General features: G+C 33.8%; 4 protein-coding genes, 2 long non-coding RNA genes and 1 other non-coding gene across 12 annotated transcripts in view; 4 read left to right on the top strand and 3 right to left on the bottom strand.

The window, feature by feature from the left end:
- Positions 1-1,514, bottom strand: part of LOC114270871 (putative S-adenosylmethionine-dependent methyltransferase At5g37990) — a 2,888-nt gene extending 1,374 nt beyond the window's left edge. Inside the window, 2 exon segments of the mRNA XM_082867391.1 lie at positions 595-990; positions 1,415-1,514. Coding sequence (XP_082723517.1) covers positions 595-990; positions 1,415-1,495 — 477 coding nt within the window. The 5' untranslated portion in view covers positions 1,496-1,514.
- A 4,983-nt stretch (positions 1,515-6,497) lies between these two features.
- LOC145789853 (cysteine-tryptophan domain-containing zinc finger protein 3-like) lies at positions 6,498-17,617 on the bottom strand. The gene is made up of 6 exons (XM_082867390.1): positions 17,458-17,617; positions 17,044-17,101; positions 15,624-15,756; positions 14,847-15,007; positions 13,843-14,003; positions 6,498-7,064 (listed from the first exon to the last, which is right to left on the bottom strand). Exons 3-5 carry the CDS (start codon positions 15,668-15,670, stop codon positions 13,876-13,878), a joined length of 336 nt encoding a protein of 111 aa, XP_082723516.1. The 5' UTR covers positions 15,671-15,756; positions 17,044-17,101; positions 17,458-17,617; the 3' UTR covers positions 6,498-7,064; positions 13,843-13,875.
- Positions 17,618-17,739: 122 nt separating this feature from the next.
- On the top strand, positions 17,740-19,983 carry LOC145789855 (uncharacterized). The gene is made up of 2 exons (XR_014328281.1): positions 17,740-17,952; positions 19,620-19,983. It is a non-coding gene; the product is annotated as an uncharacterized LOC145789855 (long non-coding RNA).
- Positions 19,984-27,273: 7,290 nt separating this feature from the next.
- Positions 27,274-58,380, top strand: LOC114267420 (uncharacterized). Of its 4 annotated transcripts, none has more exons than XR_014328278.1 (5): positions 27,274-27,531; positions 33,282-33,382; positions 35,690-35,830; positions 35,961-36,042; positions 57,870-58,380. It is a non-coding gene; the product is annotated as an uncharacterized LOC114267420 (long non-coding RNA). The 4 variants fall into 4 exon arrangements; XR_014328280.1 differs by having other exon boundaries at positions 57,867-58,380; XR_014328277.1 differs by lacking the exon at positions 57,870-58,380 and adding an exon at positions 38,123-38,632.
- LOC114267458 (uncharacterized) lies at positions 53,426-55,772 on the bottom strand. 2 transcript variants are annotated; one of them, XR_014365830.1, is made up of 3 exons: positions 55,416-55,721; positions 54,756-54,901; positions 53,426-53,504 (listed from the first exon to the last, which is right to left on the bottom strand). It is a non-coding gene; the product is annotated as an uncharacterized LOC114267458 (transcript). The 2 variants fall into 2 exon arrangements; XR_014365829.1 differs by lacking the exon at positions 53,426-53,504 and having other exon boundaries at positions 54,384-54,901; positions 55,416-55,772.
- Positions 58,381-63,681: 5,301 nt separating the features above from the next.
- Positions 63,682-64,158, top strand: LOC114267456 (uncharacterized). Its single transcript, XM_028208496.2, has one exon. It carries the CDS (start codon positions 63,682-63,684, stop codon positions 64,156-64,158), a length of 477 nt encoding a protein of 158 aa, XP_028064297.2.
- A 2,038-nt stretch (positions 64,159-66,196) lies between these two features.
- LOC114267416 (uncharacterized) overlaps positions 66,197-66,749 on the top strand; it is a 5,620-nt gene continuing 5,067 nt past the window's right edge. The window contains exon 1 of one of the 2 annotated variants that reach the window (XM_028208448.2): positions 66,197-66,608. In XM_028208448.2, coding sequence (XP_028064249.2) covers positions 66,394-66,608 — 215 coding nt within the window. In that variant the 5' untranslated portion in view covers positions 66,197-66,393. The remainder of the gene's footprint in view (positions 66,609-66,749) is intronic. The other variant, XM_028208449.2, reaches the window with a different exon arrangement.

The following is a 66,749-nucleotide window of genomic DNA, read 5'->3' as shown; positions in this document are numbered from 1 at the left end:
TGTTGTGAATACAAATAATAAAGTTATTGGTGGTTAACGATCCAACATGAAATTGGAGCAGGGTAAGATTTTGTGTTCGAATCTCACTGCCTACTCAATAATTAAAATTTTGCATGTATTTATAAAAGAGAGCATGGCGCCACATATTAAGAATATAAATAGGGTTAATTACACTTAATATCCTTACATTTTTACCAATATATTTGATCTTTTCACTTTCAATTATCAAAGTGAACTCCTTACACTCTTAGTCAAGTTGTGATGATACCTTTCTGTCTATTTCTAGTTAATGAAGCTGACGATACTTAAAAGCGAAATGACTGAGGTGATATTTTGATGAAAGTGTAAAGGTTATAATGAGACGAGAAACAAAGTCATATATGGATCACATGAAAAGTTCTGTCAACCTTATTAACATCAAATGGACCAAAAATGAAACTTGATTTGAAGTGTAAGGGTTAAAAGGGTCAAAGTAAGATTTTTGATAAAAAAAGTGTAGAGTGCTAAATGTAATTAGTTAACATAAACAACAAAATTATCTATCTTTCTAACTGAATAAGATTTTAAATGAGTTGGTAGTTAATAATTCAATACCTTGGAGAGCCACTGGAGCGAGTAAGAGGAGTGCGTGAGGTGGACAGAGGACTTGGGGAATAACCGGCCATGAAAAGAACCCAGTACTCCAGCTGCAAAGTATTGGCTGCCTTTTGACAGGCACTTGAAAAGCGTGTTGAAATCGTTGGAAGCATGATTGTTGAAGAGTACTTGAAACTCGAGAGCTTCTGAATCGAGACCATGACATTGGCACACGAGTTTTACAGATTCGATGATGTTCTGCACCGCGATGAACGTGTTGGGACTGACAGAACAGTCCAAATCTACAATTTTGAAGGAGTTTGAAGAAGATGACACACGGTTGAGTTGGTTTACATCCAGGTTATCAACAATTGCAGCATTCATCCAGGACTTGGCACTCTCAACTGCATTTCTCTGGAAAAGTGTGTTTCAAGTTATAGATTTTGATGTTTTGGAATGGATTCAACAGCAAAACAAATGTGAAAATTTACATCCTTTTTGACATCATGATTTGAATCATAAATGCAACAGTTTTTCTACTTAAACGCAAGTCAATTACAAAATTGGACACAACTCTCTTGTATGACTATCTCACATGTAGCTGTGAGACCTATAAAAAAAAAAGTAGAGAATTGTATACGATTCTGTAATTAGAATTTTATTTATAAAAAAAAAAAAAAAATTCATCCTAAGAATACAGCAATCAATCATGTTACACAGCCTTTTAACAAAGTTTCATACTTGTATAAAAATATCTAATATGATTGGTTTATGTGCATTTAGAAAAACTGATGAAATTAATAGATGCTATGGGGGCAAGAAGCTGAAATTGAATTACCTGTAAAGAGGAATTCTGGGTGTAACTATGAGGACCATCTCCTCCAACCATGGGAAACGACATGGATGATGTGTCAGCCATTTCTCTCTCTCTCTCTCTCTCTCTACAAGAGTATTATAAAAGGAGGAACATCAGCCAGAAGGAAAATATGTGAAAGAGAACTAGATAACTTGAAATAGAAGTAAATTTGAGAGAATACTGACTTGCTTGTCGGAGTGCTAATTCCGGCACCCCCGACCGGAGTGTTCATTTCTTTTAGGTAGCAACCAAAGGATCAAATAGCATTTGCCTAGATCAGAAAGCAATTCCAAACCTTCACCACAATTGGCGCCGTCTGTGGGAATACTCAAGTGTGTCCATGGCAGGTGTGACAGATGATCCTTTGATAGTTGCTAATGATGTTACACCAAGAGATGACATTACTCTAAGAAACATGCTTGGACCGGAGAATATCACCGCGGCCTTGAACTTCGACCCAATAGCTCAGACCTCACCCTCAACTTTTGTGCAGGAGACTGTGCAGATGATCATGGATCAAGCAAAACGAAACGAACAGCGTCTAGAAGATATGATGGCTGAGAACGAGCACTTGCGTAAGGAATTGGCCCTGGAGTTAGCCAAATCCCAATAGGCCGCACGTCATGACCAGGGTCGATCCCCAGAAAAGAAGAAGGATAATTGACGACGTCGACTTCGGAAGCATGATAATGGTAGTGATTCCGACCCATCATCCCAGGAACCCAGAAAGAAGGGACGAGTTGATGTGTCCAGTTCATCTGAAGGAAGTCCATATGTACGACACAGGCGAGGGAAAGGAAGTGATGATTCGGATGAAGAAGACAAGCACGACCCTTTCGTATGACGCATTGCAAGGGCTGTGCTGCCTAAAAAGTTCAAAGCACTGACGTTCACCCTATATGACGGAAAATCAAATCCCACTGACCACATTCGTCATTATAAACAAGCGATAACGTTGCATGCTAATGTTGAAGCCCTCATGTGTCGAATGTTTCCAAGTAGCCTGGGATCGTTGGCCGTCAGATGGTACTATAAACTGAAGCCGGCATCAATAAGAAGCTTTCATCAGCTCCAAAAATCCTTCAAGGCAAGATTCATCACTAACGAAGTTCAGCCAAAGCAAGCCGACTCTCTCTAGGCAATGCAAATTAAGCCAAAAGAGACTCTCAATGAGTATTCGGCGCGCTATTAGGAGTGTTTCAACTTGGTGGATGATGCCTGCAATGATTCCATGGCCATTACTGCCTTTAAGATGGAATTACACCCTGATAGTCCACTCCGCAGTTCATTGACCAGACGCCCTCCCAAAACAATCTGGGCACTGATGAAGAAAGTTGAAGAGTACTGTAAGGTGGAAGACAATGCCCTACGAGTCAAGGTCAGACATAAAGTCATTAAGTCAACTCCATCTGATCTGGTTCAGCCGATAAGCGTCGTGCCATCAAGGAGTCCTGAACCTCGGAGGAAATAGATAGAGTTTTTCAGAAATCAAGACCCAATTAAATTTGGCTGATGATCATTTAGTTAGATTGCTCCAGTCTTTGTCGTGCGCAAAGTACAAAATTCTTAATAAGGAACCAAACACTAAAACTGTTTATTCAATATGACTATTTTGAGTTCAACTCCAAGTTTAATAACAGAATGAGGAGAATCAAGGTTAGATATGCATCTTCTCTCCTTGCTATTTCTTGTTTCCTCTCTCTCTCTCTCTCTCTCTGAGCTTTTGAGATGATTCAAACTTTCTATTTATTTCAATCAGATTCCTCTCCCACCAGTGGATGAACGGAAGAAAGTAGTTGAAGATGTTGACAAGGACAAACGTTATGCTATTGACGCCTCAATTGTGCGCATAATGAAGAGTCACAAAGTTTTGGGTCATCAACAATTAGTGATGGAATGTGTTGAGTAGTTAAGCCGTATGTTCAAGGTATGCCATTCCTCAAATATGTGAAATACAACCAAAAAGTTAGCATTTGGTGTCATTTTCATTTTCTGCTCTATGTTCTTAAAACAGAATAAAATGGCTACTTATATGTAAAACATATTTGACATTGTTTCCAATTTTTTAATGAAAACACCCCTTTTTATGATAACCTTTTAAATTGATTTTTTGAAATTTTAAAAACATTTTTCCACACAAAATGAAAACATTGATGTTCCTTAACTTTTATGGGCTCACAGAGAAAAGTTTTGGGCATCAAGTAAATATTTTTTTTGGGATAAGTATGTATCAAGTATCCGTTTTAATATTTGGATACTTTTTGGTTCTCATTCGTAAATAAAGAGGGAAGACTGAGATGCGCTGATAGCAAAGCAATTACACATAAAAAAAGGATTTTTGACCTTGACTGCCGCCAAGTCATGTACATATTGAATCTTAATGTTGGTTGAGCAATTAATTGAGTATGAAATAAGGAGACTCTATGGAACAAATTGTTTGTTTGTTTTGGTGGGTAAAAGTTGGGGAAGGGCTTGTTTTAGTGAACTTTGCCGGAGGTCAGATAATGTAATGCTGACAATAGTGTTTCTCATAGTGCTTAATTGATGTGCTTGTGCAGCCCGACTTCAAGGCAATCAAGAAACGGATTGAAGATCTGATCACCCGTGACTACTTGGAAAGAGACAAGGGAAACCCAAACTTGTTCCGGTACTTGGCTTGACGTAACCCATTGATCTAGGATGGAGCTGACACTTGGCACAAATTTGAAGTGCTGGCGAAGTGTAAGAGCAGAGAGTGAATGCGCATCACAAACCGCCATGATTCCCATTAGTTAGTTGCCTCCTTTGGTTATATACTTGAAAAATGAGTATACATTTTTTTTCATCATTTTTTGTTTGACATCAACCTTTATATAGTGAGTTTTGAGCAGTTGATATATGACAACTTTGTTTTGGGGGTAGTAGAAGGGTATATTACCGTTTCAAGATATGGGGGTTGTGAATTTGCTCCCAATAAAAGGATAGAAAAGACATGGTGGTTGTGTTGCATCTTTGATTATAGTCTGGCCACCTGCAAAAAGACGGGAGTCTCTGGCTCAGGCCAACTCTATTGCTTTTTATACTTGAAGTAGTTATAGTAAAATTTCAAAAAGCGAAAAATAAAACAAGGAGGAGGAAATTTTGGAAGTTTGGACGCATTTATATATTTTGGGTGAGAATGTTAAATGAAGCCCTCAATAAAAACAAGAAGCAATGGGATGTCTGTGCTTCAAAAATAGAAGAAAACTGGAAAGAATTTTTTTTCTATTTTTTGAACTCAAGAATTTGACAAGGTTGATCACACTTCTTTCCTTCCCACACTTGGATTGTTAAATTGTTGAAGAGAACCCAAAATCTATTGTTCGGATCTTGATTCTTTGATTCAAGGATGGGCACCAGTCTCTCATGTTAGCTCCACCAAAGCTGAAGGTTCATGTCAAGGTTTGGGATTTGAATGTCTTTAGTTATTTTTTTGTCCCCAAAATTTGTTAGTAATTTTTTTTTTTTTTAAAGAACTTTCTCAATCCGCCAAGTATGAAGGATCTAAAAAGTACATTCTTATATAAAAATAATAAAAAATTCACTAAATACAAAAAAAAAAAGATAAATTACAAATACATATCTTGAGGTTTGCTTAAAATATAAATTATTTCCTGTGGTTTGAAAAATTACAAAATTCATAATTACTCTCCTAAACAATAATAAAATTACCTAAATTATTAATTGAAACATATTTTTATTATTATTAAAAACTGTTAATTAACTTGATAATTTATTAATAAAAAAGGTGATTTGTTATGAAATTAAAAATATCAGGAGATGAAATATAATTTTCAAAACTACAAAAACAATTCATATTTTAATCAAATCTCGAGGGATATATTTATAATTTACTCAAAAAAGAATAAAAAAAAATCCTAGTTCATTGAGTAGAAATGTGAATTTTTTAAATTTTTTTTAAAAAAATCACTAAAAAGGAAGGGGGAAAAAAGATCAAAAAACAAAAACAAAAACAAAAAAAGTCAATCCAAAACCACATTTAAGTAACAACTTCACATCAATTATAAACTACTGTTCTAATACCCGCGTGTAGTAAGTTTGAGACGAAACTTTTGTTTTGTAGAATGAAACAAATGGCATGTTTGTACATATAATGAGACAGTGATCAAGTCTCTGTTTATCTATTGTATAAAATCTACTAAAAGAAAAGAAAGAATACAACAGAAGAGATTGGGGGTGTGAAAATGGAGCACTTCATAAGTTGATGCTGATACCACAACAGTAGTTCCACTTGTTTACCTGTAACCAAAGATCCTATTCAAACACCGTAAAGCAAAGCAGTATTAGAGAATGAGCTATAGGCCAAAATAACATTATATATAAAAATATTCCCGATATACCACTTTTCCCAAACTAATTCCAAAATTGTTGCAAGTTCTGTCAAATCAGGCATTTGGAGCCTATGGATGTTATAGGTGGGATGGATTTGGTTTGTTTATTTTGGGTATAATGCATTGAGTTTGAATTTGGCGATAAGCATCCAGTTTGGAGTTAGAGCATTTACAACTTTAAACATAGAAGAGAAAGAGGAGAGAGGAGAGAAAAAAAGGGGTATTGAAAAATAGAGTCCTTTATGTTATGGGGATGAAATTCCTAATGAGGCCTAAGGTTGGATGGGAAATCAAAACAACGAGTGAAATTCCTAATGGGGTCTAAAGTTGGATGGGAAATCAAAACAACGAGAACAAGAAATTTTGCCTTTGGAGCTACCAACTTCTTGTTTGCAAATGAAAGGACCACAAAACAAAAATAAAAAAGAACAGGTTTTCATCCTAAAAAGTCCATATTATGGAAATTTTAATACAATTCAATTAGGGAAATATACTTTATTTTGATAAGATGCGACACTTTCATTAAAAATGAGAAAAAAAAATCAGTAAACAAACAGGCAAAAACTTCATACTAGTAGCTACTAGTAAAGAATTAGCTAAAGAACAACTTCACTTGTTAGATTAGCAACAATGTGATCATATGAAGCACTGGAACAATTTGTGTATTTCTATCGATAGCCACCAAATCAAAGAGAGAAACAAAATGAGTACATAACTTAGTACAGCCGGCCAAGAGTTCAACATAGGTAATTATGAATTTCATTAACCATTTGAAAAAGAAAAATAAGAAAACTCACTAAGGCGGTGTGAATTCTACAAATTTGATTGGTATGATACAGATTTACAAAGGCACTGAACTGCTAACACCTGTTTCTTAACAGATATTACGTGATGCAGCAGAAAGATCCAGGTCATCCTCTTTCGTTTTCTTCCTTAATGATTGAAAACTGGAGGAAAACAATTGAAAACTGGAAGGAAAAAAACCAAAGAAACAAAACTATTCCTTGGTTTGACATAATCTCAACTACGAGTTAACGACTAATTGCTTCCATTGCCAACCATACCAAACATAATAATCTGTCCACATCTTGGAAGCTGAAATCAAGAGCCCTTTTAACAGAAATTATATCTTCTCTGTGCTGAGCCCTTTTAATAGAAGTTATACCTTCTCTATGCTCAGCCTTTTCCATTATTGTATTCGCAGCTGCAAAAGCAATTTGAGATTTCCTCGAGGCTTCCATTGCAAAATTTACATCCTGTAGCTGCAGATATTCACCTTTTAAGAAGCTAAAAGCAAAAATAATATATATATATATATATATATTAGGTAGGAAGGCCATGGTTTGTGTGTATGTGGTACTCGCTCCTGATGACTTTCAAGATAGTATAGAATTTGAGTTGAAAGTAGAGAAATAGTTTGAATTGAAAGTAGTAAGTTCACAAGAAAGTAGAGTTGGAGTTGGAAGTAAGTAATACACAAAAGAAAAACAATTTAATACAATTCTCAAGTTTACAATTGCTTTATTAGTTTGGCTAAATGATGCCTCACATATCAGTAGACCTTCAAATATTCTATACAAATGTCAACAATCCAATGGTGTGGAAACTTTCTAGATTCTTCCATCATAACCAAATGATTGCCTCTCATATTTACAGACGTTCAAGGCTTTAATTGATAGTCCAGATATGTATAAATATCAATAATATAGTAGTATGAAAGTTATCTAGATCCTTCCACCACCTTATGGTGGAAAATTTCTACAATTATCTCCCTAATTATAGGGATTTCTACAAAATTTTACATCAATGTAGAATCAAATTCATAACTCAAATATTTGATAAAATTCACAAGTTGTGACATTATCCCCACCTAACACAACCACATCCTTAATGCACATTCTTTGTGAAAGCTTTGGATATTCTCTTTGAATTGCTGCAGGAGTTTTGCTAACTCTCAACTTGTCAATTTCAAGTAGTCCATTCCATTTTCCTTGGTATTTTTAACACATCATTGGAATTCCTACTGATTCCAAACTTTTAAAATATCCAAATTCAACCTTTTAAATCTCCAAATTCAAGACTTAGTAGTATAATTTTCTCTCAATAAATGCAAACTATATAGATAGCATTGTAAGCAAGAGACAAAATTATTTACGATTGACCCATATAAACACTAACTTTATAGCCAGTCAATAAAGAGATGACACATAAGCAAGAGAGTGGACTCTCTGATAGTGGGATTGATCTCTCAAATTAGTCAGTCATTATGGCAAGATACTGATCCAAAAAATATATTTTGTAAGTGGGTTGAGGAAAGATTAAAAACAAAGAACAACTATGAGTTGCTTGGACTTTTTGGTGATTCAACATCACATTGTTGTCCTCGAACCCCTTACGGCCATTGATGGACACCTATTAATGACTTCATAATTTTATGAGACTATTCCTTTTGAATGAAAAACATGGAATTAATATGCCCAATGACTGAGGAAGGGAGGGGCATATTTTTGAAGATTTAATTTTAATTTCTACATTTATATTTTAAATTTGTTGATAGAAATGGCAAAGAAAAAAAAAGAAAAAGAAAAAGAAGAAGATAAAAAGTTCATAATTCTAAAAGTTGGATAATAACAAATGTCTTCAAATAATAATAAGTTTGAGAAAACTTCACAACAATTTCCATGTCTTCATTTATTTTTAATTTTTTAAATTTTAATTAAAAAATTATTTTTTTTGACATACCTAATATAAAGGGTAAATTATAATTTAACCCCTTTTGGTTTACCCCAAAAACACAGAACCCCCTTGTAGTCTCATTTGTAACACTTAAACCCCTAGACTTTATATCATGTTGTAATTTTTGACGGACGTAACAGAAGTGCACAAAACGGCGTCGTTTTGTGCACTGCTAGATAAAAAAAAAATTAAAAAAAAAAAAAGGAAAGAGAGAGAGAGATTGCAACCACAGAGAGAGAGAAAGAGAGAGACAAACACTCTACCTTTCCCTACAATGGCCAAAACCAAAAACCCAACAAAATCCACCAAGAAAACCCAGCCCATGATTCCATAGCTTCTGGCGAAGCTAGTGTCTCTCCATCAGGGAATCAAATAGTTCTTCCAAACCCACCACCAGAAAAAGAAAAGAAGAGAAATCTGCTCGGAATGCCAGGTAAAATCACCAAGCTAACCCTTCAAAATCTCTAATCGAATGGTGGTTCATATAGTCACGTTGAATTGAAATTGTCCTTTTTATTTCTTTTTTAGATACAAATGCAGAGGTGATTGCTCTATCCCCAAAGACTCTAATGGCAACAGATTGATTCATTTGCAAAAGCCATGGCCGCCGAGCTTTTTGTACTCTAGAACGATTGCGAAAGCAAAGGCTATAGAGAAAGAGAGAGCTTTGGCAGCTATGGAGTCCTTGAATCGGATCGGAGTTCGGTAAAAGACATGGCCGATCAATCGAAGCGTGTCATTGGTGAGTTGGAGGAGACCATTGTTGTGGATCTCTACAACACCGTTTAGGCTTATGTTGTTGTTGTCGGTAAAACCCTTGAAGCCATTGTAGACGAAGCCATTGTTGAGCTGAAAAAGAACTGGGTTTGTTGAGAGGAAGAGAAAGAGCAAGAGAAAGAGAAAGATAAAGATTGATTTGGCCATGAAAGAGAGGACAGAGCTCAAGCACATGGGGGGGAGAGGACAGAGCTCAGAATATGTTAAGATGTAATATGACCTACTCTATTCCTGAGAGTGATTTTAGAGAAAATGAAATCTCTCTGGCTGCAATCTCTCTCTCTTTCCCCTAATTTTTTTTTTTTTTATCAGGCGGTGTGCACTTCTGTTACGTCCCGTCAAAATTTATAACATGGTATAAGTCTAGGGGTTTAAGTGTTACAAATGAAACTACAAGGAGGTTCCGTGTTTTTAGGGTAAACCACAGGGGGTTATATTATAATTTACCCTAATACAAATATTAAAATTTTAATATTTATGAGAAATATGAAAATTTTCACTAAAAAACAAAAAATATGAAAATGTGCTTATTTTTTCTTTTCTTTTATTTTTATTTTTAGTAAGCCTTTTTTTTCCCTTCAAAATTTCTTCACATTTAAAAAATAAATAAAAATTTAGCCGCATCTAGACTAAGTGTATTAAAAAAAAACAATAAATACAAAAATCATGAAAAACAAAAGCTAAAAAATAATTTTATTGTTTGAAAACCATACAATGTATTTCGGGTCTTTTACTAATGTTTTCATTGGTTCATTAGAATAAAATGATAATTTCTTCAAAATATTCATTCTCATAATTGGTAAACTAAAACATTATGAAGATCCATTGTAAATAAAATTATCATTTACCATTGTAAAATAATTATTATTTCATAGAAAAATAAGAATGACCATTCCATTCCATTCAATCTTTTTTCAGTGAACCAAATATTACTTTAGATTATTCTCAAAAAAAAAAAAAAAATTCTCTCACAAAACAAAATGAAATAAAAGATTAAATATATGATAGGAATTTTGAATTATAACGATCCGTTTATTTGGGCGGAAAAACATTTTTCAGAAAATTTCTGCCGTTTGGTATAACAGAAAACATAAGTCAATGGGAAATATTTTTTATGGTCAAGGGAAAACAAGTCTATTTGGGCGGAAAATGTTTTCTTCTTTTAAAAGGCAGAAAACGTTTTCTGAACTAAAGTTTTAGTACCACTACATTACAACCACTACCATCACCTCCACCACTACAACCACAACCACAGCACCACTGTTGCCGCCACCACCACAGCCACTACCACTACCATCTCTACCTCATTACTACCATTACCACCACCACCTCTATCACCACCCCCAACACCTCCACCCTACACCACTAATGCAACCATTAGTGCATTAATTTCACAAAACGTAACCAAACATAAAAAAAAAAAAATATTTTCTATGAAAAACATTTTATGAAAAAAAAATTCTACAGAAAATATTTTTTGGATTTTTTTTTTCAGAAAACATTTTTCGTCGAAACAAATGAAATGGTATTATATAATACAAGTTATATCATGTGCTAAATAGATAAAATAAAGAATTAGATGAAATAAGTGTACACTTTTTTATTATGTTTGATTATGATTGAATAAAAATGTGATTATTTTTTTTATTATTGGTGAATTACTATTGTGTTAATGATAATATGGTAATTAATGTGAATGTAACATTTTCTTTTTTAAATTTCTTCTTGTAGTTGTCAAATAATTTTTTTTAAACTCTAACATGGTTGAATTTTTAACAAAATAAAAATTGACACATAACTTGTCATTGTGAGCTAAATTGTAGTTCTTAAATTGTAAGGTGGTGTTTGATAAAATTAAAAATTGAAAACTAAAAGCTGAAGACTGAAAATTAAGTAATAAAAATTAAATGCTAAATTTTTTAAATTAAAAAGTTGTTTAATTAAAAAATTAAGTGTCGAACTAAAACATATTGTTTAATATATACAAGATTAAATTTAAAATTTATTATTTATTGCAACAACAGTGACGACAATATCAATGGTGATGAAGGTAAAGACATAGTGATTCTAGTGATGGTGGATGGATAATGTAGTGGATGTAAAAAAGATGGAGACAATGGTGTAGTGATGGTGGTGGTTATGATAATGGTGACAATAGTTGTGGAGGTGAAGGGTAATTGTAATAGTGGTTGAGAGATGATGGTAATGCAATGGTGACTGTGATGGTGGTGTGGTGGTAGTAGTGAAATGATGATAGTACTTATACAATAATAACAATGGTGGAGGTTGTTGTGGTGGCAGCGACAGTAAGAGTGGTGATGGTAGTGACAGTGGCGGTGGTAGAAGTGGTGGCAACGACGGCGGCGGCAGTGATGTTTTAACCATGTATGTTTGTACACAATTATTTATAAATTCAGTCAGAATTAAGTAGATATCATACCACTTAAATTTTTGTTAACTTTAGTCTATATTTTAAGAGCTATTTAAACTTTTAAATGCTGCCCATTGTGATTATCAGACGGATTTAATTCATTTTCAATTAATGCATTTATAAATTCAATTAGAATTAAGTAAATATCATATCACTTAAATTTTTGTCAACTTTTAGTCTATATTTTAACAGCTATTTCTTATGTGATACCCATTGTGATTATCAAACGGATTTAATTCATTTTCACTTAATGCATTCAGTTTTAAGTATTGAATTAAGTTATTAAACACCAAGTGTCAACTTTCTATCTATCTTCTATACTTTTATTAAGTGAAGGTTAAATTTGGTGTCCAAGCCTGTGGTTGATTCTTCTCATACCAAGTGTCCCTCATTTTTTAAAGGGAAAATTAGTGAAAGATCCCTACCAAACTTTGAGTAGTAGAAGAGAAGCAATATATATTTTCTTATTAGCTAAGGCCCCTCACCACTAACCCAGCCAACTCTCTCTCCCATTTCCAACTCTCTCTCTCTCTCCTCGATGTTTATGGCCCAATCTGGATCGATAAGCATATCGCTAGTGGCTCGTTCGACCATAGAATTCACCATCTTTGCTTCAAATTTCAAACCCTATGAATGTCGGAGACGATCGAAATCTAAGAATCTAATCAACAGTGCACTTTTTCAGCGAGATCACGACGAAATCCAAGGAGGCACCAACTCTTTGCTTCGAATTTCAAACTCTGTGAATGCTCAAGACGATCGAAATCTGAGAATCTGATGAACCATACACTTTTCTGGTGAGATCACGACGAAATCCAAAGAGGTACCGATTCAATTTGAGTAGATCAAGCCGAAATCCAAAATCAAAGTAAAACAATTTGCTAACTCAAAAGTGAAAAACAGATTAAAGAGTCTTTAAACCACATTTCTCTCCTTTGTCTTTAACAATCTATTCTCTCTCTTGTTCTCTTTGTGTGTGAAAGTTATAAATTTATCTGTGGTTCAAATTTCTCTGTAGTTGAAATTTTTTGTGAAGTTGAAATTTGAAATTTCTCTCATCTCTCTTTAATAATATATTCTCTCTCTTGTTCTCTTTGTGTGTGAAAGCTATAACTTTATCTGTGATTCAAATTTCTTTGTGGTTTAAATTTTTACTTGTGATTTTTAATTTTCTCTGGATTAGATGTATGGATTGGGAAATTAATTGGAATTGTGTTCAAATATGATTTTCTCTATGTTTTTGAGGAATAGTTAGCAATTTTTTGTGATTTTTTTCTGTGTTTAACATGCTTATAAGTTTGTAATTTTCTCTGGATTTTTATTTGTAGTTTATAATTTTCTGTGGACATGCAAGTATATGATGGCCAAAGAAGATCAACATGACAAAGAAATTTTCTCTAGTTTGAACTCGAAGGAATTTCAATTTTCTCTGGTTTGAATCCAGAAAAATTCTTTGGGAGATCCAGAATTTCTCGGGGAAGTCCAGAGAATTTCTCTGGGATTGAAATTTCTCTAGATCGATGTTGAAGGATCTTAGATATTATGAAAATATTGAATGTCCTTTATGCCATAAAATCTTAATACTAGGGATCCTAAAAAAAAAAAAAAAAATCCCCTTTTTAAATAAAAAAAAAAAAAAGATAAATAGGAGGAGTCCCTTAAATCTTAAATTTGCTAAAAAATACACTTATCACTTGACTGATACACAATATATAATAAGTATTTTATTTTATTTTATTTTTACTTATTTGATTTGCACATATATCACATGTAGCAACCGTTAGTATTCCATAAAACAAACATAAGATAATTTAAGTAAACTAATAAAGAAAAAAACAATTGGAAAAAATCAGGCCTAATTAAAAAAGGCACATGAAACATATTATTAAAATTCCATTGAAATCCTAAGTAGGGCTGGCATTTGATGAAAACAAAGGGTCAAAATGGGCAAAAACAACAAAAAGCAAGCCATGGCACGTTTACGTAAATGAAGGAGTCTCTTATATTATATTATAGATATATTAAACAGATATTCACCTTTTAAGAAGCTAAAAGCATATATATATATATTAAACTGAATTTCTACGTATACTTACAAAGTTGAGCAGCCGCACCAAACTGGGGCGGTTTCATGCAGCAATAACATGGTTTGCAGCAACTTGAGGAGAGCTAACACCCTTGGTTAAGGGAACCTTGTCTAATGTTGTTGGGTTGTTTAAGTTATCAACGTCGGAGGCAGAGGAAGAGGGAGATTCACCTAATAAAAGCAACGATGGGAAGCAGGTCATCAACTAAAAGAACTGGTGGGAGCCTAGCATCTCATCTACCACAGCAAATCACCATCTTTAATATATGATAGAATGACAAAAATGAAAATCGCTAACTTTCACACAAAAAATAAGCAAATAAATAAAAAGTAAAATGAGGCCACAATTGGGATAAAATTACAATGTACGCGAGGAAATATTTGATATTTGGATATTGTTACCTTCAGTATTCTAAGCAGGGAACAGAAGGAAAGAAAAATGTGAATAGGAGAATCTACAGTTGATCGATAACCTACACATTTGTACTAGAAAGAAGATACCACAAAAGATTTTTGTCCAGCGCAATAAATTTCCTGCTCTGATATTTCCAGTTACTTCAGTTTCTCTTATGGAAGTCGTGATTTCAAATGAAATTATAGTACTTATTCATCGGCCTTTCCTCCTGTAAAGTGTGCAATGTCATATCATCACCAGATTCATGTAGAGAATTCCATTTCTAGATTTCAAATTTAAAGTTGAAGTGAAAAATATTAATATGCTTTTTAAATTTAAGAAATGATTGCAGGGACAGAAGTCAGATTCTAAATGATGAATTACACTTACCACATTTTAGAGTAGTTTCTTATTCAATTATGATAGGTGGGGGAAAAAAAAAATGAACTACAGGGCATGGGTTCCAATTCTTAGGAGATGAATTTGGACAAACAAAAAGTAGTGAAACTTTCATGTGAGATGAATAAAGAATTAAAAAAAATGTTCATCCAATGCCATATTTCTCTGCCCAAATACTGACATATTGAACAGATTTTCCGATCAAAATTTATTCTAATTACCAGGAGGAACTATTTGCAAAGCTGTCTGCAACTCATGCCGATCTCTGCTTGCATTGGTATGCGAGTAATAAATTACTCTCATATATGCCACCTCCATGCATTTGTAGGCCAGAGCAGCAGCAGCAATGTCCTTGGATTTCTCATATTCATGAGCACAAAACCTATCAATTTAAGAATGAATAGCAAGAAGACAAAGGAGAGGAAAATTGCATAAGCTTTTCACATTGCACGAAGAAGAAATCATCCATCAAAAATACAAGTAAAAGTTACTTTCTACCCTTCGTTTCAAATACAGTTCTGTAAAGAGTGATGCATTACAAATAGTGGGAAATGATCCATTACCACGGCGAATATATAGGAAAAATTCCTTTCCCCGAACTGGTTGAACAATATATGCACATGGTTATAAGAGAGGGTATAATGGAACTATAAAATACTTAGAGAAGAAAATATAGAAAACAGTTGTGAAACCCAGAATGAGGTTTAGGGAATGCCTGTTCAGGTGGAGTGGCATTTTGAGCATTTTGACCTTAGTTGAAATATGCATTTTGACCTTAGTTGAAATATATAGAATCGCACTTTAAGATATAGGAAAGGGAGAAACAAAACCTCAACACAAGTTCAAGTATCTAGATTTCCAAACACACAAGTATGCACATATGCTTCTTGGACAGATAGTCACTGAGACAATTCTACAAACCACTTTAAACAAATCACAAAAAAAGCATACATCCCAACGAGAAAAAGGTTGCTGATAGAGCTTTGAGTATTACTTACTCACAGAGTTTTGCTGTGCTACTACACATTTGCATTGACCGAATCATCTCGCCTTGCTTGGCACTCTCGCCATTGCTAGATTCCAATAAAGAGGCTCCATGAAGAAACTTAATGGCTGCCTGGAAGTAAAGACCTGTACTTCCAACAATTAATCCAAAATTCTGCAAAAGATACCCAAGTAGTGCCAAGAGTTAGGAAGATGAATAAACCAATTCCACAGTTGAAGAGGGGAAAAAATCTAGCGACCTTCAGGCGATCAGCCGAGTGTTTAAGATCCTTTGCCTCCTTTACAATCTTAGTGGTAGCCTAACAGGAGGAATCTCTTCTGGCAGGAATTGTGGCATCCGCATCCCTGACCCTATGGCCATTAATTGTTGGTTGTCTTGATCTAATCGGCTGATTTCCATTCTGGTTCTCAGACCTTTTTGTGTGTTTTGAAGCCTTCAATGCATCATCACCCTCAGAAGCATCAATTAACAAACTATTTACTCCATTCTTGAGCTCTATAGAGAGAGATTAACAAACTATTTCATCAATTAACAAGCTCTATAGAGAGATTCTTGAGCTCTTCATTAGACTAAATATGTTACTACTTTAATTTGAACCTCTACAGCTAGAGGGAAAAAATCCAGAAAAAGTTATGGCATTTGACTTGAGCAAAAGTTGCCACCACTCTAAAAGAGTCGAGAGAATAATATATTAGTTATGGACATGCATTGTCCATTGACTGTTGCTTCAAGCTCTGCTGCAAACACATTCCTAAGGACTTAGAAGACAAGCAGAAGTTCAATTCAAATAAAGTTCATAATGCCTTTTTATATTGGTGTGGAAACAGGTGGTAGGTACAACCATGAGATGTCTCTTTAGAGGTTTTAACCAAAGTAACTTTCTTTGGTGGCCAAGGTAAACAGGGTTGGGATCACAAAATATTTATTAATTTCTAAGTGTAGTTCATAGTGTTGTTTTATTGGGGTAGTTTTTTTGTGGAATTAAAATCCATTATTCATACTAATAAAGAAACATAATTTCAAAAGAGGAAATGGTCTCCTGAGCTTTCAAGTAATGTTTTTAATAAATATATGTTATTGCACCCTTTCAACTGCCAACCAAAATTCTCATTTCAATGTTCATATTCCTAATTTGTATGTAGTGTGGTAGTCAAAACGGACGATGCTCCCTAATTAATAATTATATGTAGCTTGTATGACATAAATTCCTATCGGTATTGGTAAATGGAGATAATTGTGTGCTATAATGAAAGAGTAAAATTCATAAGGATTAATACAAACAAAACTTGGAAGAAAAAGAATGCCAAAAGGAAAACTCAATGTGAACTTTTTTGCAACAACAATTGCAGAAGAAAAAAAAAACAAAAAACAAAAAGAGCAAATAATATTGAAAAAATCAATCATATTCTTACCTCCCCTTACTGATAAGCTGTAGGCCTCCAAAAAAACAACAACAGCAAACAAATAAACCTACAAAAACAATAAATGATAATGAAAAACAAAACAAAAACTACAAGAAATATATATATATATATATATATATATATAGTTTGCAGGAAGGGAACAAAAATTGCATATTTTCTATTTCTATTTTCATAGGCATATTATCAAACAGGTAGTATGCATAGGAAGAGGCTTTGCCATGAAGAGAATTTATGAGTTATTTTAGTGAGGCATATTATCAAACAATTGGCACGCATAAGTTATCCACACATTAACAAACACGAAAAACATACAAATCAGATATCAACATCTCAGTTGAAGACAAACAATGAGCATAAACATCGCCAACATGTATTGCAAGAAGACATAAGACAGGAAAATACACAGCCTTGAGTACAGTGGATGGCGGTGGACGTGCAGTTCTCTACATTTATTCTTCGACTGATGAGAATGAGTCGTTTACGTAGCACACCATCGACCGAAGAGATTGCAAGCCCAGACGGCTTTAAATTTGCATCAATGGCCGTGGGCGCTGGGCGGTAGCGGATCCTCTAGAGTAATCCTCTAGAGTGATCTCCTACAGTGGATAATCGGACGGATCTGCTTAATACTCACAAAAACGACGTCCTTTTGGTGAGTATTTTGAAAAAAAAAAAAAAAAATGGAGAATCAGGGATTTCAAAAGGGATTTCAAAATTCCTTTTGATATGTATACAGACGGAGTGCGAAGGAGTTCAAAATTCCTTTCGAGAGTGCGAAGGAGTTCAAAGGAGTGTTTGGGGTTCAAAGGACGAACGGCGGCAGAGGCAGACGAAGCACAACGGAGGACGGAGGACGACGAACCACGACGGAGGACGGAGGACGAACGGGAATCTGAGGTAAACCTGAAATCGCAAAGTTAGGGTTGGATTTTGTTTGCTATTTCGTGTTAGGGTTTGGGATTTCAGCAAAATAAGGTAGATTTCAGCAAAATAAGGGTCTGTGAGGATTTTGAGGAATGTTTTGCAAACACATCTGCAACAGAGTATGGTCTTCGGAGAGTTCCTTCGTAGTATGTCATATATTAAGTGTATAGGCAGTTAAAGTATACCAAAACTAAGGCCAAGTTTGGGAAGACTAAATAAGTGTATTTTTTGTCTTTTTGGACTAAAAAATTGAGGTTGAAAATATGGATGTTTGGGTTAATTTTTTGACTTTTTATTGAAAAATGTGTAATAAAAAATTGTAAAAATTGATTTGTAGGGAAAAATTTGAATTGGGAGTTGTGCAGCCGTAATTGTTGACTTTTGGTGAATAGTGTTAACTTTTTAACTTTTTGAGTAACTTTTTGACTTTTTGGCTTTTTTGAAACATCCCAAACTTGGCCTAAGTAAACTTTCTGCTGTTGTGGTATGATCCTGTTCCTTCATTAGTTGTCATGTGTTTTCTTCCTTGTTTGCATCCTTTTATGTCCATTCTCTACTTGCTGGATCCAGAAATCTGTAGCACAGGCAAAAAAATTATTAGAACTGTACCTTTTTAGCTCAAAGTTTTTCTTCCTTTTTTTTTTTTTTTTTTTTTGTTCTTTTTAAAATCAAAATGAACATTAATATTGCCTACTTACCCACTCTATTGAAATAGGCACTGTTATCCAAAATTTCATACATGTTTGCATTTTGTGGAAGGAGCATGCTTTGAATCACATCAAACACTGTAAAAATAAGAATGCTAACTAGATCCAAACAATCTATTGAAATACATGGTATGATCCTGTTGAAATAGCCATTTTTTGAAATAGCCACCAAACTAAACAATCTACTTACCCACTCTATTGAAATAGCCATTTTTTTTCTGCATGATCCTGTTATGTTGCATTACATGGAATGATCCAAACAATCAACTCCATTGCTTTCAAAGAGAGAACTGAATCCAGACAAAAGCTTCACCCAATGGAGTGTAAACTGTTAAAGTAGACTAGTGTGGTTTTTAAATTTATAAAGCGAAAACCCAACCCTGGAATCCAACAGTGCCTCTTCTCTCTCTCTCTAAATTATTAATTGGTTCTAAGACATCACATAACTATGTTTCAGATTAATCATAAATTTTCATATCTCTTCATATTTTTTAATTATTTAATACAAAATTATAAATTTTACTCTTTTTCATTAACACAATGAATATAAACCATTCACACTACACCACACCTGAACCAAACAAATAACTTCTCTCTTTCTACTAGAATGGTTAGTCATTTACTACAACTACAACTATCTCCATGGAATAGGCAAATCACTTTGAAAGTATATATAATATAATAATATAATTTAAAAAAAAAATGTATTTTGACTCTAGTGTCTACACATATTAAGTGAAGCAAGAAGATTCCATTCTTTTTTGCCCCTTTCTCTTTATAGAAGAAAGAATAGTTTTTATGTAATACAGCTATAGTCCTACTCTCTTTCTATTTTCTTGCATTGGAATTCTCAAGTTCGGATATCTGAAAGAATAGTTTTTATGCAATACAGCTATAGTCCTTTATTGATTAACTGATTCTTGTCCATTGTAGACTACGAACGAGCACTGCAATTACTTCAAGTGGTTCGCAGATGATGACAACGACGACGACGACGACAACATTACCTCATCAATCCGTGCCAATGCTGGACCTCCGACAGATTCAAGAACAGAAGAAATTAATGATCTAAAGAGAAGGGTTGGTGAGCATGATAGAAGGCTTCAAAGGATTGAGAAGATTTTCAAGGCAATGACTTATGTCATTGTATTTTGTGTATTTTTGTACTTTATCATGTAAATGACTCAGTTCTTAGGTTTTGGAAATTTTTTTTGGTGCTTAAAAATCTGATGGTTTGCAAAAACAAGTGTGTAACATGTTTGATTGAGATGAAATGTTGAATGAACAGTTTGTGAAATCTATTACTTCAGGTTGAATATTGTATAGCAGGTTCTGAAATGTTGTATAATGTTGAATGTTGAAATGTTGAATAATGTTGAAATGTTGAAAATGTTGAATGTTGTATAACAGGTTTCTGAAATGTTGAATAATGTTGAATGTTGAATAATGTTGAAAATGTTGTATAACAAGTTTCTGAAATCTATTGAAAATGCTGAAAATGTTGTATAACAGGTTTTTGAAATCTATTGAAAATGTTGAAATGTTGAATGTTGTATAACAGGTTGCTGTATTATATGAAATGTTCAATGTTGTATAACAGGTTTATGAATTTCAGGTTGTTCATTGAAGTTCCTTTCTCACAAAAGGGGTCAACACCTTTGTTGAAATGTTGAATGTTGTATAATATCAACACTTTTCCAAAAGGGGTCAACCTGTAGTTGTTTCAGAACATGTTCAAGTTCTCTCTTTTTTGTGAAATAGTCAATACATATCAATGTAACAGTTCTGTATCACTCTAAAATAAGTCAATCCTATATATCATTTCATTAAGGCATCCAAGGATTGGCAAATGTTGCGGATCTTGTGCACACCAGGGGACACTCACAAACAAAAACACAAGACTTTTAACGTGGTTCGGCAAACCGGCCTACGTCCACGGGAGCGATGTTGTTATATATCAACAAATGGAGGAGATTACACACTCTCAACTCACTGTCTCTCTATATAACACACTCTCTCACACTCTCTGATACACAAACAGAATATAGCTCTCACTAGCTCTCTCTGTTTTGTGCCTCTCTCTCAGCAGTGTGTTTCTCTCTTGCTTGCTATGTTTGCCGTGTCTTCAACTCACCATCACCATTCCATTTTATACACCAAAACAGAAGGTGGAGGAGGCCTCATGGGTGTGTTGGCTGCCAGCCCAATGTTCTCCTTTGAGCTGCTGTCCAATTGAAAGCTTTGTCCCACCATGTGAAGACTTCACATGGCCAACTCCATGCTTTCTCCTTTGTTGCTGGCGCATGGCAAGCCTCATGGCTGCCAACTCAAGCCTCATGGCTTGCCAACTCATGCCAACCTCTTTTGCCGTCCTTTTACCATGTGGGTTGGCCACCCTTCCATGTGGCTGCCAACTCAATTTGGGTTGATCTCCTACAAATCACCCCCTCAACCCATATGAGGTGATCCATAATAGCACCCCCTGCCTGGAGTGCCCGGCACCCCCTCACTGGGGTGCCATGCAAAGCTTACTTTGCAACTCTTTGAGATGGCATCTCTCCCTTCCATCCAGTCTTGGAGAGATCCCAATATGTCTCTAATTCAGGAGCAAAAGAAACTTTCTTCCCTGGGACATGCTTTGCTGTCTTGGTCTCTTTGCTCTGAGCTGTCTTTAAAATTGGCCGCAATGGCTCCGTCTTGTGCGCCTCCGAACTGCCTCCATGCGTTCTTGTACACTTTGGTTGCCATGTCTGCTGGGCCCTATGTCTCTTCTGTGCATGTCTTGTACGTCTTGCCCGGTAAGTGACAGTAGCTCCGTCTGTCACAACCTTCTCCACAAGCCTATACAGATTCCCCTCCAGTCGTCCATGTAGCATCACCGTATCTCCATGGATGACTTTGAGATTTCCTTTGCTAGATGTGAAGCTATAACCCTTCATGTCTAGCATACTTAAGGAAATTAGATTCTTCTTCAGTCTTGGCACGTGTCGGACTCCATCCAACGTGAAAATTTTTCCATCTTCCATTCTCAGCCGTACTGTTCCCATGCCAACAATCTTACTCACAGTGTTGTTAGCCACTCGAACAATACCTCCATCCTTGGCTTGGTAGGTAGAAAAAAGTTTCTTATCCATGCATATATGATATGTGCTTCCGGAATCTAAGATCCAGTCAGGTTTCGTCATACTCGACGAAACTGTAAATGCATACTCATCCTTAGCATTTACTGCAGCAGCGACATTTGATGAGCTCGCCTGTTCCTTGTGTGCCTTGTCCTCCTTGAGCTTTGCACGTTCTTTTATGAGGTGATCCTCCTGATCACAGTAATAACACTTTCTCCTGAAGCCTGACCTTGATTGCGAACGTCCTCTTGATTTGGATCTACCCCGTCTATCATTGGACCTACCTCTGCCTTGCTCATTTTCTGAGGCAACCATGGCATTTCCTTCTGGGTGTTTGCTACTGTTACCTTCCTGTTTCTTCATCGACTCATGAGAAATGAGCGTAGCAATCACCTCATCCAGTCCAAGAGCATCCTTCCCGTACAATAGAGTTGTCCTGAGATGCTCATATGATGCAGGTAGAGAGACCAGCAAGATCATAGCCCTATCTTCCTCCTGGGTCTTGTCTCCAATGGTGTCCAATTCAGTCCAAGAGCATCCTTCCCGTACAATAGAGTTGTCCTGAGATGCTCATATGATGCAGGTAGAGAGACCAGCAAGATCATAGCCCTATCTTCCTCCTAGGTCTTGTCTCCAATGGTGTCCAATTCCATTGTGATCCTATTGAACTCGTCCAGATGTTCTGTGAGGTTCGCACCTTCTGGCATTCTAAGTGTATATAGCTGCCTCTTCAGAGATAACCAGTTTGTCAAAGACTTTGACTTGTACCTCATCTCTAACTTTGCCCATAGCTCCGCCGGATCTACTTCACTGATGACTTCCCGGAGTGTGTTGTTCCCGAGATACAACTGAATTGTACTGTTTGCCAATTCCCTCAACTCCTCCCACTTGTCATCCTTCATGTCTTCCGGTTTGTTAGACTTTTTGAGAAGAGCTTTCACCAGACCTTCTCGTGTTAAAATGTTTTTCACCCTTTGCTGCCACAGGGTAAAGTCATTACTGCCATTAAAAGGCTCAATCATGAAACTTGCGCCTTTTCCTGCCATTGTAAATTTCTTCCCTTTTTAAAGAAATTCCGATTTAAGAATCTGACCGTACGGATGGGTCCGGAATATTCCAAATAGTTGGAACTCACTATTGGATCGCCACAAAATGGACTCCGAATGGCCTAGATCTAGCCAAAAGAGTTTGAATGCCTCCGATTCAAAAACTAACCGTACGGATGTGTCCGGAATACTCCAAATAGTTGCAACTCACTATTGGATCGCCAAAAAACGGACTCCGAATGGCCTAGATCTAGCCAAAACAGTTTCAACGGTTCAGATCTGCTGAATCTGGTGCGCCTGAGAAGCACCAGATAATTCCTCCGGATCGGCTGGTCAACGGCGCAGTCAGCGGCTCGGTCAACGGCGCAGGGGCGCGGTCAACGGCGCGGCTTGGCTGGCGGCGCGGCTTGGCGCGGCTCGGCCTGGTCAGCGGCGCGGTCAACGGCTCGACGGCTCGGCTCGGCTCAGGATGACGTCAGCCTGACGTCAGCTTCACGCGCGCCCCCACTCGTCTTCTTCCTTCGTCGGCGCATGGGGCGCATGGGTGCGAGTGGCCTTCACTCTCGATCTTCAGGTGGCGCGTGGCGGCGCGTTAGAGCTCCGATTGGCCTGTGGTTTGAAGTTTTGGACTCCTCTCCTCCTGAACTTCCTCCTGGTATGCTCAAAAGTGGATTTCGACCACTTCGAAATCTGGACACTTTCGGAAAAAACTCGATTTTTCTCCACCCGGGCTCTGATACCAATTGTTGCGGATCTTGTGCACACCAGGGGACACTCACAAGCAAAAACACAAGACTTTTAACGTGGTTCGGCAAACCGGCCTACGTCCACGGGAGCGATGTTGTTATATATCAACAAATGAAGGAGATTACACACTCTCAACTCACTGTCTCTCTATATAACACACTCTCTCACACTCTCTGATACACAAACAGAATATAGCTCTTACTAGCTCTCTCTATTTTGTGCTTCTCTCTCAGCAGTGTGTTTCTCTCTTGCTTGCTATGTTTGCCGTGTCTTCAACTCACCATCACCATTCCATTTTATACACCAAAACAGAAGGTGGAGGAGGCCTCATGGGTGTGTTGGCTGCCAGCCCAATATTCTCCTTTGAGCTGCTGTCCAGTTGAAAGCTTTGTCCCACCATATGAAGACTTCACATGGCCAACTCCATGCTTTCTCCTTTGTTGCTGGCGCATGGCAAGCCTCATGGCTACCAACTCAAGCCTCATGGCTTGCCAACTCATGCCAACCTCTTTTGCCTTTCTTTTACCATGTGGGTTGGCCACCCTTCCATGTGGCTGCCAACTCAATTTGGGTTGATCTCCTACAGCAAACATATATCAAATGTAAAGCACAAATTGTGCATCAAGGATTGGCAAACATATACCATGATGAAACATGGCAACCCACCTACCATACTAAATCCTACTGCAACTCTAACTCTATTTCAGCAAAAAAATCTGCAACAATTTAACTGTATTTCAGCAACATTTCAACTCTACTTCAGCAAATTTTTAGCAACAAATTCAGCAAAATTTTAACTCCATTTGAGCAAAATTTCAGCACCATTTCATCAACTCTATTTCAGCAACATTTCAGCATTATTCAAGCAACATTTGAACCCAAATTTGAGCAAGATTTGAACCAAAGTTTCAGCAACATTTGCACAGAAATTTCAACAAACATTAAGCAAAAATTAATCAAAAGTTCATCAACATTTGAACAGAAATTTCAGCCAAATTAAGCAACAATTGAACCCAATTTCAGCAACATTCCAAGGATGGTATCAGCAAATTTTTAGCAATAGTTTCATGAAAGGTTTTCAATATTACATATCTAACAAAAAATTCACAAAAATTCCCAAAACAAAATAACGCTAAGACGTTGGCGTGTGATCCACATGCCCACGGCCACGGCCACGACCACGACCATATAGTACCTCGAAATAAAATAAAATAATATTACATCAAAGGAACCATAAAATAAAATGAAACTTTAAATGAATGAATGACAAAATAAAAGAAGAAATGTGAAAAATAAATTACTTCACTACAGGCGAGACTATTTGAGGCTTGCGAGTGATAACTACTTGCATTGTTAAGGAATGCTTGATAGGTTCCATGGACGGAATACATTGATGGCATTGAAAAATGCATATTGTGATGAAGAAAACTTGGCTGCAACAATAACAAACCCAATCTTCCTCCATAAGTATTATAGAAATCATATGCTTCTTGTTTTGTATCAAATGTCATGCGAACTCTAGGCTTCCAATCACACTCACCCCCATCATTCTCATGATTGTTAGGTTCCATATCAATGTGCCAAGTCACTTAAAAAATAAAGAAGTGCTCAATATTAGCATAAAAGCTGTAACTTATGTTTGCAAAATAATACAAACTGAATAAGATAATCAACGAAGAACAAACTGAATAATACAAACTAAATTATGGTCTTTGTTATGTATCACAGTGTGGTTTTTATTAAGATGTTCACTACAGCAGGCATTCATTGTTAAATTCAGATAAAAAAAATAAAAAAATAAAAAACTGAATTTGCACTATATATTTTACTTAATATATGTTCACTATCCAGACAACATGAGCATACAAAACTGAAATGGAATGGAATGTCATCAAATAGCAAATTAGTGAAAGCCATGTACTACTCCCCGAACCGAGATAGAGAAAGAAAATAAGAAGATATGCATCTAAGGTTGTATGTATATGCGAGCATGTGCAAGCAAGAGAGTCAAATGAAGCTGATAGACATTGAAAATCGCAAGCATAAATTATCATTTTTACTACTTTTTTTTTCCAACTTGTTTGTTACATTACCCAATTCAAAAAATCTGTATCATAACTTTTTTCAACATTTACAAAAAACTTGTTGTATGATAACATTCAACATTTCAACATTCAAATTATCATTTCAACATTTCAACTTTCAACATTCAACACACTGTTATCATTGAATCTGTATCATAACTTTCAACATTTCAACTTTTTTTTAAATCTGTATCACTGAAATGTTGAATGTTGAATGTTATCATTTCAACATTTCAACTTTTTTCAACATATTGAGATGAAATATGTTGAATGTTATCATAACCAAAAAATGAAAATTTCAAATAAATCAACACATGCATAAACAAATCGAAATACCTAAGTTGGACATCCACCTATCAATGGAGTATGTTCGAACTTAAAACATATATTTAAACATTGTATGTTCTAAATACCTATTTTCTTCAATCGGTTGGAGCAGGGGCAACGGCCACAGCGGCGGCAGGACAGTGGCGACGGCACGACGGCGACGACAGCGGGGGAACTGCGACGGTGGGGCAACGGGATGCACGACGGAGCAGCCTCTCTAACTCTTCTTCCCTCTCTCCTTCTTTCGTTGTTTTGCTTCTTCCCGCTCGTCTGTATAGTTCTTCAGCCTGAGGGGGAATTTTGAAATCGGAAAATCTGGTTTTTTTTTTTTTTTTTTTTCAAAATACTCACCAAAATAACGTCGTTTTGGTGAGTATTAAGCAGAGCCGTCCGATTATCCACTTTAGGAGATCACTCTAGAGGATTATTCTAGAGGATCTGCTCGTGGGTGAACCAGGTAATTTGAGAGAGTTTTAAGGATACTGAAGTCATACGAAGCGCTAGATTCACCATAAGGTTTTCACGCTTTTTATATATGGTTATAGATACAAAATAACAATAATAATAATCTTATATATACATATAATATTTATTATATGAATCAATGTAATAAATAAAAAATCAGAAAACAACCATTTAATAATGTTAGGGACCAAACATAACAAATTGATCAAGAAATAAATATTCTAGGTGTAACAGAGAAAACAAAAATTTAATTTATATCGTATATTCTAATTTTCTTTTGTCACTTTTTAAATTACTTTTATAGATTCTTTTAACTTTTTTTTTCATAAGAATTACACGGTGACTAATACGATCTGTTTAATCTTTCACAAAATAATATTATATTCTGACAAAAAACATTTATGTTTTAATTTAAGAAGTGATATTTACATTTTAACTTCTCTTATAATTTCTTTTCATTTTTTGTTCTGTAAATATTGTTCCTTTAAATTTTTATTATTTTATATGATATGATTTTTTTTCTAAAGCAGAAATTGAATCATGTGAAATATTGGGTTCATGATATTTATTTAACATACTTCTCTTAATATTGGGTTCGTAATAATTATTTAACAAATTTGAAAAAAACAAAAACAAAATATAAGCTACTTGTAAAACATTGAAATTAATATAAAGGGACCTGTTACAGCTCAAGGGTTGCACATGATATGCAACTTCATTATTGGCCATTGGATTACATAAATAGATCATGACCATTGAATTCTTTAATTTTGAGAAATTGGACACCGGAGCAACCGGTTGACCCATCTCTATTCTCTCTTCTTCCACAGTGTATTCTCTCCGTACTTTCACTTTCGTGTCTCTCTCTGTGTCGCCCCCTCTCTCTCTCTCTCTCTGCTACCCTCTCTCTACTGCACTCATTCCTCTCTCTTTCTCTGTCTCGCCTGAATGGCTGAAGTGGTTGTTCTGTTTAAAACCCTAATCTAACCCAGTGAGCCTCTGTTTGGTTTCTAAGAAAACAAAGGATTTGTTTTTTTGAAGAGCAATCAACAAGGTACGCCTCCCTCTGATTATTTCAGAAACCCTCCCTCTTCTTCCCCATTTTTTGCTCTGTTTTCTCTCTCTGAATTTGTATTCCAGTCTGTCCTGGCTCACACTGATTTGAAATTTGTACGAATGAAGCAAGGCTTTGTAAGGATGTTATTCTATTTTGCTATTTATATATCTCGGTTGACATTTGTAATGAAATAATCCATTTTTACATTAATTAATATAGTATTTTGTAACCATTTTGTTGCTTCCATGACTTGTTCTTGATTTGTTGCAAAATATTGCATCTTATTTTGGCATTAAAATTATAGGGCTAAATTATGTTATTTGAATTTTGATTGCATTTAAGATGTTTGTAAAAATGCCTAGTTTGTTAGCAATTTAAACAAAAGTATTTTGGAACTATATTTTCATTGCATTTAGATGTTGTTGAAAACTTGTGATTGATTTAACATGTTCTTCGAAGATTTATCCCAAAATATATTTAGTGATATTCACATGAAGCAGCTATAACTTGTGGTTGGGACCTCCCAATTTGTAAGTTAGGGCAAATAGTTATTCCAAGTGTTTTTAGTAATGTGTAGTTCTTATTGTTCTAGTTGAATTAAATAGCCATCTGAATTAAATTTTTTGTTTGATTGGTTTTTAAATATATATATATATATGTATTGAAAAGCCAATGTAGTTCACATACAATAGAAATACTTCCAAAAATGCTAATCAAATAGTGCTTGAACTTCACTTATCCTTCTTTAAGCATGAGCAGTTGACAAGATAACGAGAAAGTGACTCTAACCAACAAAACAACTTTGAAAAGCTAAAAAGAATTGAAGTATATCATTTTAAATTTTAGCTAAAAAGTAGTCAACGTTGAGCTTATGCTTAATAAAATGAATTTCCGCATCCTTTTTCCAAAGTATATTGGTGCTAAGAGAATCCATGAATTATTATCTTCCCTCTAAGCATGGAGGCTTTCCTAGCAACCATGAAAGATTAGTGTGAAACTTTAGAATTGAGTAGTGGGTAGGTAGTGTGAGAAAGGGAAAATTTTGAATTTTTCTTCCCTTGTTTGTTTGCATGATAAATTTGTCATGATAATGTTGGAAAATGTAAGATTGTTAAATTTTGTGTACAATCCATGGCAACATGGTAAGTTGCTTTTCAATTTCTCGCAAAATATACATAAATGTTTCTTGCAAAAAACAAAGAATGTTTTTTTTCACTATTTTATCACTTTTGATTTTCTATCTAAACATGCATCTTTTTACACTTGGTTAATTTTGACCTAACGAACTGTACTTTGTTTTTCGAGTAACATTCTTATGATAAGAGATGTGCATAGTAGCATTTCCTTTATATATGTATATTATATACTTATAAAATTTATCTTATAAATGCTATATTTTTTGGGACAAGTATCTTAGATGATTGGTTTTAGTTGGATTGTTTATATACATATGCCTAAGAGGGGGGACAAATATCATCAGGATAGTGTAATTTAGTAATTTCAATTTGGGGACCTACATCCCAAGGACATTAGGGCTGCAATTAATAAATCAATAAGAATTTTTTTTATAATTACAACTAAAATGAGAAGGTGAAAAGTAAATATAAAGAGGTGGCAATCGCCTATTTGATTTACCAAAATATCCTTTTATTCTTCCTTTTTCCTTCCCTTTGCTTTGGAAATCTTGTCACTGAGTCCCATACGACCAATTTCCTCCCTCCTTGACCAACCCCAACACCTTGCCTTCCACCACCAACCCCTCACCCACCTGTCCTGTCCCTCCTCGACCACTTGAAACCCTTCCCCAGCCATTTCCATCACTTCCTCACGCTACTCTCGTCTACCTCTTCTACACAAGCCCCTTCCAACCCCACCCAACCTAACACTCTAATCAACCCAAACCCAAGCCATCGGAACCCCACCAAACTCCTCCAGTCCCACCCCATCTCTACTCTGCACCATCTCTCTCTTAACTATTGTTGAAAGATACAAGCCCAAACTATGCAAGGTGGTGATGATCTACTCCCAATGTTTTGGCCTGATAATTACATGATATGTATGGAGTGGAAGAATCATGAAGGAATATGTATCGAACTTTTAAAAACAAAGAATAAAAGAGAGAATATTTGTGTCATGTATTTCTATAAATTATTAAATGGTTGAACCAACAAGTAAAATGATAAAGAATGTGAGCTTTGTCAAGATTGATTATTTGGTATCTAAATGTTTTGACTTGTACATAATAATCCATACAAAAATTGCTTGAGACTTAGAGCTTATGTGCCCCACTTCGACGTAAGTTTCCAGACTAATGGCTAGACTCAAGAGTTGTATCCATTCACGTTTTGAAAAATCCATGAGAAAAAAGAATCCGTTTCAATATGCTACCCCTTAAGGGTTGCATATAATATTCTCCCTAACTATTGGCTCTTTTTATTTATTTATTTTAATTGCTCGAAGGGTTGGTTTTGGTACGTTAGTCTAAGTCTTTACGTAATGGCTATTGATAGTTCAAACAAATGTATTAAAAGTTTCATCTCTTGTATTGTTTATGTGGTTTGTTAATGTTAAAGCATATGTGCAAAATGATATTTGTTTGCTTTTAATTGATAGCATGGCACTGGCGGGTGTGCTAATTTATTTATTTGCTTTTAATTGATAGTAGGATACTGACAGATGTTATAATTTATTTGTTTTCTTTTAGTTGATAATAGGGCATTACCAGGTGTGATACTTTTTTCTGTTTGCAAATTATGATAGTTAAGGATTGGAGATGCTCTAAAGTGTACTATTATTGTCAGTCATACTCTGTTGAGGTGTGAATTTATTGGGTTTTATGCCATGCTTGGGACTTTTATACCATGTTGTGAGTCCCAAACATGGTGTAAAATTCTATAAAATTAAATCTCACAACTAGAATTAACATATCAAAAAATATATATTTAGAATTAAATTACAAAAAAAATTACTTTTGTGAAAATAATAAGGATATCAAGTGAATGAGGATATCGCAGGTATACTCTATTGTCTTGATGTGCATATTTTTATATAATTTTATGTTATTAAATTTTGTCTATGTAGACTTAATGAAAATTTTACACTTCTTGATGATGTGATTTAAGGTGTGGTCATAATGCGGTTTAAAGTGTAGTCTTGCATGTGTGTTTTTTAGTTATTTGAATGAAGTGTGTTCTTTGATCTAGTTTATACCCATTGGAAAAAAAATAAAATAAAATAAGAAAATTCTAGCGTTGCCACTAATTATACACTGTTTTGAAATGTGAAACACATGGGTGGCAATTACACTCTATTTTCAAGTGTGTCTGGTTATTAGGCATTACATTTTTAATTTGGGTTTTGAAATATAAGTAGTCTCATTCATATGCAATTTGTAATATCCTTAACTGTTAGTTGCCATTTGTAAGAAGCTGCATTGGTTGCATTGTCATTGATTACCGTGATACAGGGAGGACATGATAATGTTCATATAGGTGTCAATCATAGTAAAATTGAAAATATTTGTTTGGATTTGGTCCTTGTGGCTGCATTCTCATGGCTTGAACTAACACCAGTGTGGTTTGAACTCCATATTTTGTAAGGCTACCATCCTCTTTGTTTGTTTGTTTTTTTGTTTATATGCTTGAACTGAAACGTTTGGTCTTGCTCCATTGAAGAAAAATATTGTAAGAGGGATTCCAGGTTCTACAACATTGCAAGGCATCTTGCTTTATCATTTTTTGTTATAAAGAATATAGCATAGCATTATAGAAGATTTGATTAAGAACGATAGGCTGTTAGACTGACTCAAGTAACTTCTCCATTAGCTTGTTCAGAAGGGCTTTAATGAAATGTAATAATTCTTTGGTTTAATTAATTGTTTAACTGTTGAAACTGGTCTATGCTTTTTTCCTTAAATTCCTTAAATTGGATTGATCAATGGAATGTTAAAATTGTTCTTTCTTCCTCCTTTATTTTATTTTACGTGACAATGGGATCTAGACCTTCCAATATCAATTGAAGCTTGTTGATTATGGCTTGCCATATGAAAGTGTTCCATGGGAGCTAATTTTAATTTATTTATTTTTTAGTGGGTGGCTTTCTAAGCTTATATTTGCCTTAATATTTGTGTGGGTGCTTTAAGTTTTCCATTGTCCCATGTCTCCATGTTGATGCTAGAGATAAGAATGTCGCAGTACCCTTGACATAAACAAACACACACCATCCCCATTATTTTTGTTGCTTTCTCTTGTTGAACCCATCATAAACACCACTACCCAAATTGGAAATAACAACAGTCAGCACCCTTTACTATTTTGAGTAGATTTTAAATTTTCCGAAGTGTTATCCCAAGGAACGGAGTGGCCACATAATTACATATAGAACATTGACTCTATATAAAATAGATGATCATATGAGATAGGGAGATTTTGGTTTTGATTTTTATTTAAGTGCTAATTATTGGTGGAATTTTATGGCAAGTGTTGTGGTTTTGTGTTTTTATCAACTTGTAGCGTTTGTAAATTTTCGGCGATTGATAGAATATTTTGATGTACTTCAAGAATGATATGTTTTTTTTCTTAAACTAGCATTGATTTTTCTAATTTCACCATCTTTGTCTTTTTTTGGAACCGTTCCTAAATTTTGTGTTTCAAGTTTATTTTCTAGAAATTCAAACCTCAACTTCATCGTTATGTTTCCAATGTTTTTGGTTGATGCTTATTTTTATGATTTTGCAAACAGATAATCTATTATGGTTTTGTTTTTGTTCAAGTGTTCTATGGTTATTCTACCTTGCACGTGTGCACACATATTGGCAAGGCGGGTAAGTACAAGGTTAGGTGGGTTTCTGATTCGAGACTTCTCTCTTATTGCCAAAGTAATCTTGCCTTTTGCGAAGTCAAGTGACTATTAATGGGAAGAAGAAAAAAAAGAAAAAAAAAAAGAGCTCCTAAGATTCAACGAGGAAAGTTGACTCAGGCAATTATGTTTATTCACTAAAAGAATTACCTTGGAAACAAGCAGCCTAATTGAAATTGAAAGTAAAAAAACATATTTTATAAACTATTACTCAAATTGAATTTTTTTGATCTGTCCTTTGACAATTCCAATTCCAATTCCATTTCAAGATTGTATAATATAACTTTTTGTAGAAGATCAATATATGTATGCATTACTTCTAGAGGCTTTAGTCTTACTAGAAGGAAATCTAGTGTAATTATGCCAAATTTGTGAGGTTTATTGTAATTTACCAAATTAAATTGTGAATGAATGACTTTTTTTTTTTTTGAACTAGTGAATGAATGACTCTTATCCACGATAATTAATGGATCTTTCCTATGGTTATGGTTGAAGAGTTCAATTGCAGGGTCACATGAAAAAAAAAATGTAAAAGCCTTTCATGTTACTAAATTTTTGTCTTGTATTGTCTTTAAGGTAGAGATTTTTTAAGTTCGTAAAATATACAAAGCAAGGATGTCTCTCATTGTTATTTACACATAAAATGAGTTTGTCTCTACTGGCTTTGACAAAGAGTTTGCAAGAGGGGAGTTGTTGTATTGTGCAAGGCTTGAAACTTGCATACCATATGCAAGTTAATTTTCAGCCATTGGATTTGATTGAATTAATCTAAACCCTTCAATATTTTATATAGTTTATACCATTTACCTCCTAAACTGGTTGAAACTTTCCCAGCCATTCTCTCTACTTCATCAGTCACGTTTCTCTCTCTCTCTGGTTTGGCTAAACAGGACTCCCCTCTCTCTTTTCCAGTCGTTCCACGAATGGAGATCGAAGTTGCAGGCTATGCAATGATTTGAAGAGGTATTCACCCAAAAAAAGGATTGAAGAGGTATGACTATAATAACCCTAAAATTTTCTCCCCCTTGCTAGTAATTTATGGTTTCTCCCTCTCTTTCTCTGATTTCTCAATCCGTGCTCTTGCTCTTTATCATCTCTCACTCTTGTCTCTTGCTTTCGATTCTTGAAGATCTCTATCTTCTCCAGTAGCTTATTTGTTTGAAAGAGTTCTCATTGAAGAGGTATGGCTTGAAATCCTTGGTTGTTTAGTGGTGATTCTCCCCCCCCCCTTGTTCAATCTATTATTTTTATAGGTTAAAAATGGGTGGAAGCGTCGGCACTTGTCCAAAGGTGGGCGGCTCACTTTGATCAATAGTGTCCTATCCAGTATGGGATGGTTAGAGGGGGGTGGTGTTCAAATCGGGTCAGTCAATCACATGGTTGTAGTTTGTGGAAGGGGATTTGGTTGGGTAGGAAGACCTTTTGGGATAGGGTTCGATTTAAAGTGGCGATGGGGGATCGGGTTCGCTTCTGGGAAGATAGGTGGTGTGGCGAGTTGTCTTTGGCGGCTATGTTTCCACTGATTTTTGCTATTGCCGCTGATGTGGAGGAGTTGGTTGCTTTGGTTCAGGTGCGGCAAGGGCAATCATACACGTGGAATCTTCATCTACGTCGTAATGTGCAAGATTGGGAGTTGGACCAATTGGTGGGTTTGTTGGGTTTTTTGTATGAGTTGCAGTTTGGAAGGGATGGGGAGGATACTTTATCATGGGAGGGTACGAGGGCTAAAGGGATTTTTTTGGTGTCGTCGTTTTATGGGATGCTTGAAGGGGGAGGAGTTGGGGTGTTCCCTTGGAAAAACATTTGGGCGGTGGGATCACCGTCCAAGGTTGCTTTCTTTGTTTAGACAGCTGTTTTGGGTCGCATTCTGACTATTGATAACTTAATTCAGCGACAGCATGTGATGGTTAATTGGTGTTTTACGTGCTGCAGGGATGCGGAAACCGTCAATCATTTGTTTATCCATTGCTTGGTTATGTTTCGGCTTTGGAATTTGATTGTTGTTTTATTTGGTTTGGTTTGGGTGCAGCCGGGGTTTGTGTTGAGTGTTCTACAAAGTTGGGGTGGGGCTAGGATGGGCAAGAGGTGTCGGAAGGCTTGGGTACTTGCTTCTCATTGTTTGTTTTGGTTGATCTGGTTGGAGTGCAATAGGCGGGTTTTTCAAGATTTGAGTCAGTCGGCTCTTTGGTTAGAAATTAGGTTACTTTTGGTTTTGTATAGTTGGGTAAAGGGTTTGGTGGATCATGATGTTTTGACTTTTGTTGATTTTGTGGAAGATTTGAATAGTTAGTTTTGCGCCCACGGGGTGTTGGTTTCCCTTTTGAATTATTTGCATCGTCTTGATGCTTTCTTAGTAAAATTTGTTTATTTATCAAAAAAAAAAAAAAAAAATGTCACTCAAGTCGTTATTGTTGTACGTTGTGTAGATTGGAAGTTGCTTATATGAAAAATAAATATGTGGAATATTTGAACTAAAAGAAAAATGTGCATAATGAAAAACTTCTTGCAAAGTGTTGGAATCCCATATTGTCAAAACCAAAATTAATCTCTAATTGTCTTTTTATATTTACAAATACTATAAATTGCAGATTTTTTTTTTTGGGTCTGTTGCTATCTTATTTTTTAAAAAATAAAAATCCTCATTGAAATTGCTGAGGCTTTTGTTGTCCCATTTTTCTTATATGTGTGCTTATTTTTTTAAATATTGTTCAGTTATTAAGGGAAAACATTTGTGCTAATTTTTTGTGAAGTATTTTAGAACAAGTAGTAAAACTATGAGGAAACCATGTAAAAAACTATGTGTATGGTGGCAAGTGGTGATACTTGACTAATCAAGATACTGAACGTGATTTCAAAATACCGAACATTAATATTTTTTCTCTTTGAAGTAAGACTTTATTTTAATTTTAATTTTTCGTTTTTGTTTTGGGTATCGATATTGGCAACAGTTGATGGCTATTGGATGACTTTCAAATTCTTTTAATTTGGCTCCTTTTTAGGGCAATAGTTTTGATTCTAAATTTGTCTTTAATTTATGTAATTAATGACTTTTGCATTAATTTCACAAATCACAAGTGTCGTGAATGATTTTTGGGTAGTGTTTGGGTGTGCAACCCAAAGGGAGTTGGACACCATATGCACCTTAATTCTAAACCATTAGATTACTTAAATTTGATCTTAATAATGGCGAAAAATAGGCAACCGGGTTAACCGGTTAACCTTTAGCTCTCCCCTTTACTCTTGGCCTCACTCTTTTGTTTCTCACTCTATTGCTCTCCCTCCGTTGGCTTTCCCTCAGCTACTCTCACTCCAGTGGCGAAGGAGCTACTCAGGAACCACCGCAGCCATTAATAGCAGGCTCGAAGCTTTCAGTTTCAAGAACATCGGTCCGCTCAAATTCGTATGATCGAAGAGAGTCTCCGATTTGCCAGTGTTCCTGGTGCGTTCTAATTTCTTATATCTTTTTTTCTATCTGAATATATTTTGATGATCTGATTTGATTTCATTTAAATAAACAAGACATTCTTATATTTTCAATTGTTTTGTTGAATCCACGATGGAATGCGAAGGTGATTACATCTGTGGCTGGAGGATTTTGCTGCATTCGTTCTTGGTGCAAAATCCCTTGGACTTTGCCTGTCGAAGCCCTAGGTCACCGCTCTCTCTCTCTCTCTGTATTTCCTAAAATCTAGTATATATTTTGGTCCATTTTGTGAGCCTTATTCCGGTTATGCTTGTGTTAATATATAAATCTGCATATTCTTTTGCTCATATTCTTTCTCTCATTGCATTATGTGAACTTTAGTTGTTGATTTTTGCTCCTTTAAAGTTCATTGTTTGTGGGGGTGAAGCCCATATCACCTATTTATTATAATTTTCACTAACCCTTCATTTTGGCTGCTTGGAAAACCTAATACGAAGAAAAGAACATATCCAAGTTTCCATACTTTTGTTTACTGAGGCCTCATTTGGGAACAGGCTAATTTAGTAATTTTTTGGCTATTTGGCTAAAATATGAGCTAAAAAAAATAGTATGTTTGGGATGACTTTTTGACTTTTTACGGAAAGATGTGCAAAAAGTAGAGAGAAAAGAGAATATTTGAATTTTTGATATGAGTTGTTGGCTTTTTGGTTAATTTAGTAACTTTTTGACTTTTTGGCTAAAAATGAGGGTTCCCAAACGAGGCCTGAGTTGTAATATGCTTTACTTGTGCAGATTTTATTTTATTGTTTTTTTTGTTAAATTTTTCATATTCTAAACTTGAACTTTTGTGCTTTTCTCATATTTTCTCTGCAATCTAACACAACATATATATATATATATATATATATATATTTAACTATTTACTTGGGAATTAAGCAATTTTATGATGTTAGAGAAGATGTTTATGTGGCTACTCACTCTACTATTGGACTATTATTAATTAAACCTGTTAATGTCTACTTAAGTACTCCAGGAAAACATGAAGTTCTCCATAATTTCTATTTAAGACCAATGAGATTTAGATTTGTCTAGAAATTATATTTTGTAATAATGATATCCTTTGCTCCTTTCTTTCTTGGACTTTTTTTTTCCTCCCTTTTCCACAATTGTCACATGGATGCTCCAAATATACAATTATAGTTAGGAAAATCAACACCACTTATTAATAGCTCTTTATTTGTAATTTTCATTGATGAGATTATTTGGTTTCCTCTGCCTATCAATTTCGAGTCAACTTTTAGAGCGATAAAGAAGTTTTGATTGCTTTCTTGTAATGAAATAATTTGTGAATATGTTCATATATTGGCATGTATACATTTGTTGTATTTCGGAACCATATTTTTGCTTCAATCTTTTTGAACAAGAAGTATATAAACTACAGCTTAATTTTTCCTTCTCTTTTTTCTTCTAATTTTTTATGCACAATGAAATAGCTACATTTTTTTTCTTCTCTTGAGAAGATAGTGAACTTTAATGCACACGCGTGCACACACGAACAAATGGACAAAAATTGAAGCCATGAGGATATGAACTAAGGTAAAGATAAAAACTTTCACCATAAGCTTTTTTTCTATAATAATTATGTCGATTGAGGGTTGTGATTTTTTTTCTTGATTTCAAATTTGTTTTGTAATGTGTTAATGTGACTTTCTTAAAAGATAACATCTTTGTCATATATTTTTGTTGGATATGTCGTTTGATATTTGAGCAACTGGTGGTTGTTATTTGCTGTAAACTCTTGATTGTGATGTGCAAATCCATGAGTCTTCTTTGTGGTAATTGAGGCTTCTTTGTAGCATTGATTTGGATTAGGTGAAGTCTTCTTTTATTTTCAAGGAGGAAGTGTTGTCTTATAAATTATTTTTGTTTAAATTTCTTTCTTTCCCTTATTTAAAAAAAATTGTAGATTGATTAGTCAAAACTTCCTATTTGGCTTTGAAGCTAGAAAAAACTAGCTTTCAGGTACTGTGGGAGTGGCAGAGGTTTGGGCACCATCTAAGATTTTTGAGGGTCTGCTTGTTTTATTCTTTGATGTAGTAGGGTGTGGGGTGGTTGTGTTTACCACTGTTCAAATTTGTACCATCTCTGAATGACTATGAATCTACACTGAACCTACAGTAGTGAAGATTACAAATACCAATTGCAGAAAACCCACCGTCACAATTTTTTTTTTTAAAAAAAAAAATCAACATGCATTCAATTTTGAATTTGCACTAACCCAGACTTTTATTTTGTCCTCTTTAGCAGGTATTGCCATTCGGATTGGTAGGGTCCTTGATGTGGTGAAGCGGTAGGAAAACACCTAAGCTTGTATGGACAAAAGGTAGGTCTAGATGCACGAGGAACTAAAATCTGTGTAAGTGACATTGAATGAATTGACAAAAAAAAATTGTAGATACTCATGAGGATGGAGGACAAGGTAAGGATGAGGAACACGAAGAAGAGTTGGTAAGAGATGAAAATGATGATGATGAGGGAGATGAAGAAGAGTCGGGAACAGAAGATGTTGTAGACGGAGATGAATTTTTTAAGGAGCCTTGACCTTGGCCTTTTCATTGTTTTTGTAGTTGAATATGTTAATTTGTTTTGTGGTTGTCCCAATTTGTTTATGAACACTTTTTTCTTAATTTCGGGAGTTTAGTATGATATGTTTTGTGTATACAAAAAATTTTATGGTTGGTGTTTTGGTAAATATGACCACACCAGGTTGTTTATTGTTTGAAATATTGTAGTAAATTGCCTTTTTTTCCTTCTAAATTTTTGAAAATTGTCAATGAAGATAAGTTGCTTGATATTTGAAATATGATGTATTGTGCTTGATGTTTAATGTATTGAATAGTAATTTATGAGGAGATTGTGAATGATACAGTTTGTTAACTTCAGACCTTGTTATATAATCATTTCTAATTTGTAAGCCCATGGATTGACTAAACACTCAAGATTTTGGCTTTTAGTTGTTATTTGGATTATGGCCAATGGATTGGCCAATTGATTTCTATCAAGGTAGTGCATTTGGGGGACTCATTAGTCAATCAATTCTTGCAAGAAAGTGGAAATACCAATCAATTGGCCAATCCATTTTCGAGCCCATGGCCATGACAAACAGAAAAATAAATAAATAAATAAATGCCAAAGTTTGACTTCCTTGTATAATTTGCTTGAATATTGTTTACAATCGATTCATAGTGAATCTATTAGGCACTAGACATGTTACAATCTCACAATCAATTGGAGCAAATTCGTATTGTTTAAACTTGGTTGGCAATGGTACACAATCAATTGCTCTGTGCTATTGCAATATGGATGCATTTTGTGCTGAATAGATTGGCATCCATAATCAAATTTACAACCTTACACGTCAATAATCTACACATACATTGATTGCCAAAATCAAATTTACATCCACATTTCATCATCCATAAAGAAGCCATCCAAATTACATCACGTCTATACAAAAAATGGTCACTAATCACTTTTGGTGAAGGGGTTAATCATCCATGTCCATTTGTTGGCCTTTAAATCATCGCTGGAAAACCTTCACCTCCATCAAATTTCTCCGCACTATAGGAACATGAAATGGCCCCATCCACATATAAATCATCAAAAGTAGATGCTTCATTATGAAGGTCAACATTAGGAAGGTAAGGATATTGTTATCACGTCACGTACCAAATATCTAAGATTTTTGAGATGGATACATGCTCTCATTAGAAACTAGAGACATTTTTTTGTTCTTGTTAGAAACTCGATCTTTATACCACATTCTAGGCAACTTTTGTCTAGAATCATATATTGCAGAAATTTCCTTATACCGTTTATCTACAACAATCCAATTGAAGTGACTGAAGAATTGAACAATGTTATGATCACCTTTTCAAATATCCCCTTAATGTTCCATTCAGACTTTCACAAAGTTGTGTGTTTCGCATTCCTCCAATAAATACCCACTTCATATACATGTGCGCCCACTACTATTTTTTTTTCCAAGTTCTTTTCATCCACTCATTCTCTTGTAAGTTGTATTTATCAATCAAAGAATTCTAAGCTTCAATTAATTCATGCTCATTCTCGTAGTCATAAATGCAAGCTTTTAAATTGCTACTAAATTTTGAACCAAAAAAAGAAAAAAGAAAAATGGTACCGTTTCATAGAATGGCAGGCACGGCAGCAAACAAGGGGTCACTGCGGTCCATCATTCCCTGCTGTCGTGCCTGCCATGCTATGAAATGGTACCATTTTTCTTTTTTGTTTTTTGTTTTTTTTGTTTATAAGAGTTACATTAATTCTTATTTTATTATAACAAAACAATCTATCTACCAGTCGCCATCTTCCCTACCCCTCGAGCAAAAGGTCCCTGCTTTACATGGAGTTAAAAAAGCTAGCTATTTTTTTTATTATTTTTCATTTATACATTTTTGTCTTCTCTCAAACGGATTGAATGGTGTTCTCTGTCTTTGCTTCACCATCATTCTCTCGGATTTACAGACCATTATTGTTCAACAAACTGGTATGTGTATCTCTCCCTCTCTCTATATATATATATATATGTATGTATGTATGTATATATGTTTCGTATTTTATTTTGTATAGTGTATTAGTGGGTTCAACAAGTATAATGGTTTGGTTTGTTTTTTGTGAATGGATTGAGAAATACAATTGTATATTATAAGAAAAATTATTTATTATGTAATTTTTGTATAAATATTATATAATTTTTTTATGAGTTACGATAATTTATAATTCATAAATATTTTTTTTGGTAGCAATGTTACGTATTTTTGTGGTAATATTACACATTTTTATAACAATGTTATGTATTTTTGTAGCAATGTTATGCATTTTATGGTCTAAAAAAAGCTTCAATAAAAAAAATGTATAACCTTACTACAAAATACGAATTTAATTTTTTAATCATAAATTATCATAACCAACCAAAAAAAAAAGACATAAGATTTGTGACAAAAATACGAAACATATACCAAAAAATTATATAATAAGAGGGCATATGGTTCACATCTTTAAGTGTATCTGCCAAAAGGTTCCCTATATTATATAATATACTAATTCTAATATTATTTTGCAATTGTATATTATAGACACAATAAATTTCCAATGCTATTTTACTAGATTTCCGATGCTACTGTACAAATTACACATCTTTTTATTCCTCTTCACTATCCTTTAATTAATTTACATTATTAATTGATTTATTTGATTTTGTTGAATTGTTTAATTACTTAACATTTGAAATTAATTTATTACTTTTTTGCTCAAATTCTTGTTTTGTTTAATTTTTTTTCCCTTCATGTTTGTTAGTGTTGAAATGGAGGATGGTGTAATGGATGATGGTGGACTTGAGGGATGTATTGAAGAAATGAGAGGGTTGGTCAAGGATAAATCACTGTATCTTGATTTGGAGTTTCCATCAGAAGAAACTACATATGAGTTTTATAATGAATACAGAAAAATTGTGGGGTTTGGTATTAGAAAAGATTATTGTAACAAAAGCAAGAAAGATGGTGTTATGACTAGTAGAAAGTTTATTTTTTTTAAGAAGGGAGAGAGGGAAAAAGAAAAACGGTACACGATGATAAAAAATCCTCAAAGTGAGACAAGAACAAATTGTAATGCATTCATGCATATATCTTTTAAGTAGGACTTGTCGAAGTGGATTGTGTCATCTTGTGCATCTTCCTCAATGTACTCATTTGATTTCATCTTAGAGAAAGGTATGTGATGCTCAGGGTATGAATATTGATATAGCTGATGATACTGGAATATCTCTTAAGGCTTTACATGATCTTATTAGGCTAAGTTTGGCATCTTTAAAAAAAGTCAAAAAGTCACTATCCTATTTAAGTCACATCATCTTATTTAAGTCACATCACCTCTCTACCACATCACTTCAAACCCAACCCATATTTCATAAAAAGTCAAAAAATACACTTATTTGGAACATCCCAAACAACCTCTTAGTGTTATAGTAGGAGGGAACTACAACAAAAGTAATCTATGGTGACAAAAAGTATTGAAGAAATCACTAAATAAGAATAATCCGTGATGAATTATAAAATTTTGTCACATATAATAAAAAAATAAAAATAATAGGTGACAAAATTTATTTTTGTCAACAAATACTTCTTTTTAGGTGAGGAAAAATTAAATTTTGTCACCGAAAGTTTTCCCGCTAATTTTTTTTGGTGGCACCAAAATTTTGAGACTTTTGGTGATAAAAAAATTTGTCACCAATTATAAAATTATTAGTAAGGAATATATTTTTGTCACCAATAATTTTGTGTATATTTTTGTTGAGAAACTTGATTTTAAATATTTTAAGACTATTTGGTGAGAAATATATTTTTGTCCCTAATAAATCTTAATATTTTGAGACTTTTTAGTGAGGAAATTATTTTGTCACTAATTTTGGAGGAAAAATTTTCACATATTGGGCGGTAATGGAAAAAAATAGACTACTAACTTTTTTTTCTCTTTTATTTTTGTTTATCAGTTTTCCTCTCTCTCTCTCTCTCTCTCTCTAAACAAAACACAAGTTAATTAGCTTTCTAAGGAACCTATGGTGACGAAAAATAGTGAAGAAAATAAATTTTGTCACTAAATAAGAATAATTCGTAACGAATTATAAAATTGTCACATATAATAAAAAAGTAAAATAATAAGTGACGAAATTTATTTTCGTCAATAAATATTTCTTTTTAGGTAAGGAAAAATTAAATTTCATCACCAAAGGTTTTCGCTCTAATTTTTTTGGGTGGCGCCAAAATTTTGAGACTTTTAGTGAGAAAAAAAATCTGTCACCAATTATAAAATTATTAGGGATTTCGTCACCAATAATTTTAAATATTTTTTTAAAAAAAATTTATTTTTAAATATTTTGAAACTATTTGATGAGAAATATATTTTTATCGTCAATAATTTTAATATTTTAAAATTTTTACTGACAAATTATTTTATCACAAATTTTGAAGGAGAACTTTGAGATTTTGGCGGTAATAAAAAAAAAACCCTACTAATTCCCCCTAAATCCTTTTTCTTTTTTTTTTTTGGTGCTTTAGTTTTTCTCTCATCCCTCTCTTGCAAAACAAACATTCTCTGCGTTCAGGCCTCCGTTAGCTTGTTCTCCTCCTTTAGCGCCGCCACCGACATCACCCGTTCTCCTCCTTCAATGTTGCCACAAGTAGGATTGGTTAGCGAATGTGCCGACCAGGTAGACCTGTCTGACCCGACATGTTTTGGGTGGATGCGTGACACGAGCAAATATGGGAGGTGAGAAAATGTCTAATTGGGAGGTGAGAAAATTAATTTTTATCACAAACAATTAACAACAATGATTGAGATCCAAATGGGGTCATGGGGGACTTCAAAAAAAAGGAGTACCAAGCATCTTTCGACAACTAATTAAGAGATCAATTCTAATTAAAGACAAAAAAATAATACCTGTGTTTGGTTTGGAATTTTCTGAATTCAATTTTTTAGAAATTGAGTTTTTTATTTTTAAATTTTTTTTTGTTCTTAGTACATATTTGTAAAATTTTAAACATTTTTTATATATTTTTTTAGATACACCTCACTTAGATGTATCTAAAAAGTAAAAATATTTGTAAAAAATATTTTAAAAAAATAATAAATACACAAGAATACAAAAAATGTACTGAATTCTCATTTTTTTGGGTATTTTTAACTCTGTGGCATCATTTTTGCAGTGATTCAAACTCCGTCCACAGTCATCACAAAAACGTTTGAAACTTCAGCCTCAATAAACCTAAGACCTCCACCTATTGATCGTCACAAATCATTTGATGAAGATGATTTCTCAAGGAAACCCATTGTTCCCATTGTTCCCAAGAAAGTCCATACACCTCCAGTAAATGCTATATCATATTAAATAGCAGACCTGCAGATGGCTTTAGACAGCTTTAGTGTTGAAACTCTTGTCGGCGAGGGGTCCATTGGATGTGTTTATCGGGGCTCAGTTTGATGACGGAAAGGTACTCTCTTGAGCTTAATGCTTACAGTTTCTTAATCTGTTGGTGAATAGTATATTTATTTATGACAGATAATTATGCTCCTGCAACATGGCAAATTTGAAGTAGGGAAGAGTGTTTAGTTGTAGGGATCATCATTCATTAAGAAACATCTATCTCAAACATGCACATGCTTTGCTTGTACTACTTGAATTGTTAATTTTGAAGACCAAGAGGAGAAAAAAAGAAAAATAAATTCACCAGAGTGGCTTCCATAATACTATACAATGCCCCTTCCCTTATTTCTTTATTGTCCACAATTCCCGATGGGCATTTGAACAAAAACAGTTTGAATGAACCATTTTTTTGGGTTTCTTTGACCTTTCCTCATTTTTCACCCAGTGGTCAAATCATTTGTTTAATGATTTCACCTTTTATGTCTTTTGATGATATTGCAGGTTCTTGCTGTGAAGAAAATAAATTCATCTGCTCTTCCAAATCACTTGTCTGAAGATTTTATGGATATAGTTTCAGACGTATCCTGGTTGCGGCATCCAAATATAACAGAGCTTGTTGGTTATTGTTCAAAGCATGGACAGCACCTGCTGGTATATGAGTTCCATAAAAATGGTTCTCTTTATGACTTCCTCCATCTCTCAGATGAATTTAGCAAGCCATTGACCTGGAACACACGTGTCAAGATTGCTTTAGGGACTGCACGTGCACAGATTGGAGAGCAGTTGACATCTTGACTTGTTCTATTCCCACATCGAAATATTAGAGCATAGTTTCGCTCCATTTAAAGAGCCACCAAAGAGGCCGTATTAAAGTGGTTGGCAGTTGGTCCAGTCCAGCAGGCTGTCCCTGATGGGGTTATTTGCTGGCCCGCCCATTCCGAGTAAGGAGTTGGGCCTTGAAGAATTGCTGGAAGCGGGTTACAGGTTGGGCCTTGAAGAATTGCTGGAAACACCAGGTTAGTTAATTTACAAACAGGTTGGGCCTTGAAGAATTGCTGGAAGCAGGTTACAGGTGGAAGAATTGCTGAGTAATTGACTGAGAATTTATTGGGAATTCACTGAGTAATTTACCTCCCGCTCTTGTCGGTGGATGGATTACGGGCTGGCCGGTGCTCCTCAGGTCCATATCTGCTGGGCTGTTCTCAATATGACAACCACTTTTTTGTGTTTTTTTATTTTTTTTTTAACACTTGGGCCCCAACATCCGATTTACATTTTCCTTGGGCCAATAATATCTGGTGGCTGCTTCTTCTTGGTGGCCTGTCTCCCACAACAACAGCCACTTTTTTTTATGAACTTTGTTCATTTTTTTTATGGCCCAACTCTCTAAATGCATTATTACTTTTCCTAATTATGAAAATGACAACCCTTGTTTTTTGGTGATTCTATTTGCACTTAAAAAATAATTGAGTACACCTAATTAAATTTTTGAAATTTTAATTCATATTATATGCTAATTTACATTTATTAATAAGAAAAACACATATTAAATCCTAAAATAAAATATATTTTTTTTCATGGCACACCCTAATTACTTATTTAGATTCAAGTCTCTTATCTTCTTCCCCAAATTTCAATTATTTTATCTTTTTCTTTCTCACTCTAAAATTTCAATTCACCTTACCAAAACTTACCATTATCAACACCATTGTTTCTTTTTGTGTTGTTACTTACAAATAGAAGAAAGTTTGAACAAAATCAAATAACGAATGAGATCGATAATGGTAAATTAATAAATCAAATAACAAATAGATGATTATCCAAACAAAAAATCAGATTGATTGGGCATCAAGAGTCACACAATCGGATTACATTTGTCGTAAAAATATAGATAGTCTATTCCCAAAGCATTCTATTTTTTTTTAAGACAAATGCAATTCAATTTCTTTGATCAACTTGATTTATTGTGTGGATGATCAGCTTGGCAGGACTGACAAAGTTTAGATCACTAAGGTGGGCCGAGGCTGGACTCACAATGAGACGACTAGTGGTCCAATCAATTTTACTAACTGGAGAGAAATTCATTCCTTATTATTATTATTATTATTATTATTATTATTATTATTATTTTCTCTAAATTTCCCTCTCACAATGACATACAGACAAACATGTTTAACCACTTTTGTTGTTTCGTAGAATCAAGATTATTTGCTCTCTTACTTTTGGGCGAACAATGAAACTGTCCAAAAAGCTCTTCATATTCGAGAGGTAAGTACATTAATTAAGAGTATTAATGTTGAGTGCACTTAGCATTACTATGTACACTAATTCAATGAATAATTGCTTTTTGAGACAAATTTTATTAATAAATAGTTTTATGTTGACAATTAGGGAACAATCAAACAGTGGGTAAGATGCAATATGAGCTTATCTTATACAAATGATATCCAAAGTACCATCGATTATCATAAGAATCTTACAAATCAAGATACTCGAGCTCTCATATACAGGTAATATAACCTCTCCTTTTTTTTTTTTTTTTACATTTCATATCTTGTTGTATGATTGAATTATAACTGTCTTAAATTCAAGATCCTAACACAATTTAAGGCCAGGTTTATTTGAGCGGACTAGATTAGATAACATTTCTTTAGATTTTTAATCTCTTTGAATTGTATATTCTATTTCACATTTGGATTGATTCAAGATTATAAGAAGATATTGAGATAATCTTCTCAATTTTATAAGGGCAAATTTCACTTAACACCCTTGTACTTTACGCTCAATCTCACTTGCCTCTCGACTTCTTAATTGTCCCAATTAACCCATAGATTTCGAGGCAAGTTGCAATTGGATTCAATCTTATAATGTTGTTTTAAAAATTGAGAGGCACTAAAGTGGAGATAGTAAAGTATAATTTCAATAAAAGTGCGTAGGTGCTAATGACTAAAGTGAATGGACTAAAGTGGATTTTTGTGTAAAAGTGCATGAGTGCTAATTGTAATTAATATTATTACATGGTTGTTCTCTGTAGTTTTCAAAACTACATCTTAAAAACGGGTGAAATTGCAATTTGATTCAAAATTTGGAGGCGGATTGAGAAAATTAAAAAGTCAAAGACAAGGTGGGATCGAATATCAGATGTAAGGGTACAAAGTTAAATTTATATATTTTGTAATTGAATCAATTACTTCAAATCTCTTCTTAATTCATAGTTTGTATCTCATACCCCCTCTTAGGATTCAATAATCCCCTTTACAAGGATGTCATGTCCAAGTAAATTATTAATTTGGACACTAATTTTTTTGCCAGACAGAGAACTACATATTTTTATTTATTCAATTTCAATGACATGTCCTAAACAAACATTGTAAATACATATGCATGAGCTTTTGACCAATGCTAACTTTTTTTCTTTTTCTTTTTTGTTTTATAAGCACACAATTTTTCTTCACACAGCGGTGATCACGACATGCTTATTCCACATATGGGTACATTAGCATGGATAAAATCTCTTCATTTACCTAAATCAAGTGACTGGAAACCATGGTTTGTTGATGGTCAAGTATCAGGGTTAGTACCTTCTTACTACCTAATTAATCCTCTCAATTTTAGATTATTCTTAACTTAAAAATTATTACACTACTACCATCAAGTTGTAATGTAATATTTTAAACAAATTATTCAATGTCGCTTATGGCAATGCCACGTCAGTGCCACCTATATTATTGAATAATTGCTTCATTTTTTTATTTTCATTTTTTTGTAAATTTTCATTACATGGACTGATGGGAAATGGCCATGTAACACATTTTGGTTTTTTCGTCTCAGGCATTTTCCGTCAATTCATAAAATCGACTACTTACAAAAGATCGACATTGCAATTTGACTATAAATGTAAGGAGATAATTGGTACAATTGAACCAAGTGGGGTGGCTCAATTGGCTTCAATTGGCCACCCTTGTACACTTCTCTTTGGAAGCTCAATAATCGATATTTGTGGGTTATTTACACAAGTCCCTCTCAATTATTAATGACTATTACTTTATCCCTTCATCTATAAACTTGTACATTTTGAGTCAATTATAAAAATATATCACTTTCACCCCTCCAAAACACCTCCAAAAGAGTTTTTTTTTTTTTTTTTTTTTTTAATTTCAAGAGATCAACATGTACAGGTTCGTAGATGAGGAAGGTAAAGTGATATTCACTAATAGTTAAAGGAGTCTTAGTTTAATTAACTCATCATTTTTTCTCCAATTTTGGGACTTTTTGCGGTGTTATTTATTTCTAGGAATTCAAAAAAATTGTCTAGAAATTTATACTGAAAAATGATGGGTGGTCCAAATTCAATTTTTATATAGTAAGATCTATCATTGAAATAAATTTCAACCACAATGATTTTTATAAATATTTTTATAGGTAAAATTTTCCAGGTCCATAGCATTGCTATTATTTCTCATCTCTCAAGTTTGTTGTTGGGCTTTTTTTTTCCCTTCTGATTGTAGCATCTCTTTGTTGGGTTGGTTGTTATTGGACTATGATTAGTCAAATGTAATTCTCTTCGTATTGTATATAATCTCTTATTGATTGACAATAAATAAATAAACTTACTTTTACATTTGAAAAATGAGATATCAATATGAAATTACAAACTTTTTAACCTTCTTTATTATCTGTTTCAACTAATGTAGATACACAATGGAGTATTCGAACTACGAATATTGGTTGACATTCGCCACTGTGAACGCAAGAAATACCCTCATTACTTGTTCCGTAAATCATTTACTAAATTGTGAAGTGAGGCTAATTATATCATGTGAAAATGTATAAGAATACACAAACTGATTTCAGAATTGGATATAATTCTCTCATTTAATATGAGTTTCATATTTTATAAATCTCACATTCATTTAAAATAATTAAATTCGATTTGGTGATTGATTTCTGTACAAACAAAAAGACTGATATGATATGATGATATATGTACCTTACATAGGGAGGAGGTCACACTAATCATCAAAAGTATATGTTTCATTACGAAGGTCAACATTAGGAAGGTAAGGATATTGTTATCGCGTCACGTACCAAATATCTAAGATTTTTGAGATGGGATCCATGCCCTCATTAGAAACTAGACACATTTTTTTGTTCATGTTAGAAACTCGATCTTTATACCACATTCTAGGCAGCTTTTGTCTAGAATCATATATTGCAGAAACTTCCTTATACCGTTTACTACAACAATCCGATTGAAGTGAGTAAAGAATTGAACAATGTTATGATCACCTTTTCAAATATCCCCTTAATGTTCCATTCAGACTTTTACTAAGTTGTGTGCTTCGCATTCCTCTGGTAAATACCCACTTCATATACATGTGCGCCCACTGTTATTTTTTTCTCCAAGTTCTTTTCATCCACTCATTCTCTTGCAAGTTGTATTTATCAATCAAAGAATTCTAAGCTTCAATTAATTCATGCTCATTCTCGTAGTCATAAATGCATGCTTTTAAATTGCTACTAAATTTTGAACCAAAAAAAGGAAAAGAAAAATGGTACCGTTTCATAGCATGGCAGGCACGACAGCAAACAAGGGGTCACTGCGGTCCATCATTCCTTGCTGCCGTGCCTACCATGCTATGAAACGGTACCATTTTTTTTCTTTTTTTTGTTCATAAGAGTTACATTAATTCTTATTTTATTATAACAAAACAATCTATCTACCTGTCGCCATCTTCCCTACCCCTCGAGCAAAAGGTCCCCGCTTTATATGGAGTAAAAAAAGCTAGTTATTTATTTATTTTATTTATACATTTTTGTCTTCTCCCAAATGGTACCATTTTTCCAGGTTATACATTTTTATTTATACATTTTTATCCAGTTAATAGCCTTGGATTTTCCAGGTTCTATATATATCTTAGTTTTGTTAGTTGAAGTTGTTTTTGTATCAACTTGTTCTCTGTTTGGCATGCCTTTTTAGGCTATTTTTAGGTTGGTTGTTCTTGCTTGTATAGCTGGGGTTAGAACTTGGGGCATGCCCCTTGTATTTGTGTTTATATTCTGTTTTTATTTATGACTTATCCACCTAAAAAAAGAAATGTAGTGCAAGGGTCCCAAGGATGAATGACTTCTTTTTCTTTTTTATTTATTTAAAATAAGTCATAATAAAAATCAAAGAAGCATAAGACGGATGATCAAAAAAGTTTCCTTTAGGGAAGATCAAAGATGAGTTTGGTTTCCAAGAGAATATTTCAAAAAACAAATTATCTTTTGTTATTTGGACACATGTTTGTTTGGTTTTTGTGAAACTATCTTCAAAATTAAATATATATATATATATATATATATATAGTTTAACGAAAATAAATATGAATTTTTTTTTTGAATTTTAAAATTATTTATGTCATCTCAAATAATAAAATTATATAAAATAATTAAAACAAATTTTTTTTTTACCAAATTAATTTTTAAATTTTAAAAAAATTTCTAAAAATAAGAAAATCAAACCAAACAGAGTCTACATTTTTTTCATAATTAGGAAAAGTAATAATGCATTTAGGGAGTTGGGCCATAAAAAAAATGTAAAAAGTTAAATTAAAAAAAAAAATGACTCTTATTGAGGGAGACAGGCCACCATATATTATTGGGCCCACCAAGAAGGAGAAGCCACCATATATTATTGGGCCCAAGAAAGGGAAAATGTAAATCAGATATTGGGCCCGAGTGTAAGAAAAACAAAAAAGTGAAGGATTCTATTTCCACCCAAAAAAATCATTAAGTACGTTCATTTATCAATACATCCCATTAAATTATTTAAGGTTATATTTTATTCTCAAAACATCCTATGTTTTTCCTAAATTATCCTTCTAGATATACCCAAATAATAAACAAATCAAAAATTTCAAATTACACCACTTTACAAAAAACTTTTCAAAAATTCTTAAATAGATTTCTCACAATTATTTATTCACATACAGATTTCTCAATATCAATTAAACCATCACTAATTTATTTTTATTTTTTTTATGAGAATATATAAAGCAATTATTTTATTGATTTGTGAAAAGGATTTTTCTGAAAAGTGTCAGCAATTATTCTGTTCACCATGCCAAGTGCCCATTGAGAAGATGATTGATGGGTTGTCCAGTTCGTTCTTTTTTTTTTTTTTTTTTTTTGAACGATGCCCAGTTCTCTCTCTCATCTCTCCTTATATATTTCAGTACAGTATCTATATATAGTTTTTTATAATTTTTGTTTATCTTAGCCTCAAATTCTTATTTTAATTTTTCCAATTCAAATGCAATTTTAAAGAGTTTTTTCTTTTATCTAAATAATACCCTAAACACAAAAATTAATAATTGTAATTCGATATTTATGTGAATACTTACATCACCTTTGATGGATTGTTTCAAAAAATAGTTTTGATTATTGTTCTCATTCGTTATTTGATTTTGTTCAAACTTTCTTCTATTTGTAAGTAACAACACAAAAAGAAACAATGGTGTTGATAATGGTAAGTTTTGGTAAGGTGAATAGAAATTTTAGATTGAGAAAGAAAAAGATAAAATAATTGAAATTTGGGGAAGAAGATAAGAGACTTGAATCTAAATAATACATATAAGTAATTAGGGTGTGCCATGAAAAAAAAGATATTTTATTTTAGGATTTAATATGTGTTTTCCTTATTAATAAATGTAAATTAGCATATAATATGAATTAAAATTTCTAAAATTTAATTAGGTATACTCAATTATTTTTTAAGTGCAAATAGAATCACCAAAAAAAATGATTGTCATTTTCATAATTAGGAAAAATAATAATGCATTTAGAGAGTTGGGCCATAAAAAAAATGAAAAAAGTTCATAAAAAAAAGTGGCTGTTGTTGTGGGAGACAGGCCACCAAGAAGGGGCCCAAGTGTTAAAAAAAAAAAACGCAAAAAAATGGTTGTCATATTGAGAACGGCCCAGCAGATATGGACCTGAGGAGCACCGGCCGGCCCGTAATCCATCCACCGATGGAGAGTGGGAGGTAAACCTGTAACCTGCTTCCAGCAATTCTTCCACCTGTAACCTGTAACCTGCTTCCAGCAATTCTTCAAAGTCCAACTCCTAACTTAGGATGGGCGGGCCAGCAAATAACCCCATCAGGGACAGCCGGCTGGACTAGACCAACTTCCAACCACTTTAATACCCTCACTTGAGTGATAGGCTTGCGTTACCAAGCCCGGCGACATTAGCCTCTTTGGTGGCTCTTTAAATGGAGCGAAACTATGCTCTAATATTTCGATGTGGGAATAGAACAAGTCAAGATGTCAACTGCTCTCCAATCTGTGCACGTGCAGTCCCTAAAGCAATCTTGACACGTGTGTTCCAGGTCAATGGCTTGCTAAATTCATCTGAGAGATGGAGGAAGTCATAAAGAGAACCATTTTTATAGAACTCATATACCAGCAGGTGCTGTCCATGCTCTGAACAATAACCAACAAGCTCTGTTATATTTGGATGCCGCAACCGGGATACGTCTGAAACTATATCCATAAAATCTTCAGACAAGTGATTTGGAAGAGCAGATGAATTTATTTTCTTCACAACAAGAACCTGTAATATCATCAAAAGACATAAAAGGTGAAATCATTAAACAAATGATTTGACCACTGGGTGAAAAATGAGGAAAGGTCAAAGAAACCCAAAAAAATGGTTCATTCAAACTGTTTTTGTTCAGATGCCCATCGGGAATTGTGGACAATAAAGAAATAAGGGAAGGGGCATTGTACAGTATTATGGAAGCCACTCTGGTGAATTTATTTTTCATTTGAAAATCTTCATACATAATTATGACTGGAAGTGTAATAGAATAGAAGATGTAGAAATTCGAGAACAAAAATCATGTGCCTCATATTCCATTCTTTCAAAAACTTATTCGAGAACAAAAATGCTTAAAATGTCTCCCCTGATTGAGATGTTCTAAGAGAAGGAGGGGCAAAATAGCTAGCATGATGGTTGTTGGAGTAGTGAAAATGAGAGGAGACTAGCTAAATTGACTGAAGATGTTCATTTAGTTAGTTTATTTGATATGTTATTAGTAACTGCTGTCTGATTTTCTAATGAAAAATGTCACGTGGTATCAGCAGTTTTTTTTACTTTGACTCCTTAAACATTACATTAAACTTTTCTACTCTAAATGTCTCTCCTGATTGAGATGTTCTAAGAAGAAGACGAGAGGCAAAATAATCAGTATCATGGCTAGAGAAACAAATTGAGAGGAGACTAGCTGAAGCGATTAAAGATGTTCGTTTAGTTAGTCTATTGGAGATGTTCTTAGCAACTGTTGCCTAGTTTTCTAACAAAAAATGCCACATGGTATCAACACTTCTACTTTGAATCCTTAAGCATTACACTTTCCTACTTTGACCTTTCAAGTGTTACAATTTTTTTTTTTTTTTTTTCATTTGACCTTTCAAGTGTAACATGACATTTTATGTTAGAGAATTTGATGACGACTGTCAACTGGACCACATTGACAAAAATTCAATAGTTCAAGGAAAATAAAAATAAAAAAAATCTAAAACCTTGATGCTTTTGTGTGCAAACTGTAATTTATCCAACTTTATACCTTTGTCCATGAGTATGGGTTCAATACAAATGTTGGAATGTGCCCATTGGAATTTCCAGAGTCAAAAGCTAATGGACCTACACTTTGATGAAAAAAATATATATATTAAGTTCTTCTTAGAAAAGTCACATTGTCACATAGCATTTTTATTAGGGAAAAAAAAAAATCAGAAAATATTTTTTTATGGTTCGCTGCAACCTCGAAACTAATACATCAGTGGGGGTCTTAGTTGTGGTCGTTAGGTGGAGGAACATGTAGTGATGCGGAAAGTGGTGGTGGTAGGGGTGGTAGCTGTGACAATAATATGATAGCACTGACGAGACTTTAATTTCGAAAATATTTTTCACATTTTTAAAGTGAAAAACATTTTTCACCTCAACGAATCTTGTTTTCTATTGATCATAGAAATTGTTTTGTATGGACTTTCATTTTCTATAGTACCAAATACTAGAAATGCAGAAATATTTTTTACCGAAACAAATGAAGCAATACATCAAAGCAACGATTAAGTACACTCATATGTAACGATTACATGCAAAGTTGTTAAAACTGGGATCCTAGGTGGGATTGTTGGAAGGGTTCCGTAGATTGGATATTAAAATTGGATTGAGAATCCTAATATTTTACTTTTAATGCAAAATAAAATTAAAAAAAATTATTGTTAATGATAATCTATGTTATATAATTTTAAATCATTAAATGATAAATTTGACATAATGCATCTTCTAAATTAACATATATTATAGATGTCTGAAAAATGCATTTGTAGTCAATTTTTTATATATTGATATAAACATACACACACACACACATATATATAACAAAATAAATAACAAGAAAAAAATTTGGTAAAATCAGGATCAAAGTAAAATTGAAATCGTAGACCATACTAAATTTAAAATCCAACTATGATTCACATCGTTTAACGCAATTAAAATCTTAAAATCATACGATGCAGATTAAAATTCGAATAGTTATGATTATATGAGTTGAAAAACTCAGTTCACATTTCTTCTTAAAACCCAAATATTAAAAAGAGAGAAACTAGAGCTTTATAATCAGCTCAAATGGGACAATTCCATAGGTGATGTCAGACACATTTAGGTGATGTGAGACACATTTCAACACACCTCCTAGACCACAACATACAATAGCCGGACAAACGGCACACCAATCACATATCCAACCAAGCTTTGATACCAAGTTGAAAAGTATAGCTCACACTTTTTCTTAAAATCCGGGTATTAAGAAGAGAGAAATTAGAGCCTTATAACCCGTACAAATGGGACAATTTCAAACGATGTGGGACACGTTCTAACAATATGTACCTATTTCATATATGAGGCTAGAAAGAGCAGAACAACCAGGACCTCCAGTAAGCCAAAGCATTAATGGGTCAGCACTTGGATTCCTCTCTGACTCAATGAAGTAGTAAAATAGCTGCACATCTTCTGATTCTCCTACACCAATGTATCTTCATATCCAATCGCAAAAATAAATAAAAATAAATCTTCAAATGAAAAACAAAACAAAGTGTTTCTTGATGCAAACAACTATATACATATCTATACAGCTTAAATTTCATTATGCACCCTTATATTTTATATCTAATTTGATTTTGCCCATTGACTTTGAAATTGTCTCAATTTCCACCTCACACTTCGAGTCATGTTGTAATCAGACCCATTTTTATGACGTTATTGTTTCGAAAACTAATGAAGAACAATGATGTGATAATATTAACTACACTTAGCACTCTTGCTTTTTTTTTTTTAATCAAAATCTCCCTTTAATTCCTTTGTCTAAATTTTCAAATCACGTTATATAACTGGTTCTAATTATAACGTGACTTGAAATTTAGATAGTTGATTGGGACAATTAAAAAGTTAAGGGACAAAGCAAGACTCGATGTAAATTACAAGTATGCAAATTGTAATTTTGTCCCATCTATATGTATGGAGAGAGAGAGAGAGAGAGAGAGAGCTCACCCAGTTTCAAGTTTGAAGGGAAGCATACCAGGAAAGCCAGGTAGAGACTTGATGAGTGATTTTGACACAACAGTGTTGCACAGACCCATTAACACAAGTACACACAACCACATGATCTTACCCATCTACTTCCTGAACTTGATCACAGCTTTCAACCTTTTCCAGTCAGCACCACAAATGAAAGCTCCCAAAATTGCAAGGACTGAGGGCAATCACTTTCCTTCATTATATCTACTGATATCTCATTTTCACTCCATGCCTGGGCCAACCGACCAAGCAGATTGAATTTGGACACGTTTATGAGTTAATTACACTTAGCTTCCCTATATTTTCACCATAATTTTATTTTGATTTCTTCACTTTTAATTGTGACAATAATTTTTTCACACTTTAAGTCAAGTGTCCATCTATCACTAATGAGATTGACTAAAATTAAAAAGGGAAAGGGACTAAAGTGAGATTTTAGTAAAAGTGTAATGACTAAAATGATATTTTGATAAAAATACAGTGGTGCTATAAAATCCGGGCGAGATAATCAATGTTTTTCAATTTTGTATTTATTGCTGATGCATATTCAATTATTGGAATCCCGGGACAGCAATATCATGATCCACGAGTTCACACATTTTTAACTAACTCCCTCCTCTCAAATAAATAAAATAAGAGAAATGCTACAATGTGTCTAAAAAAGATCAGAGATAGATTAGGCCCTTTTTTAATTATAAAACTTTACGTTAGAGTTTCATAATCAATTAGAATTGGCAGCTGTTTCACGAGTTTGGTGATCACTTCATATCCAGAAATGATTTATTAATGTAGAAGTGAGATTATTACACCATACCATAGCTGTGGGTTGCGATGAGAGATAGATCGTGAAGGTGTTTGGTGGTGGTGATTGTTTGGTAATATCTCGTTGTCGCTTATGATGGGGAAAGCAAAAAAAAAAAAAATGGTGCTGTGACTAATATGCATCCCTTTACATTGAATTTCTGACTCAGTTACTGATTATTTTGCTATAATTCACCGAAAATTAAGGTAGGTGGACTTCGAATAATGCCTAAATGAAAGGCTAGGTGGAAAGTCATTATTGGTCCAGTTTATCCAAAATAAATTATGAAAAATTATGTTTCAGTTAGACAACGAAACAATAATTTTATTTTTTATGATGGGTCTGGTCTAGTCTTTTGTATGGTATAAGTTATTTTTTATTTTTTTATGTTTAGTGCAATCTTTTTTGTTGTATAAAAAAAATTTCGCCTATAATATAATTATTTTAAAATTGTCCCACTTATTTATAATTTTCCCAATAAATTAAGGGAAGTACATAACAATGATTGTTTAAGTCTACAAGCTTTTGATAAGCCAACAAATGAAGCATGTAACTCGTGGGCGGTATGTTATATATATATATATATTTTTTATTTATTGTATAATAGCATAAATAATGTCACTCATGTTGTCAAGTATTTTATCCTTATTTTTTTCTTCTCTAATTTTTGTGTTGCTTGTGACCTCTATTTGTTAGCCAAACCAATACTATATTAACATTTTTATTTTTAATTGTCTAATGTGTATCATGAGTTGTTGAAGGTAAAGATGACGTGGCAGTAATTCATTGGATGCCCTAAAATAAATTCATGTGAAAATGTGACCAATTAGAGTATCTTTAATGGTTGAATAATTATTGTTAGATTTAGCAACGAAAAATGATAAAATGATATATATTTTATCAATGTTGTTCTAATAGTATAAATGTTCTTTTTCATATTTTTCTCACAAAATGCCAAATTGAAATGTTATACATGGATCTAGGTATTAGAGGTGTAGATACAAAATGACTTTTTCAAAATTTACCCACAGCCGAAGTTTGTGCTAAATTTGGCATGAGGTGCAATAAAGTAAAATTATAACAGAATTTATTCCCAGAAAATAAACTAAAAGTTGAGCTTCACTGAATAATTATTGTAATAAGTCCACTAAGAGAGGATGGTATTGTAATAAGTTCTGGAACATCTCACAAAAATATTGGCTTAAAGAAACTACTAGAGAGGATAGTAATGGATCCACCTTTGGTACATCTCATGACATTCCCTACGCTTGTACTCTTGAGGTGAGTGCCCTGCTCCCATTTGGCTTTGAAGCTAGAAAAAACTAGCTTTCAGGTACTGTGGGAGTGGCAGAGGTTTGGGCACCATCTAAGATTTCTGAGGGTCTGCTTGTTTTATTCTTTGATGTAGTAGGGTGTGGGGTGGTTGTGTTTACCACTGTTCAAATTTGTACCATCTCTGGATGACTATGAATCTACGCTGAACCTACAGTAGTGAAGATTTCAAATACCAATTGCAGAAAACCCACCGTCACAATTTTTTTTTAAAAAAAAAAAAAAAAAAAATCAACATGCATTCAATTTTGAATTTGCACTAACCTAGACTTTTATTTTGTCCTCTTTAGCAGGTATAGCCATTCGGATTGGTAGGGTCCTTGATGTGGTGAAGCGGTAGGAAAACACCTAAGCTTGTATGGACAAAAGGGTAGGTCTAGATGCACGAGGAACTAAAATCTGTGTAAGTGACATTGAATGAATTGACAAAAAAAATTTGTAGATACTCATGAGGATAGAGGACAAGGTAAGGATGAGGAACACGAAGAAGAGTTGGGAACAGATGAAGATGATGATGATGAGGGAGATGAAGAAGAGTCGGGAACAGAAGATGTTGTAGACGGAGATGAATTTTTTAAGGAGCCTTGACCTTGGCCTTTTCATTGTTTTTGTAGTTGAATATGTTAATTTGTTTTGTGGTTGTCCCAATTTGTTTATGAACACTTTTTTCTTACTTTCGGGAGTTTAGTATGATATGTTTTGTGTATACAAAAAATTTTATGGTTGGTGTTTTGGTAAATATGACCACACCAGGTTGTTTATTGTTTGAAATATTGTAGTAAATTGCCTTTTTTTCCTTCTAAATTTTTGAAAATTGTCAATGAAGATAAGTTGCTTGATATTTGAAATATGATGTATTGTGCTTGATGTTTAATGTATTGAATAGTAATTTATGAGGAGATTGTGAATGATACAGTTTGTTAACTTCAGACCTTGTTATATAATCATTTCTAATTTGTAAGCCCATGGACTGACTAAACACTCAAGATTTTGGCTTTTAGTTGTTATTTGGATTATGGCCAATGGATTGGCCAATTGATTTCTATCAAGGTCGTGCATTTGGGGACTCATTAGTCAATCAATTCTTGCAAGAAAGTGGAAATACCAATCAATTGGCCAATCCATTTTCGAGCCCATGGCCATGACAAACAGAAAAATAAATAAATAAATAAATAAATGCCAAAGTTTGACTTTTTTGTATAATTTGCTTGAATATTGTTTACAATCGATTCATAGTGAATCTATTAGGCACTAGACATGTTACAATCTCACAATCAATTGGAGCAAATTTGTATTGTTTAAACTTGGTTGGCAATGGTACACAATCAATTGCTCTGTACTGTTGCAATATGGATGCATTTTGTGCTGAATAGATTGGCATCCATAATCAAATTTACAACCTTACACATCAATAATCTACACATACATGGATTACCAAAATCAAATTCACATCCACATTTCATCATCCATAAAGAAGCCATCCAAATTACATCACGTCTATACAAAAAATGGTCACTAATCACTTTTGGTGAAGGGGTTAATCATCCATGTCCATTTGTTGGCCTTTAAATCATCGCTGGAAAACCTTCACCTCCATCAAATTTCTCCGCACTATAGGAACATGAAATGGCCCCATCCACATATAAATCATCAAAAGTAGATGCTTCATTATAAAGGTCAACATTAGGAAGGTAAGGATATTGTTATCACGTCACGTACCAAATATCTAAGATTTTTGAGATGGGATACATGCTCTCATTAGAAACTAGAGACATTTTTTTGTTCTTGTTAGAAACTCGATCTTTATACCACATTCTAGGCAACTTTTGTCTAGAATCATATATTGCAGAAATTTCCTTATACCGTTTATCTACAACAATCCAATTGAAGTGAGTAAAGAATTGAACAATGTTATGATCACCTTTTCAAATATCCCCTTAATGTTCCATTCAGACTTTCACTAAGTTGTGTGTTTTGCATTCCTCCAATAAATACCCACTTCATATACATGTGCGCCCACTACTATTTTTTTCTCCAAGTTCTTTTCATCCACTCATTCTCTTGTAAGTTGTATTTATCAATCAAAGAATTTTAAGCTTCAATGTAACGCCCTCAAAATAATAACAATAAACCCGTCAGATAAGACATGCATTTACATATAAACTAACCACATTCTTTTATTCATTAGTGTTCCATTACATAAGTATTACATGTTAACATCAAAACAAAATGCCTTACAGGCTTACAGCTTTCCAAGTTAACACTTGGTTACAACAAAAGAGTACTAACTCGTTTACACATTAAGCCCTTGGCTTGAAATTACATGTAATACATCAAAAGTTAAGCAACAAAAGTATGCCCGCCTCTAGCCTCCCCAGCTATGTCCTTGGAGGTGACATGCTACCAGTACCTGAAAATGATATTCCCATATAGGGTGAGCCACAGCCCAGTAGAAATATACTAAACCAACCATGAACAATGACTAAAATATTAGCAATTGATAGATGGCCAACACTGATACAATCACATAAATCATATATTTATGTCAAACGACTTACAAGTCCCAATTACTTTTCATTTCCCTTTTTTCAACAGATAGGCCTATAAGCACTACCCACATGCTCAACAGATATGTATAACAACAATATCCACATTCTCAGATAAGCAAATAAGCTATATCCACATTCTACAACAGATATGTATAACAACAATATCCACAGATAAGCATAAAAGCTATATCCACACATCACAAAGATAAGCATATAAGCTCTATCTTCACTTCTTTAGACAAGCATATGAGCTGTATCTACGGAGTTCATCCCTTATCTTCTCCCATCACTATCCGGTTTAGAGGTACATCCCCTATCTTCCCCTAAACCGCGGAGTACATCCCCTATCTCCTCCTCTACACATAACGTATATAAACACATTGGTTCTATATACAATCACCCAATACATACAGTTAATGTATTCTATCAATCGTCAAGTTCCATGACATACTTCATTGATTAGTTTCAGTTTGCCTAATCATCATGCATTGTCTACAACAATCACGACTATCCTCCACCGATAGCCCAAAGCAGTTATTTCTAAACAGAAAATAAATGCACAAATGGATATTCAATCAACATTTCATTTCCTCATTTCTCCCAATTAATTATCCCAATTAATTAAACAATGTAATTAGGCCATTTTCCATAATTACCATTTCAACCCTTAGGTCCCATTTTCATCAATGATTTAACATTCATTCTTTTTCTCTATGCCAAACATGCATCCAGGTTTATTATGAATAAAACCCCAACTTTTGTAAAATTACACAAAAGCCCCAAACTTTCACAAAATTACCAAACCAAACCCAACATCTCAAAATACCAAAATTTAAAGACAAAATCCATAGAGAGGAGTAGGATATCCCTACCGTGAAGTTTTAGCCAAAAAGGAGATGAAGACTCGAAGATCAACTTGCTCTAAATCCAAACTTTTTCAGATTAAATCGAAGCTCTCAACGCCCTCTATCTTTTTAACAAAGGCCCTAGGCTAGATTCACACTCTAGGGAGATCAAATCTTAGAGAGAGTGTAAGTGTAGAGAGAGAGAGTCTCGGATTTAGGTTTTGGATCAAAAAGAAAGTGAAAAAGTGATGTTTAAAATCGCTACTGTCCGCTGATATAAAACACTCTCGCTCGAGCGAAGACTTGGTCGCTCGAGCGACCAGACACAAAAAACTCTCGCTCGAGCCAAGAAGTTCTTGATCGAGCGAAGAAAAACCCAGACCGCTCGAGCGAAGGAAGCTCGCTCGAGCCAAGAAAGACAGCTCTCAGGTCCAGAACCAGGTGCAACCGCTCGCTCGAGCGAGCCACTCTGGCTCGACCCACCAAACACGAACCCTACTCTCGCTCGAGCGACCAACTCCTCGCTCGAGCGAAGGTCCAAAATTCTGGGCAGCAACACTAGGCTCCCGAACACAACCAACCTGTAACAAACCTGCCCAACACATCCTATAACTCAATATACAAAGTAAAGAGGATACAAACATGATAATAAACAACTACCAACATCCACGGACACATGTCCGGATCACTGTACAACAAGGGTAAACTCGGGATCGCTATATTCAATTAATTCATGCTCATTCTCGTAGTCATAAATGCAAGCTTTTAAATTGCTACTAAATTTTGAACCAAAAAAGAAAAAAGAAAAATGGTACGTTTCATAGAATGACAGGCACGACAGCAAACAAGGGGTCACTGCAGTCCATCATTCCCTGCTGTCGTGCCTGCCATGCTATGAAACGGTACCATTTTTCTTTTTTGTTTTTTTTGTTTTTTTGTTTATAAGAGTTACATTAATTCTTATTTTATTATAACAAAACAATCTATCTACCAGTCGCCATCTTCCCTACCCCTCGAGCAAAAGGTCACTGCTTTACATGGAGTAAAAAAAGCTAGTTGTTTTTTTATTATTTTTCATTTATACATTTTTGTCTTCTCTCAAACGGATTGAATGGTGTTCTCTGTCTTTGCTTCACCGTCATTCTCTCGGATTTACAGACCATTATTGTTCAACAAACTGGTATGTATATCTCTCCCTCTCTATATATATATGTATGTATGTATATATGTTTCGTATTTTATTTTGTATAGTGTATTAGTGGGTTCAACAAGTATAATGGTTTGGTTTGTTTTTTGTGAATGGATTGAGAAATACAATTGTATATTATAAGAAAAATTATTTATTATGTAATTTTGGTATACATGTTATGTATTTTTGTATAAATATTATATAATTTTTTTATGAGTTACGATAATTTATAATTCATAAATATTTTTTTTGGTAGCAATGTTACGTATTTTTGTGGTAATATTACACATTTTTATAACAATGTTATGTATTTTTGTAGCAATGTTATGCATTTTATGGTCTAAAAAAAGCTTCAATAAAAAAAATGTATAACCTTACTACAAAATACGAATTTAATTTTTTAATCATAAATTATCATAACTAACCAAAAAAAATGACATAAGATTTGTGACAAAAATACGAAACATATACCGAAAAATTATATAATAAGAGGGCATATGGTTGAGCGATGGAGGGTTTCGAAAGCTAGAGAGAGATAGCAGGAGATTCGAATGAAAAAGTGAAGAGACGGAAAAAAGGAAAAAAGTTTTTGATTAAACAGAAACGGAGGCAAAAGCAATCAATACGCCTAAAAGAACGAGGGCGTCAGACGGCGCACATGAAGAAAGAGGCAGCTAACAGGCGCGTCACATGTACGTAGCAGTAAGAGGGAAACGCATAGCTAAAACGGTTGGGTTGAAGTGCATAACAGCTCATGCATGTGAGAAGGTCCTTAAAAATCTTGATTTTTTAGGGAAAGCATGTCGGCCTGAAATGAATGATCTCGACTATCAAATTTACTGGAAGAAACTACAAATATAGGTTCCATCACCTCAGAATGCCGAGGTAATAGAATCTAGGAGGCAGTTGTGGGGATATATTTTCTGAATACCAACACGTGACAAGGTGACGCCGACGTGTCAGCCGAGGTGCCACGTGTCCTGGTTGTGACACCGAGGTTATCTCGGCAAGGCCAAGGTTATCTCTGAAAATATCGAAATCCGAGATAAATGGATAACGGGTAAGAGTCCTAGAGTAAAGAGGAACTTTACTAAGATAAGGATAAAACTTTTAGAGAGTTTATACAAACCACTCGTGGATGCACAAATCAGTAAAATTTTCACTATGTGAATTAATTTTCACACAATTTTCTTATATCGACAAAATTCAACTATTGTAGGCATTTATAAAAAATAACAGAAATTGACAATTTTCATCTATGGCAGGCATTTTTTTAAAAAAAATTGACAGAAAGTGTTCACATCAATTTGAGTGAACAATAGAATAAATAATAATAATAATAATAAAAGCCATTTGTCTTTATCACTGATGTTCCAAACAGACTCTCTCCATCCCCTTATATACATTGCACATTCATTTCACAATCCTACCCACCTCCACCTCCATCTCCCAAAAGCTTTGAACACTTCATCTTCTCCATTTCCAATTATCTTTAAACCCACCCTCTCTCTCTCTCTCTCAAATGGGGAACTACATCTCTTGCACCCTATCATCCTCACCAGGCAAAGCTCCAACAGTAATCTTCCCAAATGGAAAAACCCAACAATTCCACCAACCCATCAAAGCCGCCGAACTCATGCTCGAGAAACCCAACTTCTTCCTCGTCAACTCTCTCTCTCTCCAAATCGGCCGGAGATTCTCAGCCCTCAACGCCGACGAAGACCTCGAGACTTCCAACGTCTACCTCATGTTCCCCATGAAGAGATTCAATTCCGTCATCAATTCCACCGACTTGGGCCCACTCTTCCTCGCCGCCAACAAGGTCTCCGCCGCCGCCGCCGGCGGAATTCTTAGGGTGGCGCCGCAGCCGGAGAAGGAGGATGAGAATGACGTGGAAGATGGTTTGGCGGCGGAGTTTATGAAGCGTAGGTTGTCTGTGTGCAGGTTGAGGAAACCGTTGTTGGAGACGATTGTGGAAGAACCTGTTTGGTCGAGGTGATGGAGGGTGTTGATGAAATGGGTTAATTCCTCTGTTTTTATTTTTATTTTTATCATGGGTGTGTGGAAGGGTGTTGTTAATTTATCTAGTTTTTTTTAATTAAAATTTGTTAAACAAGTTTTAAAATGTATAATCTTGTCTCCCATAAAAATTAAAAAAAACAAAAAAAATACCAACAACAACAATAAAATGTTGTATATATACATCTATAAACATCTATACACATCTATAAACCGTTAATTTTGAGTTTTCATGATTTCGTTAGTTTTTGATTATTTATTACAATGCATTTTAAAATATTTATTACTGATCACGAAGGTGAATACAAATTTTTTATATGAATGGATCTCATCAATTATATAGAATCCACTTTACATAAGAAAAATATGTTTAATTTGGTAATTAAATTCTGTACATATAAATATTGAAATATCATTTTCATCTCCATTGATAAAAATATTTAAAAATACTGAATATTGTCTTCGTTCAAAAAAAAAAAAAAAAATTAAAATGCAACCAAAATTTATTATTTTGGGATTGTGTTTGATAAGAGATTTTAAATGTGATGTGAAATTTGGACATGAAATTTCTAATTTTTTTAATATAGGCCCAACCAATCAATGTTCATCCCTCCCACTATAAAATGAAATAAATTACTTAAACTTAATTATATTTGGTTCGGTACAATTTATTTGAAATTAATTCATTATATAAATTAGTTAATTTTAAATACTTTTAAAACTCATTAATTTTTTATGGACTCCATAATTTTATATGTAAAAAACATTTAAGTTAGGTGAACTCCAATGCTAATCAAGTCAATTAAAAATGATTTCAGATCACATCAAATAAAAATAAAAATTCGTATTTAAACACATTTTTAGACTAGATTGGACAATATTAAACAATCTACAATTGGAATAGATTGGACTCACCCGTTTAGCATGACCCAAAATCATTAATAGTGAGCATAAATTTGGTAAGTTTAAAAAAGAAAAATGTTACAAACCCCAAGAAATTTATTGACAAATTATCAAATGTCTTACATAGATATGATATGTGAGATATTTGGTAATTTTATTAATAAATTTCTTTGTGTCTCTAGCATCACTCATAAATATTCAAAAAGTAAAAAAAAAAATTGTCAAAAAATCAAAAAGTTAAAGAATTGTATTAAAAAAAGTCTAAAAGTTTATTTCCTCTCTACTTTATGTACTTTTTTTTTTGTTTTAAGAAATCAAAAATATTGAAAACATAAGCTTGTTTGGTTCCGGTTTTTAGAAAATTTTACTTTTTTTATTTTTTGTATTTTAATGTTTTTAATGAATTTTTTTAATATTTTAAACATTTTTTTTAATTTTTAGACACGCTTAACATAAATATACTTAAAAAGTATAATATTTGTAAAAAAAATCTTTAAAAAATATGCTAAATACCAAAAAATAAAAAAAATATAAAAATTCAGTACATTTTCATATTTTTGTATATTTATTAATTTTTAAAAATATTTTTTCAAAAATATTTTACTATTTTAGAATAATCTAAGTAAGGTGTATCTAAAAGTAAAAAAATTACTTAAAATTTTAAAAATATTCATTAAAAATAAAAAAATACAAAAAACAAAAAACTCAGTTTTCAGAAAATTAAAACCAAACATACTGATTATTTTTTTCACCTTATATTGTAGTAAAAAAAATTACTAAAATAAATTATTTCCAAATCACTCCTAATTATTTTTCTAAACATTAAAGAAGATGAATTTAATTTACTTTGTTTTATATTTGTACTAATTCTTACATTTTTAACATAATTATATTATTTTTTTATGAGATTTTAATTAACATAACAGTTATTTTGCATTAGTAATTCATTAATTATACAAATGAAAAAAATATAATTATCATATATTTTTTTATTAAAATATATATATTTATCTTTATTTATTTTAGTATTTACCTACCATCTATATTAATTTTAATTATTTTAATTTTACTAAAAAAATCAATATCAATATAATTATATTAAAAGTATAGAATTAACTGTATTTTTGACAAATCTAAGGGGGTGTCGAGTGCAATTTAGCATAAAACAAAAACAAGACTCATACGTACCGCTCTCTTCCATTCCATCCTTGTCCACTCCCTTCTCAGTATCGTTGCTCTTTCCACCATCTCTCCCTGCAAAACCCTTGCCATTTCCATTGTTACTCTCTCTCTCTCTCTCTCTCTATAACTTATGGCCGGGATCCGATTACCGCCGGAAGACTCCGAGGTCTCGCAGGCCCGAGCTTTGACCACAACCGATCTAATCTCCGACGACGACCGTTCTGTGGCGGCGGACTCATGGTCCATTAAGAGCGACTACGGTAGTACTCTCGACGACGATCAACGACACGCCGACGCTGCCGAAGCTCTCTCCACCGCCACCTTCCGCGCCGCCTCTGATTACAGGTCCATAGCTGTTTCCACAATGCTTGCAAATTACTTCACTCTCTTTGTTCAATTGCTGATAAATTAGGGGAACGTGAAAAAAAAACTGGAATTTTGATATCGGATTTGCATTAGAACTGGTGAATTTCGTCTAGTTAGGGC

The sequence above is a fragment of the Camellia sinensis genome, chromosome 4 (assembly GCF_055761805.1).
Source record: "Camellia sinensis isolate YWXY chromosome 4, ASM5576180v1, whole genome shotgun sequence".
NCBI classification, from domain to species: Eukaryota; Viridiplantae; Streptophyta; class Magnoliopsida; order Ericales; family Theaceae; genus Camellia; species Camellia sinensis.
The sequence above is the reverse complement of the archived record's forward strand: the minus strand, read 5'-3'. Positions and strand labels throughout refer to the sequence as shown.

Coding starts and splice junctions, on each gene's coding strand:
- LOC145789853 (XM_082867390.1), bottom strand. CDS start 15,670: ATGATTCGGTCAATGCAAATGTGTAGTAGCACAGCAAAACTCTGTGA. Junction 15,008..15,623: donor AGCACAGCAAAACTCTGTGA/GTAAGTAATACT, acceptor TTAAATTGATAG/GTTTTGTGCTCATGAATATG. Junction 14,004..14,846: donor TTTGCAAATAGTTCCTCCTG/GTAATTAGAATA, acceptor TGCTTTTATTAG/GTGAATCTCCCTCTTCCTCT.
- LOC114267456 (XM_028208496.2), top strand. CDS start 63,682: ATGGGGAACTACATCTCTTGCACCCTATCATCCTCACCAGGCAAAGCT.